Source organism: Delphinapterus leucas, chromosome 4, assembly GCF_059928025.1.
Source record: "Delphinapterus leucas isolate spDelLeu-1000000601 "Yukka" chromosome 4, BTC_Dleu_Yukka2, whole genome shotgun sequence".
Lineage (NCBI taxonomy): Eukaryota > Metazoa > Chordata > Mammalia > Artiodactyla > Monodontidae > Delphinapterus > Delphinapterus leucas.
Window position 1 is genome coordinate 39,734,275 of NC_143132.1, and position 72,089 is coordinate 39,806,363.

At 38.1% G+C, this 72,089-nt stretch overlaps 1 protein-coding gene and 1 pseudogene across 2 annotated transcripts; one reads left to right on the top strand and one right to left on the bottom strand.

Moving 5' to 3' along the window:
- Positions 1 to 15,496: 15,496 nt before the first annotated feature.
- On the bottom strand, positions 15,497 to 43,704 carry VGLL3 (vestigial like family member 3). 2 transcript variants are annotated; one of them, XM_022580268.2, is made up of 3 exons: positions 43,112 to 43,704; positions 30,952 to 31,069; positions 15,497 to 21,972 (listed from the first exon to the last, which is right to left on the bottom strand). In XM_022580268.2, exons 1-3 carry the CDS (start codon positions 43,235 to 43,237, stop codon positions 21,386 to 21,388), a joined length of 831 nt encoding a protein of 276 aa, XP_022435976.2. In that variant the 5' UTR covers positions 43,238 to 43,704; the 3' UTR covers positions 15,497 to 21,385. The 2 variants fall into 2 exon arrangements, with proteins under 2 accessions (XP_022435976.2, XP_022435873.1); XM_022580165.2 differs by having other exon boundaries at positions 30,952 to 31,237.
- LOC149749298 (uncharacterized) lies at positions 43,352 to 46,022 on the top strand (annotated as a pseudogene).
- Positions 46,023 to 72,089: the final 26,067 nt, after the last annotated feature.

The following is a 72,089-nucleotide window of genomic DNA, read 5'->3' on the forward strand; positions in this document are numbered from 1 at the left end:
ACAGCATTTTAAACTTAAACTCAGAATCATACTAAATTACAACTCATCCTCTTTTATGACTTCGGTGGTAATAGTAATATGATTGTAGCAATGGGATGTGAGACAATTACAGAGACAGGCACTCATCTTTTTTGACTCACATTTTGATCCACTCCTTGTATAGGCAAGGATCCAGTCCCTGCGATGTGCCAAGCAACACCTGGGCCTGTTCTCAATGGGGGATCTCACTCACAAATCTCTCCTGTGTACAGCAGAATTCAGATCCCCAACTTTTCTTGGGTCCTCTGAGCCAAGGAATGTTTTATCAGATATTTACCAGGAGTGACACAGGGCAAAGTGTCACCCTAAATTCAGGGTGAAGCTATCTAATTGTCTGCTCTCTTGCCTTACATTCAATTCAGTGGAGAGTAAGGAAACGGGCAGAAAGTCAATACGTTTCTTCTCATAATTGGGAAAATCCAATTGAACGATCTGAATGAGTTGGAGTACAAAACTGCTCTAAGAGAAACTGCAAAGGAAGTTAACAGGTTCCAAGGGAAGAGGAGGAAAATAAATATCCCCAGTGAGTCATACCATGGGAGCTACTGAACACTGGTCTTTGAGAATTCAGGAGGACACAAAGTAAAACAAATGTTATAGATTCATTCAACCTTGTGCTACACAGATTTAGGCAAATTACAAATAATTGTATCAAATCAAATTGTAGATAAAAATGTAGATAATTTAACCAAGCCACTCCCTAGAAATCTAAGTTCATATCATTAGTAAGTGGAAGATTCCTTACGTTTGGACCTCACATTAGGTTAAATGTGTATACTGGGTTAAGAGTAGTCTGGTTAAGAAGCAATATAGTGATGAAAATACAAGAGAGTGTATAGATTTATAACTGATAAGACGCACCAGGAAAGAAGATTATGGCATAAAAATAGAGTTAAGGGAAATATTTGAAAATTATCTGTGAGAACTCTGCCTAGCTAAGCAGAGACTATGTTGTTCTTGTATCTAAAATGTTCACACATATGAGATACACTATTTAAGATGGAAAATGTTATTTCACTAAACATTTAATTTCACATGGGTGAGGACAGAGATGGGAAAAATTGAGAAACATTTTTAACAAACTAAAACTTCTATATAATACTACCTTTTTGATATGAGCCATCTCTGGAAGCAAATGAAAGAATGGACTTTACATTGGAAGTCCTTAAAATACCAATAACGGCTACTTTTATAAACCTAATCTTTTCCTAATAGCATTTTAATGATAATCCCAACTTTTTCTTATTTAGGTCCTGAGGGCCATGTCAAGTTGAATCCTGAGTCCTCAGTAATAAATTTCAGATAAGTTGTCAATTTATTAACCTAATTTCAGTAATTATAGTATAAATCCCAATTTAAATTTATCTTGCCCCCATTTTTTTCTTAAAAAGAACTAAATCAACTAAAACCAGCGTTAAACAGACAAAAAAGACGCAAAAACTGATTTAAAATATTACATATGCAATACATTATTTTTCAATTTAAAATGATGGGTAACACTCTCAGAAACAGCCATTGAATTAAAGGCTTTGTGATGTGTCTAGTACCTTCCCAAATATTATCCCTTCAAACTATCTTCAGGAAAAAAAAATTCACTTAAAATATGGCAAAAAATTGCCATGAATGAATAATTATAAACAAGAAAAATAAGTCACTGGCACTCAAAGGTAGCATGATTAAATTTTTTTTTCCAGTAGTTGGATAGAAATTCTGGTTCCATTTTTCAAAGTCAGATGGACTAGAAAGATAATTATATACTCTAGGCAAACTCTCCATCTGATTGAAAGTTTATGCCAACTTTCTTCTTAGTCAACCTCCAAGCAGTCTTTGGGAGAAATCAAAGTAATGAAATAGCCTTTCTTTAGTATGATCATTAAAAAACTTCCTTTTCAAGCTTTACATATAACTCAGAGCTAAGTGAGCTAGCATGGAATTAAATCTTCACTGAGATTGAATGTAAAATAATACCATGTTGGCTTGGCTATGGTGCTACTTCTGTAAAAAGGAGAAACTATCAAACATCTGAGGTAAGCTAGAAAGCACAGAGCGTATCACAGACATCTTAAAGCCAAGCATTTTAAACATTTTTGCCAGTGCTTCTCTGAGAGCAAGTTCTTTAAACAGAACTTAACAATTGTTACAATATTTAAAAAAACCCACATCCCTCAAAAATAGCCCATCAATGCTAAATCAAACTTTCTGTATTTTTACAAAAATAGATGCACATAGAGCTACAAAATTGTATTCCTGAAAGAATGATCATTTTCTTTGTGGTTCATCTTTTCCTGACAAGGTGGTTGGTTCAAAAAGAAAAAAAAAAAAAAAACTCAAAAAAAGTGTTGAACTGAAACAAAAACTAAACCATGTATTGTTAAAAGCAAGACAAAAAATAAAAGAGAGTTGCACAGTTGGCAAAGGCTCAGATGAGGGAAAAAATAAACAAAAATGCTTTTCTTCAATGTCTATGACCCACTCTGCTTTCTCAAGAAAAGGCTCCAAACCAAAGTCAGCTGGATAACACTTCCTCTTTTCCTTCCATGTCTACTGTGTCCCACTGCAGAATGACAAACCCTGGCAGCATCTTTTCCCAGTGGGCCCATGGATTCACGCTTCAATCTAACTTGCTAATACTGTGTGTTTCAGTACCATGGTGAGTCCTTACTCTTGTCTTGATGCTGTAGACCTAGAAAAGGTGACAATGAGAAATAGAAAAGAATCAATATATGTAGCACTCAAAAATGGGCAAAATCTACATATAGAAACCAAAAAGACAATTGAGCTCACAATTTTCAAAAAGTCAACCAACACAGTAGGTGAAAAAAAAACTCTAGACTAGAGCAGTGCTATCTGCATGGTACACATTCTTTACTATGGTTTTATCTTACTAGAGTAGGTGTGAATAATAAATAAAATAATATAAATCAAGATTTCTTACTTCTAATCCCAAATGGAACTGATATGGGGGAAAATGATATAACCAGTCTTTGGGCATTTAGGCAGCGCTTCAGCTCATACTTTTCAGCAACCATCAAATGACACTTTTGGACTAAGGTAGTGACTAAATTTACTTATTTTTATTGCCTTTTCTTTCAGAAACTACTTAAGGTAGCTTATAAAAATCCATGTCTCAAAGCCAGAAAATGAAATTTACAGGTAAGTTTAAAAATAGTAGTACAGGGCTTCCCTGGTGGCGCAGTGGTTGAGAGACTATGAGCTACTGAACACATTTTATTTTATTTAAAAATAAAATTAAAAAAAATAGTAGTACAAAAGGAAAATATGTGAACATGTATGAATTCCAACTCAAAGCTAGAATGATTAGGACGAAGTATATCAAAGAGGAAACAGAATATATGACTGACTTGGTTCTAATGTAGTCAATTGACTAATTTCTGATGCGGGCAATTAGCACAGCATCTTCAGCTAACACTCACTTGAATCACTTTATTTTTGTCCTGAGGCATAACTGTTTGGAAGAGTGAAGACTCCAAATAATGGTTGTTCTTAAGTTATTTAAAACCAAATACCAAAACATGAAGAGAAGGCTATTAAATAAGTGAGTAGAAATGCAGTGTGACTGCTGTTATGTGGGTGCTAGGATCCCAGGCTGTCTTCTTGATTTTTTTTTTTTTTTTTTTTTTTTGCGGTACGCGGGCCTCTCACTGTTGTGGCCTCTCCCATTCAGGAGCACAGGCTCCGGACGCGCAGGCTCAGCGGCCATGGCTCACGGGCCCAGCCGCTCCGCAGCATGTGGGATCTTCCCAGACCGGGGCATGAACCTGTATCCCCTGCGTCGGCAGGCGGACTCTCAACCACTGCGCCACCAGGGAAGCCCTGTCTTCTTGATTTTTAATCTAAACCTGTTTTAAGTCTGGGCTGGATGTCAGAAATTGAATGGTTAAATGAGCCAGTATGGTTTTCAATGTAATTGTCACTAAAACAGCTATAGTGATTTCATTGCTTGTCCTTCAACTTGTTAAAGAATTTTATAAAACAATGTGTGTCATTATAAAAGATACAATTAGTCAGTCATTGATAGGAGACATTAAGATAATCTACAAAACAGATTACATAAAGGGAGGAAGAACAAATAAAAGGAGTCAGAGAAGCAACTCATAGAGCCACAAGGCACAATCTCTGGTTTATAGCATTTGTATCCTGGGAAAAAGCAGCACTTCTAGAATGCCAAAAGATTAGCTCCATCTTAAGTTTTTTTCATGTATACCAGCATTATGTTTAGATACAGAGTCAATAGTTTTCCTTTCCCTTTTCAAAAGAAGAAGAGAAGGATAAAGAGAAGCAGGAAAAAGAAATAAAAGGATCTGGGATGTACCAATTCACTCTAAGTTTGATTTATTCATATAATAATTTTGTGGTCAGAATAATTTGCAACCTGACAAAGTCTCCGTTGGGTGACTTTTATAATCTAAACCACCTTAACTGACAATCTGCTGACTGCATAAATATTTTTTTCATTATTAAAACATCTCATCTTCTGTATGACTCAGTATTTTCCGCACTTGAAGACTACATCAATCTATAGAATGTCAGCACTGCAAGTCATGAATTGTGTTGGAATTATCAAGTGGTTTGAGTGTCTTTTTTTCTTCTTAAATAAAAGCAACCCTTAGTTTGCCTTGCAAAGACAGATGACTCCGTCAAAAGCACGTTAGCCTTTTTCTGTGGACAAGGATTACATTACTTAACAGAGCCCTAAATATTCTAACCAGAATAACTGGTTGGAATAACTTTCATTATAACTTCGTCTCTTCAGTTGTTCTGTTTCTAAAGCTTTGCATTACTCCAAAGCAAACCTTAAAAAAATCAATTCCTCTATGCCCTGAAACATATTAAATAGATAATGTTGTCCTTTTGGCTTAGCTTCTTCTTAGTGATGGGACATAAATAAAATTTTTACTTTGATTACTAGGTATCTATACCTGTAAGTTTCAAAATAGGTATAAGTAAAGCACAAGAAAATGAACAACCACAGGCAAAAGACCCTACTACTCGTAAGTTGTAACAGGAAAGCAGGACTATGATCTTTCCTGTTAAACACTTGTTGAAGGAAGATCAGAATATTTAAGAATCAGCCAGTACACTTAGTTTTCCAAGTAAGGGTGAGAGGGGACAAAGTCATTAACCCATGATCCTTATGTGGTCTATACATATCTTTAATCCATGATCCTTACATGATCTACAGTTACTTGGGGTTTCCCCAAATTTTCTTACCAGAACACAAAATCAACTCTGCTATTATGTTGTTCCTATTCAGGCTTTTTATTGCCTTCTTAATTCCTCAACTCAAACCCATATGAAATTAGTTTATAACACATTCTGAAATCTGCCCACTGGCTAGCTGAAATCACCCGTGTTTTTCTCTTGATGTTAGTAACTCAGTTTTAGTTTTATTGTTTCGTCCGTGAGATTTTCCGTGAAAGGAAAATAAACATCATAACAATAATGTTAGCAAACACTTCCTTAGGGCTGAATATGCCAGACGTTGTGCTGCTTTATGTGAAATATCTCACTTAATGCTTCCAACTATGCTAAATATATATATATATATATATATATATATATATATATCCATTTTACAAATGAGAAAACTGAGAGTAAGAGAGGTTATGTTAACTATTAAGTGGTAGAGCCAGGATTGAAAATAGGTGGTCTGATATCGGAGTCAATGGTCTTAACCACAATGTATATGGCTCCCCTTATGTGGACTATATTGTCTGTAGGTTGTGACACTAGCCTATACTCCTGCAACTCCCTGAGTCAAAATCCTTTCATTAAATTAATTCGAAGAAAAGTCAACACATTTTTTTAACACCTTTATTGGAGTATACTTGCTTTACAATGGTGTGTTAGTTTCTGCTTTATTCCTTTTTGCACTGTTTAGAAACACCCTGATTTAACAGAACTGATATCAGTGTTAACAAAATAGCTCTCCTACTGTGTTTTTTTAAACTATACATTTGAAAAGCTTTTCCCAAGACACAGCAAATGATTACAGAGTAGTTTGTTATACTTCAGATGAAGACTACTCCAATCGTGTAATGGACATGTTTTATTAACTGATGTGTTTTTTGATATGTATCTTTAATATAACCACTCCTCCCTGCCGCCCAAAGACCTCCCCAGTGTGAACACTGAAGACACAGGGTGGCCATTTGACTCATGAGGTGGTTGTCAGAAATGGGACCAAAGAACAAAGACATCACATTGTTGGCTTCAGAGTCTGAGTCTGGGATGGAGTTAGGAGAAAAGCCTGAAAGGAAATGCAAGCCCACAGACCCAGTTCCTCCCTTCAGTTCCAACACCACCACCACCTGACCACCAAAAGAAAAGGGAAAAAAACCCAGACCCAGGAATAGAACAAAGGAACTATGAACATAAGAAAGAAATATAGAATAATTAGCAGCAGGAGAGAAGTCTTGATCACAGAAGATCATAATAGGATTTCCCTTTAAAATTTGAAGAATCTGACTATATATCAAGGTACCATAACTCATTTTCCAGCTGAGATTTTTGGGAGGCTGTTGCTTCACAGATTCATCTCTTGCAAAAGGCTCTGGGAATAAGGAAGTAGAGATGGTAACAGGGTGTGTCTAGGCATAGAAAGTCTAGAAACTTCCCCCTCCCTAGTTTCCTTCAACTCCAATGTGTCTGATGAAAAGATCTTAAAGTTCCCATGGGCCCCTGCAACAATGATACAGAAGTTAGTTCAGAGAGATTTCTGGCAGGCCTGCTACTACATTCCATAGTAGTGGGTACCCCATGGCAGAAGATGTGGGTACCCCATGGCAGAAGAAATGGCACGAGCCACCCCAGCTGAGCACCTTGGAGGGATGGTCACAAATATTAGGAAGCTGACTCGAAGTAATTAGTCATTGTCTGGGGAGCACTGTATGGAGAATGCACAGAGAAACAGTGGGGGGAGGGGACAAGTTTGCAAACAAAGGCCAAGATAGGAATGAAATGACAAGGTCAAGAGCAGAGAGCAACCTCTTAATCAACAACGTTCACAATGTGACAATGTGATGCAATGTGAAGCAATCCCTAGGGAGAGCGTGAGGGAAGCATCTGAGAAGAGGTTTCAACTCTAAGTGGGACAGTGTTTTAAAAAACTGACCAATGAAGATATCAATGAGCTGGACCATGAATACTCAGAATTGATGAAATTACTGTATAGCACAGGGAACTATATTCAGTATCCTATGATAAACCATAATGGAAAAGAATATGAGAAAGAATGTATATATATGTATAACTGAATCATTTTGCTGTACAGCAGAAATTAACACAACACTGTAAGTCAGCTATACTTGAATAAAGTAAATTTAAAAAAAAAGAATTGATGAAGTTAAATTTTGTTTTATGGGGCAGAAATAAATAATAAGTTGGTTTACTGAAAATGTTACACTCTAGCACACCTGAGTTTTAGGGACTATGTGATTATCAGAGTCATATCCACTAGAAAAGCATATCCTACTTCTAAGGAGGCATAATTACTTGACAACATCATTGACTATCGCTCATAAGTAAGGTGAATATGCTTCCAATTAATTTTATTGCTGGAGATAAAAGAGGTAATGTGGTAACCATGCACTGGTGAACATGCTGTTGATAAAAAGAGAAGAAAAATAGGAACATAAAACCTGGATGTGTGGGTAGAATATTTTATGACTGAAAAGTAAAGAAAATACTTAAATGAACTTTTCATTTCATAGATATTAAGAGTCTAGAAAACCCATGTGGATCAGAATGCTTGCTATTAGACTAAAAGAATCTGGTAGCTTATTTCTACATTAAAAAAAAAAAAAGAATCCCTGCTTCATCCTTGCTTTAATAAAGAAAAGCTATAATTTTTTTTTTTTTTTTTTGCGGTACACAGGCCTCTCACTGTTGTGGCCTCTCCCGTTGTGCAGCACAGGCTCCAGACGCACAGGCTCAGCGGCCATGGCTCACGGGCCTAGCTGCTCCGCGGCATGTGGGATCTTCCTGGACCGGGGCACGAACCCGTGTCCCCTGCATCGGCAGGTGGACTCTCAACCACTGTGCCACCAGGGACGCCCAAGCTATAATTTTTACAAATATAAATATATACAACACTGTATTGGATGCTATATCAAAATATCCAAGCTTCACCAACAACCTGACATCTAACACTGACATACTGTCAAATGATCACAAACTATGTGATGTGAGAGACAGTCATATTATCTTCTCCTGCTTTATAAAATTATCACTGCTAATGATCATACAACTGCATTTGTTTGTCTGAGGCCCGGAGCAATCAGTTTAAATGCTAGTTAAGAATTTCTAAATAAGATCTACATGGGGGTAACACCTTAACACTAATGAAGGGAAAAAAATATAAGAGTGAGGGCTATCCAATTTGGAAACTATGATTTCATTTCAGGTGAATATCAAGATAGATCATGTTTACTCACCATGGAGACCTCCCTTTATTTGTTTTTAAAACATCTTTGTTTTTTTAAACTTTAAAACATCATAGATTTCTTGTTTAAAATCAAGTTACAAAGTATTTCGAAAGTAAAAGTTCTACATAATGTCCCCTGTCATCACACAACTTGCTGAGTATACTTCAGATGTACATGCATACACCTCTGTTTGTCCTGTGCTACAACATGCTTATTTCACCAGCAATATTATCTTGGAAAACCATTCATGTCAGTATATGTAGACCAACCCTTTTGAAGGGCTACACAATATTCATTCTTCCCTGTACCATAAATTACCCAGTACTCTATAGATATGCATCATTTGGATACACAGACACATGTGTGTAAAATTATATTTGTTACTTATGTGAATATTTTGGTAGATAAGAAAAATTCCTGAAAATATGTTTGTATAATTGCTGAACCCAAGCATATACCCACATTTATGCTTACATATTTCACCATGAGGGGTGTGTTTCAGAAAGTTTGTACCAATATTCATATTTTTACTATTATTATCATTATTATAGATTAAAAGTATCTAATCATTTCAATTTACATTTCTTTCAATATTAATGAAGCTGAACATTATTGAGATTATGGCATTTCTTCCTCTGTGTTTTATCTTTGGCCTATTTTCTATGCTTTTAAGAAAGTAATTTCCTCATTGATTTCTAAATGCTTTTTGTATATTAGGTATATTAGCATTTTTTTCTCATGTATTACATGTATTTTTGGCCAATTTGATGAGCACTAATTACCTCCATACTTAGTACTGAAATTTTGGACAATAATTCTTTTAAAAGTCATCACAAACAAGATGCATTCTTGAACCAGACCAAGGATTAAATTTATTATGACACTTGAATTACAATTATTCACTTATCATGACAGCTCTTCCATACTAAAACAATAATAAAAGAGACCTAACTATGACCAAGTAATAATTGATTAGCAGACGGAGGGTTTTCAGTGTATAGAGACATTTTCTCGGGGTACATTTAGAATTGGCTTAAAATCCCCACACTGTCAGAAACAATGAGGTGAAAACTGTCTGAACCTGCCAAAATACCTTTAATTCAGATTCAAAAGAGGAGGAGAAATTTAAAGCTCTCTGAACCTGACGTTACCGGTAGACCATAATTTACTGCATTATTGTAAGAAGCACGGCACCCACACACCTGAGGCCAACATTGCAGGTGACTAGCAGTTCAGTGGCCAGGTGTTTCCCACTGCTGCTGGCCCAGGTGGCAAGCCCCCTTAGTCTGCCTGCCCTCTCAGACCTCTCCTCCCTCCAAAACCACAAACTCATGCACAGACTCTCCAGCCTTTGCCTTTAGCGATATCCACTACCTTAGACTTGTGCACTTTAAATGCCCAGCTGGAAGGGAAATTGGCAAGTACTTTAAGCATCAGGATATGGAATTACAAATCTGGACCAGCAATTCTAAAACCGACCTTTTGGACAAATATATAATATAAATCACAGTTAGGTAGTTTTTGATCACAGCAGCAATTTACCACGTTCAAAATGTCAGTGTCAGTGTGATAACCTCTTGGCTGAGAGAAGCTGGGGACCAGGAGGTGCAATATGGCATGAAGACACCTCTCACCAAGTTAGCGACCTCAATTTCAAAGCAGATAAAAAGTAGGGCTTCCCTGGTGGCACAGTGGTTGAGAGTCCACCTGCCGATGCAGGGGACACGGGTTCATGCCCCGGTCTGGGAAGATCCCATATGCCGCGAAGCGGCTGGGCCCGTGAGCCATGGCCGCTGAGCCTGTGCGTCCGGAGCCTGTGCTCCGCAACGGGAGAGGCCACAGCAGTGAGAGGCCCGCGTACCGCAAAAAGGAAGGAAAAAGAAAAGAAAAGAAAAAAAAAAAGTAACTTTGAAGACAGAGACAAAGAATAAAGCAAAAAAGGAATGGGGAAGAGTGAAATGAAATACCCTCTGTAATTTCTTCTACAGACTTTCTCCCAGAACTGGAGAGGAGTAAGACCAGAAAAACGCCTGGATCACTTATTGTAACTGAAACCACAAGTTATAATACTCTCAAGAGATTCTAACTATCCAGACATCTGCTGGATAACAAATCCAGCCAAACATGCATCTTTAAAGAGGTTTCTAGGTTATGCAGTGACAGCTTTACGATCCAGAAAATAGATAATACAACCAAAGGAAGAGCTAATCTGGATCCACTGCTTACCCATAAAACCTTAATTAGGGACACAACACCAATACAGCAAACATTCTACCTGAAACTATGAGTTAGTTAAGAACTCTAAAATTTTAAAACTTACTTCAGAACTGTAGAAATACAATGTAATTTTTATGCCTATTTAGTTTAAGTAATCAATCTTCCCATTAAATCAAAACATATTGGAAAATATTCAGTAAGAATGAGATATGGTATATATAGATCAATTCTACACTGACATCAGTAATTTTTCATCTCACTTCTATGTGACATGAGCACAAGCTCACTCTCTGACATTTTCCAGAAACGTCTGTCCAATCCAAGCAAACATAAATAGGGCTTCAATGATTGTGAAGATACTAGATGTCACCTGATACTGCTCAAACAAGGCAGCTATGAAAATAAGCATTATAACACATGCTTGTGGTTGACAAAAATTAAATGCCCAGTATATCAGGCTGTAACCAAACAAAAAATGGCATATTTTGCTTCTCATCAGTCTCTCGCAAGACTTTTTTTGGTCATTATTGCCAAGGAATTCAGAACATGTTGGCCACAGACAACTGTTTGTGAAACCTTGTATTGTTGATAAATAGAACAATAAGAGAAGAGTTAGACAGCCAGAAAGAGAATAAAAAGTATCTGTAAATTCCACAGGCTGTATAGAAATTTTGTATAGAATCTTTGTAGCCTATTTGAAAGTCAATGTGAAATTGCCTGGGGACAAGTTCTAAAGTGGATTTCTTCATTCGAGCTGTTTCTTTTAGATGCATGCCTGTATGTGATACAGGAAATAGGAAAGCATTACTGAAAAGACAATTTGCTGGTACAAAATACACTGACCCCTGAAACAAGCCTTTTAATGCTTTGAGTGGTTCTCCATTAGAGTCATGTTAGAATTAGTATGAGTTTTTTGAACCTCTATAGCTCTCCTCTCAGGCAAGCATATAAGCTTCTCTTGGGAAGACACTGTGTACTTTGACAACATCCCCAATCCCCAACCCCAATCAACGACAGGTAGTTGATGACAACTCCTTCAAGAAAATAATCAAGATAATGGTGTTGGGCTTCTCTGGTGGCACAGTGGTTGAAAGTCCGCCTGCCAACACAGGGGACACAGGTTCGTGCCCTGGTCCGGGAAGATCCCACATGCCGCGGAGCGGCTGGGCCCGTGAGCCTTGGCCACTGGGCCTGCGCGTCCGGAGCCTGTGCTCCTCAACGGGAGAGGCCACAACAGTCAGAGGCCCATGTACCACAAAAAAAAAAAAAAAGGAAAAAAAAGATAATGGTGTTGCCCAATTTTGCTTGCAATTTTTAAGAGAACATTTCAGAAAGCAAGAGATGCCACCCAATTTATATAGCTACTGATAGCAACTTGTTCACAAAATTAATACTAGAATGGAAAATGAATCTGTTTTTAGTTCACAACTTTAGAAGATTAGCATGTATTAATGGAGTTTTGGTGAATCTAATTATATGCATAGTCTAACTTCCTTATTCTGCACATAAAATTTCCTTTCGATCTATGTGAGTGTCAAGAACAAATATCTCAACCATCCATAAGCACAATGGGATAGGATATACTTTTTTAGTAACCTCTACCACATGGTAGAGTGTTTAGATGGAGAAAACTATGTTTAAAAATGTCAAAGATGTATATTCTGTTGACCCTTCAAATCTTTATCTTCTGGATTCTTTATCCTCCCTTCCCTCATAATCTGCCCAACCAATACAAAAGCACCCAGTTTTCAAGGTATGGCCAATACCAGCAAACACCACTACTGGGAAATTTGACTCCAATAAATATCACAGCTATTCTTCAAGAACAGAAACAAATTAAATTAGAAATAGTCAAAGTGATAGAGGCATTTAAAGTTTGCATCTCAGTTATGCATGATGCTTCACATCTCCAGTGTGACCTTTTCTGTTTGAAATGCACCATGTTTATTAAGAATAATGAGAGTTTTAGCTCTGCACCATGTGTCACCATCTAGAAAACACAACCACGTTCATTAGTTCGTTGGAATCTCCTAGTTGTGTCAGAGTAGGGAGTATCATCTCCATTTTGCATCTAAGGAAGAGGATCAGAGAGGTAGTGAGGCTTGCTCAGCATAATATAGCTAAGTGAACATACGGGTCCTGGAATCTATTTTTTGGACCTCTGCTTTTTCCATAAACGTCTCTGCAAAGATTAACATTCCTGTGTTTACCATCATTTTATGAGCCCCTTAGTTTGGGGGAAAGAGTAAATTGTTGATAAAATCAATCTTTCTCCTCTCTTTTTCCTTGTCTCTTTCTCTTACATACACATAGGCACATACATACATACATATTTTTCTCTTATTCTCTCCTCCTTAAACTCATATTAGTGACCCCAATACCTTCAGCCCCAAAAGGAAACACAAATTGACAAATTAGTCTTCACTGCTTTCATTGAATTGTAAGTACATGTACACATATGCAGGATTTCTTGCCATCCATTTTTTATAAAAAGGGCATATATAGGCACTTCTTCATCTCTTTTTTTGTTTCAGTCAGCAATACCACACAAAACATACTTCACTCATAGATTACCCTCTTGATGGCAGTCACTTGATTCCACTTTTTTGCTACTATGAATATTGTCACAACAAACATTTTTGTACCTCTATCCTCATATGCTGCTGCTTGTATTTGTGTGGCATAGACTCACAAGAGGAAGAATACTGTGCCAGAGGTTATGAGAATTTTTAACTGTAATACATTTTCTAGTTCACTTTTTAAAACCTTACAATTCTTTAATTTTCTACCAGCAATGTATGAAAAATAGCATTTTCCCTTAACCAACATGTCTTTCACAAGGATTCACACACACATACCACACAGGCAATTATTTGTATTATTATGCAAATGCATCCTAAAACATTGAGAATCCTCTCAGACGGCTTCTGCATTTGTCCTATAAGGTCGGAGGAGGATCTGTGGGAAGAAATCCCCAGGTTTCGGGCATTGTGACATTACGGCACCATTCTAAGGATGAAGGGCTGGGAGAGAGCATGGGCAAGGTCTACATGGCCCTGGGAGAGCAGGGGAGTTTCATTAAGGCCCTGCAGAATCCAGCCCTGGATACTCAAAACTGACAGCAGTGCTCTGGAATGCACTTCTCCCTCTGATTTACCATCCTGCTACTTTTCATGCAGATTTCACTCTCTGGCTGGGATCTCCTGGCCTTTTGCATGCATCTCAAAGATGGTTTCCATCTTCTTCTGGTCACGAAACTGTCATTCTGGACATGTGCCTTGTACAACTAACACCATTCAAGAGTGTGTAAATACTGTAACATACCTTTGGTGTTTTTTCTTTTATTTTTCCTCTCAGCGGAAAATAGACTTATGCCATAGGCCAAAGAAAAAGAAAAAGGATTACAGAAAGTGTGAAGCAATCAGCTGTTAATTACTGAAGTCTTTACTGTCACCAAATCATAATAAACTGTAAAAAAAAAGTCCACAGGAAGTATTACTTTATAAACATTCTTCCTAGTATTTTTTTTTAACCCACAACTATTTCTTTGTGACATTTTAACTATTCTAATTGAGACAAGGCCCTCAAGGTAAGTACCCAGAAATCTATAAATCTCTATCGACCAGAGTGACTGTCATTGAAAAATCACAAAGTCCTAGGGATGGCTTCTATATTAAAATGCCATTTAATGTGTCTCCCTGCTGAAATCAAATGATTAGAAGTAAGCTTCTGTGTCTATTCTATTTTATGACACTATTAAATAAAATTCCTTAACTTCTTCATTTATAAAAATCATTAATAACGTCAGGAAAGACTTCAATGAATCACCAAGCCCATTACCTTCATATATATATTAAATGACTAGTATATATGTTCCAAAGAAGTGGTGAAATGGAAAAGAGAGAAACTGTTTGTAGTTGAGCCCCTATCATATGTTTTGCTTTGATGCCTTCTCTTCTCTATGCTGAAAAATATCTTGGTATTTTAATATTTTTTAGAGCTCATACTATCCTGTTAATTATTACTGTGGCTCTCAATGATCTCTCTCCAAATTTAGCATATTTCTCTTTCATTATAAAGCCTGGAATTGGAGCACTAGGCTATCAGGTAAATATTCAAATGTCTTAGGTTGGTAACTCTTGGTTTCCTTTGTTTTTTTTATTGTAAATGTATATGTTTAGAGAGAGAAATGATTTCCAAGAAGTTACTGTATGCAAAGCTCCATGATTTTGATACCCTTAATATTCCAAATAAAATTCCAAAGCTTGTCAGCACCAGACGACCTACAAGAAAGCATGGGTCTAGAGAGGTGATCTAGAGAGATGGTAACTTACAGGCTGGATGGAAAAGCAAGTGGTGACTTTATATCCATTTCTCTTTTATGGAGAGAAACTGCTTCTCCATTTGCTGCTCTAGTATGGGAGCTATTTTTACCCCACTCTTTTATTTCCTATATTTGATAAAACAAAGATATTTATATTTCTAATGGATTTCAATGTAAAGCATCCATATAGTATTAAGCAAGACTGATCTTAACCAATGAAGGAGTTTAATTAGCCTATTTCAAAGGGAACACTGTATAATAATTTTAAGCAATAATAATTACAACTTAGATTGCATTAAAATGCATTTTGGGTCATTTATGAAAGACGTCTCTTTCACAAAATATTCAGATTAGAAGATTCAGATTAAATCAGATTTATATATATATATAACTATAAATATATATGTACAACTATAAATACATATATTTATACATATATAAGTGCATATATGTATAAAATACATTTATACATATATAAATATATATATAGCTTATAGGCCTTATATCATAAAAAATTCAGAAAACTATCTAAGGTGATTCTACTTTTATGATATTATCAGACACATAGTGTCTATGAAGAAAAAAATTAAAGAAGGACGTTTGTGAACTCCTAACTTCCCTATTGTTGCCCAGTGCTCCCTATTCACTATCAAAATTTAAGAGCTCAAAAATATTTTTTCCAGGTTTCTTAACAGAGTATTGCTGTTTGCACAAGGAGGGCAGATACAGATGCCCTACAATCATATCAACACACTGATGGTTCTGAGTGATGTATATGAAGTATCCATTCAACAGAGGGAGCAATAAGTGACAGCAAATCAGGCAAGGCAGGAAAGTAGGGCCAGGGCAGGGTGAGGCAAAATTTAAGGAGGTATGTACTTGCACGTCTTGGAAAGTGAGTATCTCTTTAAATTTTGAGTTGAAGCACCTCACTCTCCTCACCCTAGCTTGGGCCCTTCAGAAAAGATGGACCATCTCTCCTCATGCTTGTAGAAGAATTTTGTCTACCAAACCCCAGAGCCCTATTCTATTACTGTATTATGATACTCTGTAATTAATTTTTTTTAAATTAATTATGGCTATAGTAAATGCTCTTTGAAATATTTTCAAGAAATAGAGAGGTATATAAAATAAAAAGTGAGGTTCTCTCAACCCCATAGTTCTACTAGGTACATAGCCAAGAGAACTGAAAACATATGTTCACCCACAAACTTGTATGAGTGTTCATTACATTATGCTTATTAGCCAAAAAGTAGAAACAAACCAAATACTGAAAGAATGAATAAACAAAATGTGGTTTATTCATACAATGGAATAGTATCCACCCTAAAAAGGAATGAAGTTCTGATACATCCTATATGGATGAATCTTGAAAACATAGGCCAAGAGGAAGAAGGCAGACACAAAAGTTCACATATTGTATGACTCTATTTATATGAAATGTCCACAGTAGGAAAATCCACAGAGGCAGAAAGTAGATTAGTGGTTGCCAGGTAATAGTGGAAGGAGGAAGTATGGAATTTCTTGTGGAGGTGATGGAAATGTTCTATACTTAGACAGTGGAGATGGTTGTAGAACATTGTCAACATACTAAAACCCACTGAATTGTATGCTTTAAAATGCTGAAGTGTATGATATATGAAATATTGTTCAATAATAAGTTTTTTAAAGCTAAAATGAGTGAAGGTCTGATCACTTTCCCTTATGTAGCCAGAATTTATAGTGTGCCTACTATGTGCAGGGCACATCTGTAAATGTTTTACTTCATTAACTCATTTAGTCCTTGAAACCACCCAATGAAACATCTTTGAAAGATAAGGAAGTTGAGGCACCAAGCAGGTTAAAAAAAATTGCCCAAAGCCCTGTAGCTAGCAAGGGACACAGCTGGGCTTATAAAACCAGGCAATCTAGCTTCAAAGCTCACATTGCACACTAATTACTAGGAGTAATGGCCATTAAAAGTTGGGGTATATACTTCTAGGCACACACATGCATATGTATGTGTGTCGATAGATAACAAGTATTCGCATGGGACTATACATACTAGAGGTCAGCAAACTATAGCCCATAGACCAAATCAGGCCCACCATCTGTTTATACATAATCCATGAGCTAAAAATGGAAGAATGGATTTTATATTTTTAAATGGTTGAGAAAGAAGGAATGAAAAACGAAGAGTATCATTTCATGACACACAAAAAGCATATAAAATTCAAGTTTTAATATCAATAGAAATTTTATTGGGATACCGCCAGCTCATTTATTTTTTTGTCTGTGATGGGCTTCTACAGTACAAAAGCAGAGTTGAGTGGTGGCAACAGACAGTGTGACCCCCACAAAGCATTAAATATTCCTATCAGGCCATTTACAGAAAAATTTTGCTGACCCTTGGATTATACCTTACAAGATACTCTAAAACTTTCTTAGGTCACTAAACATTATATCATGTTCAACCTCCCAGACTTCTTAATTTCATTAAATGGCCGCAAAATTAAAATGCACCTAAAATTATTCAACCTTCCCCCTATTGACGAAAAGGGCATATTCTTTACCAAATTTCTCTCCAAATGGTTGGATTAATTTATTTACCTCCTAATGTAAAAATGACTTACATTTTGGTGGCCTAAGTACCTGGTCTTTGGGAAGTTTCGGGCCTGTCTCACCTGAATGCAGGCTCTTTTCACAGTTGCTCAATAGTCACCTAACAAAGATGTTGAGTTCTGAGCTGTTTTGGGCTGCACGGTCAGGTCAGCTTTGCACAGATTACATAGAGGGACTCATCTCTCATTCTTCTCAACAATCTTACCTTCTGTGCTTGGGCCTATTATACAGAAACTTCTTTTACAAGTAGTTAGAAAAGTGGAAGAGTAGCTACCGCTCTTTTGTTGTCCCTCTGTAGTGGATACTGTGGTGGGCTGTCAGGTCCCTCACTATTCTGTGTTGAGATATTCATTCTCCTGCTGTTGGCAGCTCATGACCTTCAGTTGTTTCGCTTTGGGAATTGCTTTCAGCTGAACAAGGCTACCTTGCCTAATGTCATGACCTTCCTTCCAGGGGCAAATCCATCCAGTAACTGATCAGTGTGGGAATATAAAAGCCCATCCACCTTGACTTAAGGCAAGACAATTATAAAAGGCCATCCCAGATCTAGAGCTCCCTGTAGAATCCACTGAGGTTCAGTTGAACTTATTCATTGTGAGACTTCTCCTGTTCAATTCTTCTCCCATTGCACAAAGATGTTGCCCTGAGAACACTACTGCATATATTTCCTACAACCAAAACTGCATCAGAGAGTCTGTTTCTTGGGGAAACTGACCTAAAACACTCCTAACTCTTCCTAAAGGAAGAGAGATGTGATATTTGATATGATGCCCTAGAATAGGAGAGGAAAATGAGCCCCTGTGGCTTAGCCCCTTCAACTCTCTCTTTTTGGGGCCACCCCCATGCAGGGAGGTGCATGGTCCTCCTGCTGCCTTTGTAAGGTAAGTCATGCCTCAGACTATGCTTTTCTGAGGCAAATCTGACCAACCATCATCTCTTTTCACAGTAACGAGGCTCTAAACTGTGTGACAAGGAAGTTGTCTATGGGAATCTTCTCTGAAGACTAGATTTTCCCTAGGATTGGATCTCCCAAAATCTAAACTTAGCTAAGGATTCCAGGAAGTTCAATTATGGTAGTAAGCCTAATCTAAGATCTCCAATTTGGCCTGATCAGTAATTATGCTAATGATTTGATCTTTATCTGCTTGATTCTTTTGTCTTTGTTTGTTCAGTTGGGTTAAAACTATGGGACAGGAAAGAATCATGATCATCATCCTAAACCCACACTGACAAAGAGGAGCACTACATACATCCAAAAGGTAAACCTTCATTCCTCAATATTAACCATTTACAGTCTAATTTAACAGTTTTAGTTAATAGTCTCTTTTACCTATATAGACAGGGAGATGCTACCCCAGCAACTCTTTAGATTGGGGCAGGTCTTAGTTCAAATCCACCTTGAGCATTTGTGATTTAGGAAGCAGTTTTCAAATAGGAAAACTGAGCTGTGTCCTTATCAATAACTGAATCAGAGAAGATCCATCTCAGATTTGGTTTAAGGATTAAAAGCAAAAATATATATATAAAGTATCTCTGGCAATACCTTATATAGTGGGTATTCAATACATATTTATTCATAGCTCAGTAAGTATTAAGAACTGTTATATAATATACCCATATGGGTGCTCTCTAGATTCTTCAAAGAGAACAAAAATCCCCTCTCTTCTACTTCCAAAAGGTAGTAGGATGACTTTTCATTCCGAAGAGACTGTTTCAAGCCAAAATTCTGGACAGTGAGTCAAGGAATCAGGGTCACACCAAAATTAACAAGTACAAAAGTAGGTAATAAGTGGCAGAGAGAAACAGGGAGCAAAGGCAATCACATCCACCTTCCCCTTTATGTTATAAAATGCAAAGGTTGGATGCTACAGACTGAATGTTTGTGTCCCCACAAAGTTCACGTTAGATCCTAACCCCAAATGTGATGGTATTAAGAGGTGAGGCCTTTGGGAGGCAATTAAGTCATGAGGTGGAGCCCTCATGAATGGGATTAGTGCCCTCATAATGAGATCCCAGAGAACTCTCTTGTCCCTTCCCCAAGTGAGGACACACTGAAAAGACAGTATCTATGAAACAGGAAGTGGGCCCGCACCAGACACTGAATGTGTTGCCACCTTGGTCTTGGATTTCCCAGGCTCCAGGACTGTGAGAACTAAATGTTTGCTGTTTAGCCCACCCAGTGTATGGTATCCTGTTGAAGAAGCCCAAACTAAGAAAGAAGAAAATGTTCCATTTACCTGCTAAGAGCATTGTTAACTCTGGCCACGCAGGTACCTGGAAAGTGAGAGCCTGCAGAGACTGGCTGCCAATGATGGCAGCTACCAAACTGGGGCTCTCATTAGATTTGGCCCTAGGCATCAGACAACTCAAGAGTTGCCTTCATACTGTTAGTGTGTGGCAAAGGAAGGAGGGAAGCCTGTGGTGGTTAGCCCCATCATATTCTCTTCTCATAGAGAGGGAGAACCAAGTCCCCTGAGAGTTTAGAAAACCAGCTTGAACCCAGAGGCTAAGTAGGAAGCTGAAATGGGTAAGGTTAGGCAATGACCAACATTGGAAAGCTCAGTAAAGAACAAGTTAACCAAGATAAGAATGTTTCACTTATGTCAGTGTGAACGCAACTTGATGCTCAGCATTTATTACTCTGGGGATTTCTCTGCTGTGACCAGCATTCAGATTAAAGATCTTGCACACTAAGAATAAAACTAAGAAAAACTATGAAAAGAGTGAGTTTCCTCATCACAAGGAAAAAATAAAGAACTAAAATTTATTAAAAAAAGAAAAGAGTGAGTTTCCTTAAACTTCTGGAAAGAAAATTCTAATTTGTCACAAAGTGTTCCAGGAAAAGAACCTGGGATTGGAGGTGGAGGTGGCTGCCTTTGGAACGTAGATTCTGGGGATATAATCACTGACCTGATTTGTCTTTTTAGCCTGTGATGCTTGTGATTTTGTGAACTCAGAACTACTAACACTATTAATATGTGTAATCTGGTCCAAAAATCAAGCTCAAACATTTAACACCATGACCTTCAGAACTAGTGAATTCCAGAGAGGAGCTGAATGCTCTGTGAAGAAATATTTCCCTTACCAATTTTTTTCTAAATCTGTTGAACATAGACTTTAGAGTAATCTCAAGTCTGATGCTTTAAAACGAGAGAGAGAGGGAAAGAAACAGAAAGGAAGGAGAATAAGGATGAGGACAAGAGGAAGGAAAGAAGGAAGAAAGGGATGGAGGGAGGGAGGGAGGAGGAAAATAACAAAAGGCAAATGAAGGAAAAGGAAGGGAAGGAGAAGAAAGGGAAGAGAAATCCATTCCTTTAAAATACGTTCCATAATTCTTTTTAAAGACCATGATTATATTACATGGATTATACTCCAGAAAGCAGTTTGGTTTATAAATAATAAATAAGACCTGACAAAAAAGGGAGAAGGAAAAATTACTGAAACATACTATTTCTGAATTCTGTTAGGCATTACACATCACTGGTATAGAGCACAGAGACATGGGAGATTTAAAGAATGTGTTTAAATCTTTGTAAATATAAGGTGCCAGAGATTCCAGTTCAAAGAAACAGATTACTAGCTTAAGAAATGGGAGAAAAGTTCTGAGACCTCTCTCACGCAGTCATACCAGTTTCTGCAGGAATGCAGGAATTCTTGAAAAATGGTTGGTTCTATAAACATATGGGCAAAGCTGAACTTTCCATGGAAGAGAAAAAAAGTTTTCCAGGTATTTAAAACATCCTCCATTTTTCTGTATTTATTTCATTAATTTTTCTTCTTTTATGGAAAGGAGGAAATCACCGGGCTCACCTGTATCAAACCCCACACTTGGCACTAAGTCCACGGTTCCGTGAAAGGCTCCGGCCCACGCTGAGGTAGCAGTGGTGACTGTAGTCGGATCTGTTTTTGTGATGTCACACGGGGGAGCGGGAATCCTGGCCGCACGCACAGACGGCATCAGCAGGGGCCCATAGGATGGATCCAGGGCAGAGCCAGCAGAAGGGTGGTGGTGATGGTGGTGGTGGTGGTGGTGGTGGCGGTGGTGCATGTGGGGGTGGTGATGCCGCATGTACATATCATGCATGTGGCTGTAGGACGGGCTCACCTGAGATGCCAAAGGGTAGTGCCAGGACTCGGACACGGGAGGGGGAGGGGCGGGGCCAGTCTGATGCAGTCCATGTCCTGACCAGGGGCTGGGGTCAGCGGCAGTAAAGGTGCCAGGGGGTGCAGTGACCTGGAAGTCAGGATGAACTCCCCCCAAACAGGGTGCAGATGGGGGCTGGTAAGAGCTGGTCCAAAAGGAAGTCGGGAAACTACTCCGCTGGCTTGAGAGAGCTGAGCTGTCTGAGAAGACAGAAAAATACATTATTTACATAAGATTCAGTTCTGGGATAGACTTGCCTCTACTTGTCCAATATTTTACAAGCAGGCTAATTAGAATACACTCTTTTTCTCCCCACACAGAGGTGAATAGATACCAGGTAAGCCTCTGAGTTGCCATGCCAGGTCAGTACTCAGGGGTCCAGGTGCTGAACGAGTCCCCTGCTTTGTTTGCTTAGCTTAGGCTGTCACAGTCTAGGCTGAGGTCGGCAAGTCTGGGACTGGAAAGCTTCGTTTCCTCCTGCGTGTCTTGCTGCCATCAAGTCTGAGCAGAGGTCACAGGTATATAAGTCTCAGGTAAGAAAAGCTTATGCCATAGACGCGATTCAGGTAGGTTGGAAACGATGATGTTTACCAATTTCTTTTAAAGGAAAATACAATTTTCACCCAAACTAAGCATTTTAATGCTGAAAGTAACAGATGGAAGTAAGATCACAGTGATGTTTGCCAATACCCATTTTCCATCAAGAAGAGTATGTTCCAAGCTTATTTTTTCTGTACAGGTCTGGGAGTTTCTAAACTGAAAATAATAATAGTTCACATTTAATGTCAGTGACCAAATGCCCAATACTAGGCCAGGAGCTTTGCATGGATTTGATCTCACTGGATACTCACTCCAACCTTATGAGGTAGTTACTATTATTATCCCCATTTTAGAGATGTGGAAACTGAGGCAGGGAAGAAGCTCAAGAGTCACAGCTGGTAAGTGGGAGACTGGGCTTTGAAGACAGGTAGCCTGCCTGGATGGCTGGCTCTCATCATACCTGTGCCACAGGACAGCACATTTGTAACTATAACCTGAACATCTAGAATTTGGTGAAGATTCTGTGGAAATCATGAGTGGAGGAGACTCAACTGGGGTAACGGATTTGAGGAGATGTTTAGGGAAGGGGAAATGATATCAGAGAATAGCACTTGGAGATAAATAAGCAAGAGGGAGACCCGTCCTCAACTTTGCTTCAATTCAATTTCTCCACTCAATGGTCTTGACATGTTTATATAGATGACCTACTATGTGTGAAACATGGGGCGACTAGGGATGACCAGACAGATATCACCTTTAATCACAATCTGGCAGGGGACAGATAAGTAAATAGACATGAGCAATGTAATTCGGTTTGTGCTCTCATAAGGGGAAATACAGGGAGAGGGCACTAAAGCTGCCTAAAAAAGTAATAGCTAAATAGAAAGGGTCGGGAGGGCTAGCCTTGTGAAGAGGTAGGGAAGAGTGTTTTAGTCCAGGGGTCTCCAACCCCCGGGCCACGGACCACTACCGGTCCGTGGCCTGTTCGGAACCAGGCCACACAGCAGGAGGTAAGCAGCGGGAGAGCGAACGAAGCTTCCTCTGTATTTACAGCTGCTGCCTACCATTCGCATTACCCCCTGAGCTCTGCCCCCTGTCAGCATTATGGTGAATTGTATAATTATTTCATTATATTACAATGTAATAATAATAGAAATAAAGGGCACAATAAATGTAATGCACTTGAATCATCTCGAAACCCTCCCCCCTACCCGCCTCCTCTGTAGAAAAATTGTCTTCCACGAAACAGGTCCCAGGTGCCATAAAGGTTGGGGACTGCTATTTTAGGCTAATGAAAAAGTATGTGAAAAAAAGGCCAAAAATTACACATACACACAAAAATAGCATTTGAGGGACAAAAAAAGAGTTCAGTGGGCAGATGGTGGCAAACAGACTATGGTCTAAGAAGGACCCACATGGGTATGTTTTTATGAGCCATGCACTAAGTGTGGGCGCTGTCCTGAGGAGATCCAGTGAGCTTAAAAGGGTTTTAATCTAGGGAGCGTTATAGTCAGAACTGTGTTTAGGAAGCTCGATACCTCCAGTGAGAGCCAGGTGCCTCCAGTGCAGGGTAACTAAGCAAGCATGGGCCTGGGAGTCTGGGGTGCTCAGCCAGAAAGCTGACACCCAGCAATTACCCTGTCTCACTGTAGGACCCCAAATGATCTGTTGGCCTCTCTGTGGCTCAGTGTCCTCCAATCAAATGTGAGGATTTGAGCTCATTTAATTCCAAATATCTTCTGTCCCCATACCTCTAACCATTCTGTGACATGTCCTATGGAGTATTTGTATCTATAGATAACGATAAGGTTGTTTAGTATATTAGTCATGCAAGTACAGTAAAATAGTATTTTTATACTGGGTTCCACATAAATGAACCTTGCTAGATCTTTCCATGGAATGAAAGATATCCTAAGAAGTACTATGAAATAAAAGTATTCAGAAGTCTGATATGTTCACGTTCTCACGTCATAAACTTCCAGGACATAGTTTTCTTGCCTCAGGGAAAGCTTATATAACTTGACTCAACCCCTACATGTGTAATCTGATGAACGTAATTACGATTATCACCGGGTTGTTCAAACATTTCCTTTCTCTAGCTTCCCTAAAGGCTGTGGCACTAACACTGCGAGCTCTTCCTCTCTCTCCCCATCAGCCCTACAGCAGAGCTATCATCCACCCCATCCATAGACAGATGGCTATTCAGTGTCTCAATTCAAGTTTCCTCCCACCCCCTGCTCAGGATCTCCATGGATCTCAAAACCCTTGAGGAAATCTAAGCGATGATGTTCTTCAAGAGGCAAAGGATGAAAGGACAAACTCTTCTTCAAACCTTCCAACAGTCCTGGCAAACTTTTACTTGAATGGCTTAGTTTTGTCACAATCATAATCTATCCAAAAATAGCACTTAAAGTCACTTACTGGCATTGAGGCAAATATGTCCTATTTAAGAATGGTCTTCCTTTGACATATGAAACATGGCTGCTAATGACAAGAAGGAAAATTGTGTAAGCTGTAGGAAGAAAATTCAATTTGCCTTAAATGATGGCCATTTGTAGAATATTTCTATCATACCCACAGTAGAAAGCTGTTAACGTTTAAAGTTTAAAACTCATACAAAGAGTTTATAGAGGCTCCTTATATTATACAGTGCAGCTTTGCCACCACCAATCTTCTCCTTTGTTCTCACAGATCCAATCTTTGGTGGCAAACCCTTCATTCTGCTCATAATTTGTATCTCTTGTGGGGCCAGAATCTCATTTTAAAAACAGCTGAACTCAACACACAGGTGTGTGCCAGAGACAGACAGTTCTCTTTATTAATATCCCCCATTAAAATGTCAAAAGTACAGAGAGTATATGTCATTTCCCTGGATGCTTTCCTTTTGTTTCTTTCCATTTGTATGTCCACGGACCTAATTTTATTTTACAGATGCTTACGCATTTTGGATATGCGTGCAGAAATATGAATAATGAAAAAATTCCTTACCAAAAATATTATCCTACTTATGACGTATTGTATTGTGATTAGTGAACACATTAGCATTGAAAGTAGAAATCTATTTTAAAAAATGCACCCCATAGAGGCTGAACAAAGCTTTAAAATGCCCCAGGGAAAAATCAAATTAGAAGCAACTTAATATTTTCCCAGTCAGTATGTCTCCTGAGATTAACATAAAGTTTGCAGAGATCTATGCAGCTCTTTTCAAAAATAATGTTGCAGTCTACAAGTAAATGAAACTATATTGAACAGAAAATGTTTATGGACAAGTCTACATTTCAAAACCACTATCTGGTATCTTGATTGTTAAAAAAGAAATTCTTGATACAAAGAAACAGCTGATATTCTTTGTTTCATGCCTGGGAATCAGTGTGCTTATTTCATATGTGTGTAAATTTTTTCATTACATGACTCTTTGCTTACAAGTATTTAATCACAGCCACATTTTTTGGATGAAAAAGCTTATGAAAAACTGCACACGCTATTTCCATGCAATATTACTTTTTAGCAATTCAGAACTATGCGATATTCACACTCTGTGGTGACTTTGGGCTCAATGATACTGGATATTTGGATGACGTTAACACTGAGTCTAACATGTACAAAAAGTCTAAATATACTTTGGTTCAGTTTGCATTTGGGATTAAAGAGTATTACACATGCATACACACCCTTATTTCTAAACAACAACAAAAAAAGAAAAAAAGAAATTGTCCCATACAATCCACCCAAAGCATACACAGTAATCCCACTGGCATGGTTTTTAGCAGAAATGCGTCTTAGAGACATAAAAGACTTTAACATGGATCATCAGGTGGTTCTTTCAATTTCACAGTAGCTGGGATACCTTTTACATTAAACTTCAATGCCTCTGAAAAACAACCTAAGGGCAAACATTTTATGCGAGAGAAAATTCAACATATAATTTTAAAAAATAAATATTTTGTTACCTAATTTTGAAAAAAAAATGAAAACTATATTAAAAGGAAAAATAGGACCATAAAATGTTGTAGAACCTCTATCTTAAGTCATCTTAAAAATCTCCAGAAAACATATTCTTAGAATAAATACTGATTGAAAACATCCATGTTAAAAGATAACATTTACCTTTTTATTAACCTCAGTGAAAAAAACTGCTACTCCATTCTCAACCTAGAGGGCCCTCGCTCTAATTTTAATTCCCTTCCTCTTGTTCTGCTTCCCATAAAAATAACCCATTGGGTCAGAGGTGAAACGATACGTGTTCCAGTGTTTTCTGTCACTCAGGCATTAAGCATTACCATTATATCAAAAGACTGCCCTCCAGGTATTTTGTTCTAGAGTTGCTTAAAAATGGGCCTTGTGACTCTAAAGTGAGAGTTTCAAGGGGTGCTGTCAGCTGCCCTACTCCTTGGAGGCAGGACAATGAGATAAACCAGGCCTCAATTTCCTCCCACGTGTTTGTTCTAAGCTTCCCAGCAGCGATTACTTCCAGTGCCTCTTAGAGATGCCGCCCAACTCTCTCCGTCCCTGTCTCAGTCGGCCCAGGAGATAGGCCCTCTCTCCCCTTCCTCCTCTTTGCTAAGTTTAATGCTCATTTTGAGAGGGCTTTCTTATGAGAATGTTGCTCCAAGAAGACAGATGTAGATCAGTCATGCAGAAAACATTTACTTTGCAACTACAAGAAGAAAAAGTATATCAAGTTTACCACTCAGCATAGTTTTTAAGCCAGTGACATATTTGTCTATGTCTTGACTTAACTACTCGCTTTCCCTACATACACACACACACACACACACACACACACACACTTTCTGTAATAACACTTAAGCACTGAGGTCAGTGAATAGACATATTTGAAGCCGATGCTTCTATTGGATGGGATAAGGAGACAGTCAGATTCATTAGGTTTTCTTAATTGAGAAGCCCTACTCAATCCATGAGGAGATATAATGGGAGAAGAGGTAGTCGTTGTGATGTCATGTCAAATAAAGTACAAATATTTACTGTCAACTGCTTGCCTCAAAGCTGCAAAACGTTTAAAGAGGACTTTCCTAATTCCATCAAGATACAGACGCAACGTATGACCGCTGTTCCATCATTAGCTGACACTCTATCATTTGCCTAAAGATTTACTGTGGAAATACATTCTGCAACCAAACATAATTCAGTTTTAAATTCTTTGAAGTACTGTAGCACTTGTGTAGCACTGTAAAAACCTCATGCCATAAATTAGACCCTTTAATTTAATACAGCTGGTCAGCAGCTCCTCCTAAAGTATTATTGCCACGGCCATCAACATTGTCAATAGCCTTGAGTACTTAGTATGTCCAAAACACTGTATTTTTGCCAGGAATACAAACTCCCAGAAAACAGTTTTCTGAATAAAGATCCAAGGTTGGTTTTCTATGTGCCAAATGAATGGAAACTTACTTAAGGAAGAGAGAAAAGGCATCTGACCTTCAGTCAGTGCCTTGCATCAAGCCCTATGCCAAATAATTCATATATATTATCAAAATATCTTTACAACAACCCTAGGAGATGGGTATTAATCAACACATATTATAGTTGAAGTTAATCTCAGGGAGACTTTGAGAATTACTCAAAGGTAACATTGCAACCAGGCAGTAATAAGGTCAAAACTTGAACCCAAAACAAACATAATCCAACCAAAGACCGCATTATGCAAACCTGTGTTGCTTTGGCAATTAATACAATATTTCCAGCAACTCTCTTAACTAGACATGGGAATCTCAATTTATTATACTTCTCTTTAACACATTCAGTAGTTGCTAAATCCTTAATTACATTTTGTGGATTTCATATGAATCTTATCCAACTTATGTATACTTAACTAAAAACACTAATTCACAACTAGAAACAACTATGGCAAAGTTTTATTCACAAGTGGAAAGTAATTAATACATTTGAAATCATAGAACTTCACAGAAAAAAAAGATTTCAACAACCACTTAATTCAACCCCCTTATTTTATAAATAAGAAAACTGTACCCAAAGATTGCATACAACTTATTACTAATAAATTCTCTATTAAGTCTATTAAGGACTTTTTTTGTTTTCTAATCCTGGGTACATAGTATGAACTTGGTTCATCTAATTTAATCAATTGATCATTCAATTCATATTCCATATTTTTCACATAGAAATGCATTATCCTGAGTATTGGGGAAAACGATGTGAGTTAACTAGATAGGATATATATAGTCTCAGTGGAAAAGGAAGAGATGGAAATTGAAAAGCATGCTGTGTTTGCCTGGGCTACTCTGATAAACTAACATACAAAGCTCTAAAAATTCTGGTCTCTACTTACACCTCTTCTTTCATTCCATTCACACTAGTATTTCTGCTTCTTGTTGAACACTCAAGTTCAATTCTTCCTCAGGGCCTTTGCACTGGCTGTTCCCTCTGCCTTAAATAATGTCCCCCCTAGATATTTGTGTGATAAGAAGCACTCTTATTTCCTTCGGGTCTGTGCTCAAATGTAAGTCTTAGAGAGACCATCTGTTAGATCACTCTAAGTAAAATAATACCTTGCATCTCATTATATATATATTGCCTGTCTCTTTCACTAGCAAGCTCCATTGAGTATAGAAGCTTAGACTCTCCTGTCCACTGCTATATTCCCACTACCTAGAACATAGTAGGACCTTAATAAATATTTGCTGCATAAGTCAATGAATGAAATGGGAGATAGATTTGAAGGCCAGATTTAAGATAATGCCAAGAAAATTCTAATAATACTTACTAAAACATTACCATTATCCACACTTTCTATACTGAAATTTGACAGCCTTCCAAAGATCCTCTCCACTCAGTCATGCAGATTATGGGAAAAACACTGACATTTAGAGTTTTTGCATTTACACAACACCTCACTTAAAACTATTATGGTTATGATACTTTAGACAATCACTCTTACATCTTTCTATAATTTGGGGCTTTTGCTCCTATATTCCAAGTTAAATGATCACTGGGTTGCATATGCTAGTATGCTAAAAGAATTAGGCATTGCATTTATTACTCTCCTGGGACTGATTGTCATGATAGGATTTATTATTGATATATCAAACTATTTATTAAAGCCAGCTAATTCACTGAAGTTTTCCTATTTTCACCCTCCACAAGCTATTAAAAGTATTCACAATGTGCTATCAAATAGGACATTGTTGGTTCTGTTAGCATCTTAGGGTTTCGAGGACTAAGTTCTCAGTTCTTGTGGGAAGTCCATAATTACTAATCAAATAAGCAGTATGCTTCCCAATTCACCTCTACCAAGGTCTAGGTCACTTGAATATGGATTCCACCTTCCTCTTTAAAGTCACTGTGTATGTCAATGTTGTTCATATTTCTTATCAGAAAGGAGAAAAGAAGGGAGGGATGGTGAAAAGAGAGAAAGGGAGGGGAGGAGAGAAAAGGGAAGGAAAGGCAGGCAGACAAGAAAGAACCATTCTTCTGATGCTGAGAGGGGACCGACCACTCATCACCTCTCACCTGCCCCCTACCACAGGTGACCTACCACAGGTGACCTATCACTGGTGGCCAGCCTCTCCTCACCATAGGATCACATGGGGCACTTATTACAGTGATTCCCAGAGCCTCCCTCTGGAGCCTCTGTCTGATTCGAAGGTCCAAATAAGGGGGCTGCAATCTGTGATTTTTAGCAGCACTAGATCAACAATTATCAAACTTGAGCCTGCACCTGAATCCCTGGGAGGGCTGGTTAAAACACAAGGTACTCTACCTGTGAGTTTCTGATTCAGTAGGTGTGGGGCTCGGACCACGAATTTGCATTTCTAACAACTCCCATGTGATGCACATGTTCCTGGTCCTGGAAACCACACTTTGAGAACCATTTTACTAGATTCTTCTTAGAACCAGGTGAGCTCAGAAGAAACATTCATATTTCTTTAAAACTACCATTGGAATGATGGATTGTTTTTTCTCTAATGTTGTAATTATCTCAATTAAGTTGTCATCAGACCATTTTCTGTGAGTCAGAAATCAGATTCAAACACACCTCTCTGTGACCTCTATATAGAGCGAAATAAAGAAGAGGAAGTCCAATCTACTGCTTTGCTTTACTGAGTTAAAAAAAAAAAATAGCTTAAACCAGGGAGATACAGTCAATAATGTCTGGGTTGTACACTACAAAGAGTTAACATCACAACAAAGCAGGACAGAGAAAGCCATCAAGAGAACACAAAAGGCTTTCAAAGTATGTATTCCTGGGTCAGACTCAGACCTCTGCTATGTCATCACGTAGCACCTCGTGGAATGAGCAAGAGCTAATTTTTAAACACTGATCCAGGCACGCCTATTATTTAGAGATCCAAATTGGGCCATCGGGGCTTAAGGAATGGTGCTTCGCAGCTCAATCCTGCCACTATGAACTCAGGCCAGTTGCATCACTACTTTCCACGAGGAATTTAAGGGGTGTGACTGCATCCTTTCCAACCCTGCATTCCACATGTGACAAAACTGATCCAGCTGTTTGTCTGAAAGAAATTCCTTGCTGTCCTTAAAAATTAAAAAGCGAGTGGATATCCGTCCTCCAGGGGCAAGTCTCCAGCTGGAACCTGGTACAGACGGTTGCGAAACAGAGCCAGTGCCCTGGAGAGCATCTGCTTTGGAATTCTTACCTCGCCATAAGGGGGTTAGCCCCATCTTGCTTTTTGAAATGGCAGATTCTGGATGAAGGGTGCTGGCTTGGCCCAAAGCTCTTGAGAAGTGTTCATCCACTACTGACCCAATGTCTCCCTGGAAATAAGTGAAAAGGACACAGCGAGAGTTAAGGTACTCCATCTCGGCAGGCTGGTCTTTCTCCTCCTCCTCCTCCTCCTCCTCCTCCTCCTCCTCCTCCTCTTGTTTGCTGGGAAGGGTGACTTCCAGAGAGTCCTGCATCTTGCTGTATACCGCTAACTTCTTCTGGGATGGAATAAACAAAACACAGTATCAAAGACAGTTTGTACAAAAAGCATTAACGAGTTAACTTTTCACTAAAAAAAAAAAAACAAAAAAGTCTAAACATTAACATATGTTCACAAACTGATTCTTCTTCATTTGCTTTACTCCACCTTCCCCTTCCCCAAACCAGCCTTCTGCTTCCCACCCTGAAAAAAAAGACTTTGCTATTTCAAATTTGGCAAAAAAAAAAGTCCATTATCCAATGGTATATTCTCAGACTGTGAAAGGCAGGCTTTTTTTTTTTTGCTTAATTTAGATATACCAAAAGGAGAATGACTTAAAAAAAAAAAAAAAAAAAAAAAGAAAGTGACAGAGCCCTTCCATTTTTGTTCCCTTTTCTATTTTAAAGATTTAATGTACAGCAACATTATAGTTCGGGACAGGGAGGAATGGAGATGGTAGGCCTAACTGTCTGGGGGAGGGGTGGAGAAGAAAAGAGTTTTTCATAAATGAAATACACTAAAATAAAAACAGGAATGTAGCATCTTATAAAAGGATTTGGCAGATGTGCTGAACTCATTTCTCAAAAATCAAACTAAAATGACAAAATAAGTCTGTGTGAAGATCCATTTTGCATGGAACATATTTTTCAAATGTTCCACTTACCACCATTATCATAAAAGGGGAAAAAAAGGTATTATGATGACTTGCTGAAAATAATACAAGATACTAGCAATGGCTAGGATGGCTTTTAAATCAAAATGAAAAAGGTTTGGTAATTTTAAAATGTTTTCAAAACATAAAATCGTAGCTCTAGTAATAGTTTATATTATGACTGATACTCTTTATTACCCCATGTAATCTTTACAATTCTATAATGTGGTTATCATTACTCTCCATATTTTAAATATGAAGAAGTGAGGCACAGAGAAGTGAAGTAACTTGCCAAAGGTCACAGAGCTTATAAGTGATGGACCCAGAATGCATAATAAAAATACACAAATGTACATATGTGTGTACATGTATGTGTCAGAGGAGGGCAGGGGAGGGACATCTAGTGCAGAAAAATAAATCACCAAAATGTTATGTTTTGTGTTCTTTTTCTGGGTAGTAAGCTTGTAGTTGGTTGTTATTTTCTTATTCCTATTTTTCAATATTTCCAAATATTTTTCATAGAGCCCATATCATTTTTATAATCAACTTTAGTGCAAATTATATATAAGAAAATAATGCTAAAAAACTATAAAACTCATTATCTTAATGACAAAATGAGCATCCTATCATCTGTATACCTACAAAACCTGACCCTTTGTCAGACCATTTTTCTTATTTCAGAAAAAACTGCATGTTGGAAAGTGAATGTCAGTAGAAAAAAATAAATCATTCTAGAATAGTCAGTAAGCACATAGTTTGGCAAATGTTATCAAAACACATAACCAAGACTCAATGTTTCTAGTGGTAATTACTAGCCCCAAAATCTGTAGCCCCAAATTATAAATGCCTCATTCGGAAAACTGAACCCCAGCAATGAATATGTTGTTCTTGTGTGAGGTAGGGTCTGAAATGTTCAGGCACATTACAAGCTGCTGCTTATTATTTAGGGCTGCTATATATACACACACACTATATGTATCTCCCTTTTTATTTGAAATCTGTGTCAGTATGGTTATCGCTTCTTGATGAATAGATGATTCATTCCCTGAGAGTGAATATGTCTTGCTGATGAATGGGTGATTGTAATGACTGAGTGGTTATAAAATTCTTACAATCTGTTCTGCTCAGATTTGAACATGGTTATGTTTAACTTCAATAGTAAAAAACACCGTAGTAATATAGGTTATGGATAAAATGAAAAGATTGAACTAACTGACCTCTACAGTTACTCCTGGCTTTAAATTCCATTATAAAGTTACATGAATATTACTATTTATTAGTCAAATCACAGTACTGCTTCTCCAGGCACATGTGCATTTACCGAAGTTATACCATTTTAAGCAAATACACACACTCTGCCGAATATTCAGGCATATTAGAAAGAAGCACTGTTTTTATTTGGGAAAAAGATTAAAACTGATCTACAGAGTGGCTTCACTGCCTTAAGTGTTAAGTATTATCTATTAAACCGATTTCTTTTTTCTCATTAACGTCCAGTGCAGCATCAGTTTGTGAGAGTCAGGCTTTGCATCTACTTGTTTAATTTGTTTAATTTTAATGCTTATTCCTTAAATGAAAGAGCCTTGGCTATGTTAATTATCCAAAGAAAGACAATTTTTTAATTTTATCCCAATTAGCAATTGATTCTTAGATAAAATAAAATTAAAGTTATATATATGTGAAAGATTTGAGAACTGCAAATCAAATGCAAATACAGCCTCCATTTGTATGCAAATGTAGCAGAGTATTATGATCAATAATGGTATCAATAAAATTTCTTAATTTTTACATTGATGGCAGTTGAATTTAAACCATAGATTTTCGGTCAAATTAAGATTACACAATTTTCTAAATGCTATATAATTTTATGTTATTCTTTTTTAACCAATCGCTGAGTAGTTGGATACAAATAAGTTATACATTTTTCACTATGAAATGGGGAAAAATTAAGCAAAATCTTCCATTGTGTCAAAATACCTTTTATGAGTCTATTTTCTAAATGTCAATTCTGTCAACGGATGCATTGATTCCCTATAATCTTTATATTTCCTATATATGTAATATATATCTATATATACACATATGCATTTATATAAGTATATATTGAAATATTCCTTTCAAATACCCGTGGTACTATAAAAATATCTATATTGACTCCTCTATTTAAATACATTTTGGGAGGATGCTTATAAAATATACTTTTTTTTCTCTCTCCCAGCTCTTTGAGGCAGGTCTTCTACTAGTTAAATAAATTTGCTGGAGACCATCAAAAAAATAAAATAAAAAAGGAGCCTATGATATAGCTACCAATGGGCAGGATATAAAGCATAATTCTCACCCCCCTCTTGCATTTTGCATCAATTTTCACAAATTTTAGTGTACCCATTTAAATATTTACGTTTACAACACACAGGAGCATTTATGACCACACCATCAACATCACTGGTTAAAATAAGAATTCTAAAGCATCCAAACAGCCTGATAGCCTTCTAAAATGACAACACTGAATTTACATACATTTTTTAAACATCAAGTGTGAGCATGAAGAAAATGGGAACACACAATTTAAACAGCAATTGATCCATATGCTAACATTCACACTATCCTAATCTCCTTCCCCAATGACTCTTAAGCCTCAACTGCCTTCTGTTATCTGTGCTTTTGTGACTGTAAATCAATCCTTTGCCTTTTATCAAAAAAAACTAAGTATGTTGTTTATGTACACTGTTGCCATATTCTGTATTTACTTGGTGTTTGCTCCTTGGAATGAAACTTCCCTAGTGTTATCTTCATTCTTGAAAGTAATATATAAAATTTAAAACTTGAAAATAAATCTCAAATCATCAGAACCCAGATTTCCTGAATCAATGCTGAAAGGCAATGTGGTTCATATTTTTCTCAAAATGCACTATCACACCCTAAAAATAGCCCAATCTGTCAGAAGTATTCATATTTTTCTTACTAGACACTTACGAATTATTAACAAAAATAAGTCATCAGAAGGAATTTCAAAGACTACAGTTCGGTTTATTGAATGCACCTTAACTGGCTCATCCTCCATGGCAGAGTAATGACAAATTTCCTTCAGGTAAAAGAACCCTTGAGTTAGATGAAACAGTGACCGAGTTAACAGGCACAGAGTTAAAATTAACTCAGAAAGACTTGAAAGTAGCAGTGTGAAGGAGTCCGCCTAGCCTAGGCAGTGTGAACCATGCCCAAACACCTCACAGCCTGCCATCAGGCACAACAGAAACAAACTCGCACAGGAATGTGCCGGGGAAAGGATTTGTCTGACAAGAGAAAGACTTCCATGTCAGGAGCCAAATACCACTAACTTCCCAAGGCTTAAGCCTACAAAATGCCAAATGATTACTGTGCATATGTGGAAACTTTTTTTCTAAGGAAACAAAAGTATTTTAATGAATCATTGGATATTTGGAAACAGCTTTTTTTTTTTTTTTTCTACTGGCTATCTTTTCTAAATGCAATGATTCTTTCATCCCGAGAGACATGGTTAGAGCCTGTAAGAAAGGACCACTAGCCCATAGTCAATGTTTCAAAACTATAAAGCCCATAAAGCAGTGTGTTACTCTTTGATCCTATTTTTCCGAATTTACTTGATAACAGATTTTTTTTTTTTTTTTTTTCGGTACGCGGGCCTCTCACTGTTGTGGCCTCTCCCGTTGCGGAGCACAGGCTCCAGACGCGCAGGCTCAGCGGCCATGGCTCACGGGCCCAGCCGCTCCGCAGCATGTGGGATCCTCCCAGACCAGGGCACGAACCCGTGTCCCCTGCATCGGCAGGCGGACTCTCAACCACTGCGCCACCAGGGAAGCCCGAATAACAGATTTTTAAATCTATCCCAGAGAGACTTGAAGTTTTGGTCCTTGGCCCATTTGGAGGAGGAGGAATCAGGTTGCGGGAAGGTGGGTCAGGATAAGGAAGATAGTTCACAGACCTTTGATATATTTTATTTCACTAACTGTCACACATACACAAATATTTTGTCCAAATAATTATTCTCAATGTATATATGCAAAAACTGATTTACTTGGCCACATCATCTAACTAGTAAATGGCAAGGATGGGATTAGAACCTATTTCTGTCTGACAACAAAGCATCTGCCAAGAAAACAGACTAAAGAAAATGAGTCTCTATATAATATTTAGTTTAACTGTATAAACAAATAGAAGCCCACAGCCAGCATGGCATCATATGCTAACTAAAGAAAATCTAAAGTTATTTATAACACTTAAAAACTAGGGATGTAAAATATCAAAGATATGGCTATTAAATAATGCAGTGCTCTTCAAAATACATGTATATCTAGATGAACCTGCCCTTCTATATCTAGAAATGTGTTGTCCCCTTGGCAAGTCAGATACAAAATACAATTTTTCTGGAAATCCTATTTTGAAAATGTGAGTGGAGCCAATTTACTAGACACACTCAGACCTCAAGATTCTGTGTTTGTTTGCTTTTTTGTTTGTTTTTTATTTTTCTTAACAGTAGGAGGAGCAAACCAAAAATAATATTAGCTATTTTTGAGCACACCTGCCACTCAATGATTCTGGTCATTATCAAAAAAAAAAATCAAACCCATCCCCTCAAAGGATGAAATTTTTCCAGTTTTGAGGATGTTAAAAAAAATGTGCCACAGGCTGAGAATTTCAAAATTTGCATTCCCAAAATGTTTTAAGCAATGATCGCATCATGAGGGTATGTGTTCTCTCTCAAACTGACTGCTTTGAATGAAACAACAGTTTCTGATGTATAAATTTCTGGTATGTTTACATAATCCTATTACTAGGTTTAGGGTATGATTTCACTTTTTAAAATTTATCTGTTAGTCATCGAATTGCCAGTTAATTCTTATTTTCTGTCAGTCATTGTGCAAAGCCTCGGAGGCACAAAAATGAAAGTCATAGCAGTTGAGAGAGGCTTGTAAGGAAAATGGTAAAGAAAGAGAACCTCCAGGTTTATCCACATGGCTAATTGTCTAATTTCTCCAAGTAGCTAATATTCAAAATTTTTTAAATGAGAAAAGTAAGAGGGTAACACTAGGTGAATTACTAATGCTTTTGTTGCTTCTAAAGAAGCCCAGATGGAAAGGGAACACAGTAGAAAGAGAACTGGAATGATTAAGGGGATTTGACCAAAACTAGTCCATGAATCTGGGTAAGGCACCGAAACCTTTGGCCCTCAGCTTTCTCTTCTGAAGATGAGGAATTCTGACTTCATTATCTCAGAGGTCTCGTCCAACTCTGTAGGCTAATAAGCAACATGCTGGAGCTCTAGACAAACTCACACTTAATTTTGTTTCTTACGTTGGCTGCCTTTTCTGATTTTGCAGGACACTGGTCAAAAAAACCCTACAGATCATTGAAGACTAATTCATTTTCAGACATAGGTCATCTAGCCCAATTCCTAGGAACGAGTTTGGGTACTTCCTTTAGCTATCTTCACAGTAACCAGAAAGGAGGTATCCTTCGAATATCCCCACCCCATCCCCCAAGGACAAGTGTTTTTGCACACTAAAACAACATAGTTTTAAGAGGAAAGGACACCTGTTCGGTTTAGGCCCTTCTTCCTTTCTTTTCTTTCCTTTTTCTTTTTTTTTTTTTTCTCTACTGAAGTATGAGACAAGTGAAAAATAGTTCAGTTATCCCGGTTCAGACCATACTTGTAAATTACTGAAATAAATCTGGTATCCACTGAAATATCTATAAATATGGCATTCATGACTTGCTTCTAGCAACAGACGTTTGGGTCTAATGGTTCAAGTCACTATTAGGGTCTTCCTAAATGAATAGTTAAAGCAGAAAACCAGCTGCTGAAAGACGTGCTTTTTAAAAGAGTCAGTGCAAAGTTTTGACCAAAATTATTTCCTCCACTATCTCTGCCAGAGTCTGAAATTCAAGTATTGGAGAGTTTTTGTTTCTTGAATGAAAATGTTTTTCTAGAGACAATACCTTAAATTGTTATGTGTTACTAGATGTATCAGTTTTGAGATTTCTTTTTAAAGCCAGTTGGAAATAGGGCTGATGGGAATGGGATTCAAGTTAAGTGGCCAGGTTTTAGAATGGCAGTCACTTAACTCTCGAGTTTGCTTTAGAATCTGTGTTAGGCATCTTGCACATAATATTTTTAGTCTTATTGACAATCCCCTTTGCACAGAAAAACACAAGACAGAAATGTACATACTGCCCAACCGGGTCAACACAGAATCTCTTCTGTAGTTGTCCAAGGAAGCACCGTGCAGGATCGTTCTACCCACTGATCCCCCTCATTTCCACTGTTATGAGTCATGTCCCCATCATCTCCAACTCTGTGAGATGTGAGACTTTACCAAGCGCTAAGTGAAGTAGGACTTCCTTGCGCTGAGTGAAAATATCCTTCACTTAAATTTCCACAGAATACTTCCTTGTCCCGGCATTTGGTTTTTCTGGTGAATGTAGCCTCACTGCACATGATTTTATGGATTTCAAGCCTGCCCTTACTATCCGTATTGTAATCTCCATTCTGGTTGACTGCCAGAGACAACAGTTCAGTTTAGTTATTTCAAAGTTTAATTTTCCTTCTAGCTTTGAATTTTCTGGCTGGAAAGTTATTGGGAGCATAAAGCTCTGGGGCACTTGAAGCTTCTAAGTCTCTACAGTCAAGTTACTTTGTGTAGTTTGGAATCAGAGGGGCTGTTCTCTCTCAAAGAAGTCCTGTATGAATTCTTATAAATCTACTTAAGTCCTTGCTTACAGTTGCAAGAAAATTATATCCTCCAACTTAAATAAGTGGACTGTGTATTAAAACTATTTAGAATGTAATTGTATGTTTTCCTCTTAATAAATCTAAACTTATGTTGGAACAGCAATGATATATGAGGCACTTAAAGCTGACTGTTAATACCACTTCCTGCATATTATTTTCAAATAAATGCATGTTCATTTGCTAAGTGGATATTCTGCTTCATCAGCAAAGGATGCAACACGGATAGCAAAAGTCATTAGCATAATACAAATGCTTGCAAAACAACTTTGGAATGCCTAAACTAAAAACGTACACTACCAAGGACTTGGAAAGAATTTCAAGCTCCAAGGCCAAAGAATCTACTGCATATTAATCTTCTTTATCAAAAAGTTGATTTGGAGCACTAAAGACAGAAATAAGCCTATTGTGCAATAGGAAAAAAAAAAAAATCTTGGGAGACGGCATGGTATGGTGGAAAGATGCTCTGCTGGGGAGCAGGGGATCCAGTGGTCCTAATTTTGTCGCCAATTAGCTTTGAAATCTTTAGCCAGGCATTTCAGCCCTATAAACATGCATTTCCCCATCTGTAAAAGGAGGGGTTGAAGTATGTTTTCCCAGGGTTTTTTCCTAACAAACAGAATCTCAGATTTTATGACCTAACCAAGGTGGCAGAGTCCAGAGAAAGAGTTCGAAAAACTCCTTACAAAGTTAGAACTGAAGTTCTGCCTCCCAAGACTTTTAATTCTCTTAAGTGAAAGCATGCATGCATATTCACCCAGCTGTCACCGTTGAAGAGAGCAGCGTCAATATGCTCTAACTTATATGAAGCCCGAAGTGTGATTGTTAAAAACTCCTATGCACAATTAGAGAATGGGTGATTGTTCTCTTCTGCTTTCACCACCTCACCTAAGAACTCACCCAGTTCTGAAAGCTTTGCTTTAAGTATCTCCCTAATGTTAACATTATGAAAATATGGGGGGAGGGAGATTTTAGACGACAGATTGTCTGCATTTAAGATGAGGAATCTATGGGGTATGAAGGGAATTTATGATTGTTTCCCTCAATTTTTCCTGACACTTATTTTGAATTTATTTTCTCTTTTTTCCTACTGTCACTGTTGGGATACAAACGCATTCCTTTCTGTACACGTTCTGCAGTGTCATCATGCCTCTGGAGCACGTGCTGAGAGACTAAGTGAAGAGTTCTCCTGAGGAGTTGGTAGGGACTGATGCATTCAAGCAATGAAGAGATGGTGGGCACAGGGACCAGAGACCTTAGATCCCTTAGCAAATCCTGGCTCTATAAAGCACACTGTTAGATTTATGCACAGCCACGCAATTTCTAGGAATTAACATCAGGGACTCTAAAACTGACTCTTTAGGTATATTTACATTTTACTTTTATTCACTTAGCCTACTGCATGCTTAAGTAACACACTGCAATGCAGCCTGATGTATACACAGTTCACTGTTTTTAAGGTACTAACCTATTACCCACCTATGATTTATAATATGTTCAATTAAAAAAATGAAACAAAATTCCAAGTGCCTTTTACACTTGTAATTACACAAAATCACGTCGTACTTTTAGGTGGAAAGCTGCGAATACATGTGCCTGGAGCATTAAGTTCTACTATTTAAAAAAGAACTTCTGCTATATAATCATGCATTAAGAGGAAAATATACCTATGTTTAAAATCTATCATAATAAACCACTATGAGATAATAATTTACAAGGACTATAGAGCTATATGGACTTGAGGAAAAAATCAGTTCAAAGATACACTACAATAATTGAAAATACAGAAGTGATACAAAACTTTAATGCTCTCTTTTCTAACATTTTCTAAATGACCATTAAACTTTGTAACTCTATCACTTTTTCTGCTTCCTGTCCTCAACAAGTCAATTTTTCAAATACAGTAGGACTCGTAGCCCTTGTTTTTGTCTCCCAGGCAAGATGCTATTAGGGGTCACTTCCCACGTACGGAGAAAACAATCTTCATGGATAATAATGATAAAACCTTATGGAATGCAAAAACAACCAAAATATGTATTCTCAGATGACTACGTTGGGGCCAAGTCAATATTAGTCCCACTTCACCCACGCACCACATAGTCTAAAAATGCTGTCAGCCTGATAAGAATTTCCTGATTTACTCTGTTTTCCAACAGAAAATATAGGGCATCAAAATAAACCCCTGACAGTAAAAGTACAGTAGTTACACTCCTGTCTTTTTATTTTGCTATAGCCAGTTATATAGTCAAATAGTTGCCTTACCTGACAAAAAAGCAATCTCCAACAAGCCAGTGTAGTAAAAGCAACATGACATTTTCAAGCACACTTCTCAACTAAGTTCTTCAGTTCAACTCAGCCTAACACCTACTTAAACAATATCTACAGAAGCTCAAAGGATAGCAGAAATTGATCACTATTTACAAATAGGTACCACTCATCGAGGTGGACAATTCAGGTGAAAAAGAAAGCTCATTTTTTGGTTTGCTGACGGTCTTAGCAAAAGAATGCGATTTGGCAACTGAGTTTCGGGGCAACTGCAAAAGTTAGGTAAGGTATTGGAGTTATTTTTTATTGAAAGCTAAATCTCATGACTAGTTATTTATAATTTTTCTGATACCGAATTTTATTTTCTAGCTCAAAAAAGTATTCCAATTCTAACCCCCACTAGCGATTCGTATTTGAATGGAACTATTTTCACAACTCTGGAAAATAAAACCTTATTCACAACTATTCTGCTAAAGTTATTTTTGAAGGGGAAAAATACCTTTCTGAATGTTTAGTAAAGTTTGAGGCTGTTGCTCGTCCACATTCCAATTGATAAGTTAAGGCCTCTACAGTCTCTGAGATGGAAGAAAGTAAAGAAGAAAAGGGTGGTTCATCTGGGACACAGTGTTCATAAAACACAGAAAATTGATATCCAGCGTCTCTTTGCATCACTTGCCTGACTTGGACTTAAATGGTTTCCTCCATTACTTATATCTTTTATATTAAGACCAAAGAAAAAGAGCATAACCAAAATAAAATGTTTTAACCTGTCACCCTTGTTCACAAATTACAAAATGTTTTCCCATCCCCCTCCCTAAAAGTAATCTTGCTTTGAAATGCTGAAGATGATGAAGAAAAAAAAAAAAAAAGATAGCTAGAAAGTGGGACTCCTTCCTCTTTTGCCCTAGTTGTCCTGGTTAAGCTCATACTGTTCAGCAGATAAATCTAGAGTAGGTACTCTTTCAGAATCAGCTGAATTTCAGTCCCTAAATTCTAAACAGAAGTTATAATTTCTTTCCAAAGAGTAGCACAATAAATCTAGTAAAGAGACAGGGGTAGAGGAAATAAATTAAATGGCCAGATTAATTAAAGAGCCAAACCCTGAAGACCACAATAAAATATATGTTTTTTAAGAAACTAAAAAAAAAAAATGTCAATCAATAAATTCTGTGGATGTTAGTTTCGGAACCATATCTAGATCCCTGATAGGTGTCTCTACCTCAGAGTATGTATATTTTTTTAAGTCTCACTAAATCAACCCACCCTAATTCCCAGAGTCTCAGGACCCTATTTTAGTACAGCCCCTGGCCACATGCTCACATATGTGTTTTATGTAGCGCTAACTAAGCCTTGACACACTGCGGGCGAACAGGGAGGAACGCCCAGTGGTACCTAGTGCTTAATTCCCCAGAACCCCACTCTCCCTTCTAAAGGAACTTTATCATCTCCCTAGTTCCTGAATCCTTTTTATCCAACAGCATTCAGTCACTCTTGGCATGGTGGAGACCCAGCATCCAGTGACCCAAGGTTACCTCTTAACTGGGAAAGGAAAGGGTTCTTCTGTCCAACAGACTGAACCATAACATCTCTGTGCTTTGATGGAATTAAAAATGAATGAGGAATTTGGGGAATAATCCCTGTCACCTAAGTATGGAAGATGACAGACTTTGCAGAGAACTTCTAGTAACATTGGACAGATATTACACGAGACCCATGTTCCACCATAAAAGTTCCAGAAAAGTCATTCCATGGGCTCACTGTCCAGGTAGCCTCCCCTATGTCAGTGACACATTTCATCCTCCTAATCAAGAAAACCCTGAAACACTCCACCGTTTCAAAGGAAACAAAATATTTGGTTTAAAGGAAGTTTACTCACATACTCCTAAGACAGATGCCCTTGGTGAGCTTCAGAGAACTGAGCCCTAAGAGCTAGGGTGGCTATGAGGAATAGCTTCTGAGCCGGTGACAAGAGCTCACTGAAGCCCCCAGCCAGGTAATGCCTCGCTTGGAATCCCCACCCGTCCACCTGGCAGCTCGTCCTTCCCGAAGCCTCGTCTCTTCTCTTCTGATGGCTTTCTGTTCAAGGGCGCTCCCGCAAGTCTCAGAGCATCCTCCGCGCCACCCGTCCCAGAGGGACGTCTTGGGAGCCCCAGACCGATACTCTCGCTGCCCCTCGCCCCCGCCCCCGGCAGGCTGCCCGGTCGGTGACTCACCTGCTGGCCAGGTTGGGGCGCCGGGTGGTAATAGGCTGTGGGGCAGGTTGCAGCTGCCACGGGGTTGGGCAGATACTGGGGCGCTCCATACGGCTGGGGGTGATACATCACCTCCGCACAACTCATGGCAGCCGGGGCAGCGGCGGCCCCGGAGCTGCGGCCGCTGCTCTACGCGCTCGTGCGACAGGCGCCGCCGCAGCTGCCGCCTCTGTCGCAGCCCCAGCTGCTACTGTGGCGAAGGCGGGTCCTCGGCGGCCGTGGGCTCCGCGCGGGGCGCGGGCTCGGGAGGGGTTGGCAATCGGCGGTGGCCCATGCGCGGGCACCCTCATCTTCAGCCCCTCCGGGTGTCCCCTGGCCTGCGCTTATATAGCGACTCGGGGACGCATTGGCCCGCCGCGCGGCGGGAGCATGGCAGTGCGGCGCGAGGGCGAGGACAGCGGCGCCCACGGCAGCGCCAGCCGCAGCCGCAGCCCCGGCCGGGGTCGGACAGACCTGGGGAACCGGGCTCTGGTTTGCATATACACAATGCACGCCCGGGGCTCGTCCTATCACCGGCGCTCCCGGCTGGGCGAGGACCGGGAGGCGGGGGCAGAGTGAGGGGGCCGGCAGGGGAGGAGGGGGAGCATCTCGCCTCTCCCGGCTCTGACGCGGAGCTCCGCGAAGTTCCTCCAACTCGGTCGGTGGCGGGCCGGTCGCCCAGCAGGGGGACCCCGGGGAGGGCCGGCCGCGGATTGGAGAGAAGTTGCAAGCTCTCTCCGCCTCCCGGCAGTGGGGTGGTGGTGGGAGGGAAGGAATGGTATGCGAGAGGTTCCACGCCCTGAAAACTCCGCGGGTTCCCACCCCATCTCCTGTCACCTGGGCGCTGGGGCGAGGGCTTCCCAGCCCCAAGGAGCTTTTACAAGGAACACCAAACTAGAGGCCAAGGCTACAGGAAGGCCAAGTGCACTAGGAGGTAAAACAGAGCAGGCGCAAAATGAGCTGGAATTGGTTCCTACATTTAATATAACCGTAAGTGAAAGTTAACTTCATTGCAAGCGCGCACGTGCCAAGAATGCGACGCGGTTTTCCGTCAGCAATCTCCGCTTTAAGTTAACACCTTCATGGTATGACACCCTTGCGGGACGTCAACCTCTTCTGGCTTTTTCAGCCCGGTTTCCATAGAGCAACAGACAGTGACAGTCGATTAAACCCATCCAGCTATTATTTAAAGGTTTATTTGCACGTGGTTTACAATCCTCTCGGAAATGAAAAGTTCGTTCCTAGGAATATAATTGTATTTCAATATAATGAGGTAAAGCAGAAAAGATTTATACTTATTTTATAAATAAGCAAACTCTCTGACCAAGTGTCTTCCTCTCCCTATATATGACACAGAACAATCTCTTTTGTTTTCACAGAGACTATCCTTTGAGGAGAAGTTAATCTAGATGTTAAACGTTCTGATGTTGTTAGTGGACAGGCTTGCGTTCCCCCTAAAATTCACGTGTTGAAGCCAAACCCCCATTGAGACTGTATAGGGAGACAAAACCTATCAGAAGGTAATTAAGGTTAAATGAGGTCATAAAGATGGTGCCCTAATCTAGGACTGGTGTCTTTGAGGAAGAGATGCCACAGATCTGTCTGCTTTGGCACAGAGGAAAAGCCTTGTGACACCCAGTGAGAAGCCTCAGTCTACAAGCCAGGAAGAGAGGCCTCACCAGAAATTAACTCTGAGGGTACTTTGATCTTGGATTTTTAGCCTCCAAAACTGTGACAAAATAATTTCTGTGTTTAAGCCACCCAGCCTGTGGTATTTGTTACGGCGGCCCTAGCAGACTAATGCAGATGTACAGTACTAATATATTGTTTGTATTGTTAATCTTTATATGAATGTGTATGTGGCTATGTATAACCACACAGACACACAAATATATAAATGCATATACGCTCACACATGCCCTCACTCATACACTCAAATATACAAACTATAGTAATTGGATAGGAACTCTTGGCTACTCACAGCAGCTCCTATTCACTCACTCATTCTTTCATCCACTGAAAATTTAAAAAAAATATTTATTAAGAGCTTTCACAGTTTAGACTTTGTACTCTTTGTAATGGAGGAGTATTCCAATCAGTAAGAGACATACAAGTTTATTTAAAATGATTTTTACTGCCTTTTCACAAGTTGACAACCACTGGTCATACTCATCTTCTGTGTTCCAGATTCATCTATTCTGTTTCTGTCTGGATGGCTCCACATAGATATTCATTAGGAACCTCAGTCGTAGTAGCACTAATATTTTCCCCATAGCCCCAACCCGATCCTCCTCTTTTAATCCCCATTTCAGGTATTGAAACTCCCACCCTAGTTGCTGAGCTGGAAATCTGGGAATCATCCAACATCACAGTCCCCACATTTGGTCTTGGAGTCCATTTCATCCACACTTTTACCTTTCTAGTGACTCCACTCATCTCCTTATCTCTGCTGCTATGATCCTTAGTTCACTCAGCATCTCTCACCCAGAATCCCGCAAGAGCCACCTACCTGATTTCCAGACCCCAAGTTCAACCCTCTTCTGATCCATTTTTCACGATTTGTCCTTCTATTCTTTTCCAGCCTAGCCCCTGCAAATCCAACAAAGTAATGATGCTTGACCCTCTTTTAAAAAAAATTTCCCAGCAGCTCTCCACAGTCCATAGTCCCAACTCTTTAACATTCAAATTTTGGCCCCTACCTATGTCACCATCTCCTCCAACTGTCCATTCAGCCATTTGAATTGAGACCTCCCTTTCTAGGAAGAAGCGTGGTCGCTTAACACCACTAACTTCATCTTCAGATAATTTAATATATCTGTAACTGATTATTTTTTTGTACAATTATATGCTCAATATGTCTCCTCCACTAGATAATTGCTGAGACCATTTATATCTTGTACATCTAACATTTAAAAGGTGTTCAGGCTATATTTGTTGACTTAGAAAATAAAGGCAGAACTAGATCCAACATGTTCATACCCCAATTTCTGTATCTTCCCTGTGCCCCGTAGAGCCTCTATCTAGTATGCTGCAAATATTTACTGTATGACAAAGATGTAGTTCTCAGATCCTAATAAGTCATGGACTCAAAAGTCTGGAGGTATTTGGCAAAATCTTTCTATAATGCAATATCTTTGTTTTGATACCTCCCTTCATTTCCATATTGCAGCGATGGAAGAAAATGAGAAAATGAAGATAAATTCTGCCCAGACAGAATTAGAATCTAGAAGAAGCATAGACAGAGCAGAAGGAGAAAATAACCCGTCAAAGGGTGGAGTCTTTGTTTGCTCATTAATAAAAAGTAGGATCATTCCTGTCAAGGAGAGCTAATTTGGAGTTCTGATAGGAGAACAGATGTGCCTTACTTCCCCCCGGTAGATATTTAGGGTTTTAGAATAGAAAAGAATCACAAAGATCACCTAGTCTAAAACATCTTCTTTCAAAGGTAAGCAAACAAGTGGTCAGATTAAAATCTCCTAGGGAAACGGAGGCAGAACTAAAACCAAAGTGTCCAGGTTTCTGGACTCTTAGTTCAGTTCTTTATCACCCACAGTAATATTTATAAACAAACACATATGTAAATCTACATGCATGCATACATTATATGTGGGTGTGCATACGTGTACCTATTCGTGCATATCCATCTATGCATATAAGAAGAGGTTTTAGATGAGATTATCCTTTGGCGAACCTTGAGTTGTGGAAAAGGAGTGAGGGGAAATGTGGGCCGATTATATTTGACAATAGTGAGTCACCCACACCAGAGGATTTGATCTAACCACTGGTGTACCCATTTTCATATCTGTCACGCAGAGGTGGGTGTCACAATTACTTGGAATAACTCAGTGGTGGGATGGAACTTGATAATTTGCACTTCTGAGCTCAAGTTCCTCAAAAATTACTCATTTACCTTCTTTTTCTTCTCTCAGTCTCCACCACTGATCTTCTGGTTGAGTGATGTGGAACTCAAGCCTACCCATCCAGTGCTTATTCTCCTACTCTTTTCTATCCCAGCCACCGTAGTTTTAATAGAATACTTAGATGACCTTAAATGTTCCCAACTCTTCTGAGTCAGAAGTTTACAGTCACTATATTTTTGGGCTCACCCACCAACTTTCCCAGAATATTTCCAAATTTTCCAGCTGGAATTTAGTGGGGTGAACTCCCCAGGCCAGTTTTTTTTTGTTTTTTCTGTTTCTGTTTTTGTTTGTTTGTTTGTTTGTTTTTGCGGTTCGCGGGCCTCTCACTGTTGTGGCCTCTCCCATTGCGGAGCACAGGCTCCGGACGCGCAGGCTCAGCGACCATGGCTCACGGGCCCAGCCGCTCTGCGGCATGTGGGATCTTCCCGGACCAGGGCACGAATCCGCGTCCCCTGCATCGGCAGGCGGACTCTCAACCACTGCTCCACCAGGGAAGCCCCCCAGGCCAGTTTTACTTGGAGGGGTAACTTGAAGTAGATTTTCCCAATATTTCTTGGGGTAAGATAGGGCAAAGAGGGGGGCAGCTTTTTGTTTTTCAGAGATGACAACCATGCTTGTCTTTAACTTAGGGTCTTAGTGTAAGAGAACACATGGAACCTGCAGTGCCTGTGTTGGACATCTCAGCATGTGTATCCAAACTCTCTTCCCAGGCCACCAAACAGCTGATTCTTGGCCAGCACTCTGGCCAGCTGATAACGCAGCCTGCTCTAGGAATTACTGCTCTGAGCAAGTGGACTTGGTTCATCTGCTCAGAAAATTCCCAAGTCTTGAGTACATACACATGGTTGTTGTAGGCAGAATAATGCCTATGAATATGTTTATCGTATAACAAAAGAGAGTTAACATTGCAGATAGAATTAAGGCTACTAATGAGTAGAGTTTAAGATAGAAAAATTATCCCCGATTATCTGGGTGAGCCCAGTGTGTGTAATCGCAAGGGTCCTTTTAAGAGGGGAGACAGGAAGCAGAAGAGTCAGTGTCATATTGATGTGAAGTGAAAACGACTCTCCAGCCATCACTGACTTGGAAGATGGAAAGGAACCACAAGCCAAGAAGTACAGGCAGCCTCTAGAAGCTAGAAAACGCACGGAGTGGGCTCACCTAGAACCTCCAGAAGGAATGCAGCCCGGCCAACAACACCATTTTGGACTTCAGACCTCCAAAACTGTAAGATAATAAATTTGCATCGCTTTAAGTCATTGAGTTTGTGGTGATTTGTTATAGCAGCAATAGGAAACGAATCAACAATTTAGTGGGGGAAGGGGTGCTAGAAGGGAGAACTTGGGTGAGCATGTCCCCCTTTGCCCTACAGATTCCTTGGAGGAGAGGCACAATAGGAGGAGAACCAGTGAGAGGTTCTCTGAAGCTCAGGGGCCAGGGAGGGACTCTGGCTGCCTGGATCTAAGAGTGGTTGTAATAATACTAATGGAATAGACGGAAAAACAGAAGGTCAAAACTCACATGCAAAGCAGTAAAACCACTTTTGGCAGTTGTCATTTAGGATCACCTGCCTTCAGTGGGCCCTCCTCAATGCCCAGCAACTTTACTGTGTTCCTCTGGCATGCTTACCCCCATCCTCTTGTGACTAATGTCTCCTGTCTTCTCCACCATTCTCAAATTCCGCAAAAGCACTTTCTCCACTTTCTACTTTTCTACTCACTCTTCCACCCATATGCAATCAGATTTCTGCCTCATCACCCCACCAAAATGTATTAAGGTCACCAGTAATGGTCATGTTAACAAGTTCAAAGTCTGTCTTTAACTTTATCCTAACTGATGCTTTGTAAATTCTGACACTGTGGATTAATCCCTCCTTCAAATTACCTCTTCTCTTGACATCCTATCATGACGTCCCTCTTTGCTAATCTGTCTCCTTACACTTTGGCTACGCTTTCTCAGTTTCCTTTATCAAATCCCCCTCTACTTAAACTCTAAATATAGAGCTCCTTAGTCTTTTCCTGGGCCTTTTTCTCATCTTACTCTATCCTCTCATCCTAAGAGATCTCATCCATCTTCACATCACTTCTATATGCAAGTAACTTACAAAAATTAGCATCCAGCCCAGAGTCCAAGACTTACAGATTGGAGATATATCTTATACGAGGTCCTAAAGTTAATAAATAAAGCAAATGAAACCATGCATAGTCCAAATTATTATTGACAATTTCTTCAAAGCCCCACAATGAACTGGATCACATATACTGTGTCTCAGTAAGTGCGACACAGACAATTTAACCTCCAGCATTGAAAAGACTGCCTTTTCTTGGGTTGACAACCAGGTGAAAAATTGGTCCATGTTTCGGAGCCATATCTTTTTCTAAAATACACTAATCTTCAAATGCTAAAATCATACTCAAATTGGCAAGATATATGCATAATGTAAGAGAGTCATGTGGGGATTTAGACTCAAGGAATAATAGATTCATATCTCCCATCTTACTCTTAACTCTGGGCTAGTTCTACTAAGTTTTAACACACTGGTGAAGACAATGCTTCTTTATCATAAATTCTCTCTTCCCCTCTCTTTCTCTTTCTTTCTTTCTCTCTCTCTTCTCTCTCTGCCTCTGCCAGCTTACCTCCACAGCCTCCTATCCATTTTCTCCTGTCCACTCTGCAAATTTGTTCCAGCACATGTCATGCATCCACTTGCTTCAGTCCAATGAACCCTCTTCCTCAGTCTTTGCATGCACTATTTACTTGGAAAATTCTTCCCCCTACTTGGTCTGTTTACTGTCTTAGGGCTCAGCTTAAACATGTTTCCTCAAAGACACTTTCAAATTTAAAGTACACCCCAATTCTGCCCCCACTACTCTCTCAAAAACATCCTGCCCACACCCCCTTCCTAGTATTTATCCTATCTTGAAATATAGGCTTTTTCTTAACCTTTTATTTCTGTCTCCTCATTATGATCCATGAAGGGATAAAGTATATATGTTTTATTCATACTCATTACTATATCATACTTATTCAATGAAGTAATGATTTTATGCTTTATTAAAGGATAATTTCCTTTTGGGTTCAACATGGTCACAGTTGTAGGGATAGGCTTTGTTTAAAGGTAGATGTTTTGCCACCCAAAATGTAGGTTATAGACTTGTTAGGTGATTTAAAACATGTGTCTTATGAGAGGATGAAGAATAATGAAGGAGGGTTATATGGATCCGGTGTTTATGATTTTTCTGTTTTCATGGGCAAGATGATGATAAAGGGAACTCACATTTTATGAGCATCTGCAATGGACCAGGCATTTACACTGATTCCTTTTCTCTCACTCATTTAATTTTCACAATAATCCCATGAAGTAGTTGGTATTACCATTTTAGATATGAAAAAGCTAAGGGTCAGAGAAATTAAATATTTTAAAGATCACCTAGCTGGTGAGTGGCTGAGCCAGGATTTGACCCCAGGTCTGATTCCAAAACACTTGTATTTTTAAAAATAGTATTATTATACCATATATTATATAATAATTACTGAGCACTAAGTCTAATGAAATGGCCTACGTATATATTTAACTTCATGTGTTTGTGTGAAAGAGTTAAAAAGATAGTTTCACCAAGGAATTGATAAGCCTCATAAAAATTTCTTAGATCAATTATTTGTCTAGTGGGTCAATGTAATTAAAATTTCCTGCTGAGCCTAAGTTTCTGGCTTTAAGAACTAGTTTGGAAAGAAGTGGATAGGGAGCTCCTGAAAATTCTCAAGTTCAGTGGAAAAACTGATTGCTAGGGATCACAGAAGTAGCTTCAAAATTTTCTCTTTGGGTAGAAATGAGAAGTTCTTTTCTCAAAAGTACTTCTATGTTTAATTTTTTCTCTTCTATTCGTTTCCTTTCATAATCTATTAAAAATTGAATAGCATCAGATTTGTGGTTAACAGAGGCAGGGGTTGTGGTAGGTGGGATTAGATGAAGGTGGTCAAAAGGTACAAACTCCCAGTTATAAGATAATTAAGTACTAGCAATGTAATGTACAACGTTCTAAAGATGATTGACACTCTTGTACATTATCTATGAAAATTGTTAAGATAGTAAATCCTAAGAGGTCTCATCACAAGGAAAGCATTTTTTTCCAATTTCTTTAATGCCGTACCTATATGAGATCATGGATGTTCACTAAACCTACCGTGGTAATCATTTCATGCTGTACGTAAGTCATATCATTACATTGTACACTTTAAACTTATACAGTTTAATCATTTTTTAAATTGAAGTATAGTTCATTTACAATGTTGTGCTAGTTTCAGGTGTACAGTAAAGCGATTCAGTTATATATATATATATATATATATATATTCTTTTTTTACATTCATTACAAAACATTGAGTATGGTTCCCTGTGCTATACAGTAGGTCCTTTTTGTTGGTTATCTAATTTTATATATAGTAGTGTGTATATTTTAATCCCAAACTCCTAATTTATTCCTGCCCCCTCCCCTTTGGTAAACATAAGGTTGTTTCCTATGTCTTTGAGTCTATTTTTCACATATGAGTGATATCATATGATATTTGTCTTTCTCAGATATTTGTCTGACTTCACTTAATATGATTATCTTTAGGTCTATGCATGTGGCTGCAAATGGCATTATTTCATTCATTTTTACGGCTGCATAATATTCCATTGTGTATATATACCACATCATTTTTTATCTATTCGTCTGTCGATAGACACTTAGGTTGCTACCACATCTTGGCTATTGCAAATAGTGCTGCTATGAATATTGGTGTGCATGTATCCTTTCAGATTAGTGTTTTCTCTGGATATATGCCCAGGAATGGGATTGCAGAATCTGTTTTTATTTTTTTAGGGAACATCCATAATGTTCTCCACAGTGGCTGCACTAATTTACATTCCCACCAACAGTGTAGGAGGGTTCCTTTTTCTCAAAACGTATACAGCTTTATGTCAATTATATTTCAATAAAACTGGAGAAAAAATTTGAATAGCTTTAGATATTACCAGAAATGTGGCCTTAGTTTCAGGAAACAGAGACTTTGAATGGAATAGTGTAGAGTGGCCAGAGTAGGCAGGTGGACAGGACAGCAAGCCATGTAGAGGACAGTGATTAGGGAAGTTACCAGGTGGTTGAGCTCTTTACCAAGAGGGCAGGGGCTGGCTGTGCTGTGAGGTGACTAGTAAAATCAGAGTCAAAAGTGTCCTTCAGGGCTTCCCTGGTGGCGCAGTGGTTGAGAGTCCGCCTGCCGATGCAGGGGACACGGGTTCGTGCCCCGGTCCGGGAAGATCCCACATGCCGCGGAGCGGCTGGGCCCGTGAGCCATGGCCGCTGAGCCTGCGCGTCCGGAGCCTGTGCTCCACAATGGGAGAGGCCACAACAGTGAGAGGCCCACGTACCGAAAAAAAAAAAAAAAAAAAAAAGGTCCTTCAGATACTCACATGAAGAATGAAAAGAGCACAAACCTTAGCTCCAGACAAAACTCTGAACTTCAGTGTTCTCATGTCTAAGTGGATATAGTTATATTTGTAAGGTTTCTGTGAGGATTAATAAATAATACACGTAAAGCTCATAGGGGAGAACCTGACCCATGCTGAACTTCAAAATGTTCGTTTATTTCCCTATCACAAACCTCCCTCAGCAAGTTGTGAAACAGACAAACTTCATACTGTATATGGAACAAGACCTATCATAGAATAACTAAATACTTAAAAAAAAAACATAATTTGGGGGTCTTTTTAAGAGTTCTGTTCTAAAAACACACAAGCCAAACATCCAGTCCTGTGAATTCAAGGACAGTCTAGGGCATACGACATGTGAGAGCTGTGCATGGCACATGCCTGTTGTGTTTTGCATTATTCTATTCTCTTCAGCCTGGTGAGATTTAATGGGTAAGCTTATAAGAGTCAGCATGTTCTCCCTGCAGAATGTTTTAAAAACATTCATGCAAGAATTTCTTAGGCAGGGTTTTTTTACAGAGATATTATTTGTACTCTGATTCAAGACGCTATTTTTTTTCCTGATGATTTTCAACATCTAGTAACGTGCCACTTCTCTGTCTTATTTACTTCTCTTATGATGTGTTTAGGTCAGAGCACATGGTGCTCATTACAAGCTGAAGATCTCATGTAAAGACTCCGAGGATGAAATTTCATCTATTTACAATTTAATAAGGAGGCTATTCTTAATCCTCCTAGTTTGATTTGTTTAATAAAAAGTGAGACTTTAAGTATCTCCAGTGGACCCAGCAGAGACATACAGCAAATAACATCACCTGCTTCACCAATTTCTCACTCATTGGAGGTTCATCGCAACTCTCTCTCTTAGTACCTCTGTTTACTATTAGAATATATTCCCGAAACAGTCAGCATGCTCTTTCTGTAGAGTCTGTTGAATTTTTTCTCCTCTAGTAATTTTGGCTGGAATTGTAAGATTTTATAGTACTCTTTATTTATATATTTTATAAAGATTTAATAATAAAGGAATCCAAGTTGGGAAACAGTGAGATGAGATGAAGAGATACCAAGACACTTTTAGCCTGCATCAACAAATCAGCACAGAGTATGTACTTCACAGAGAAATAGGATCATTTGTTCTCATGGAAGATAATGACAAACCATTAGTTCAATGTGTACTTTGAGTTGGTTGTTTGTTGCTTTGCTAGCTTTCCTGGTAGTAATGGCTGATCTGGGCTAATCTAACTACATTCTCTCTGTCAGCCTCTGACAAGTGGAATATATTCACATGAAGTCTGGCCTGGTATGGGTGCAGCTCTGTCCTTGGAATGGAACAAAGCTAAATAGGCCAGGAGGGACTAAAGCCTTGATCTTGGCATCATTAGCACTGTGTTCTAACCCACCGGGCTAATAACCCACAGACAAAGACCAAATGGACTAATAAATCACAGCAGCCAGCATAATCTGGTTTGAATTTGTTTCTCATTTTTAATACATTAGTTTTCTAATTTTATTTAAGTATTTTAGGGTAAATGAAGCCAAAGTCCCATGTTGCTATCATTCAGAAGAGAGAAGGCAGAGAGGAAACGCTGTGTCCCACCACTTCCCACAAACACTGGGCACAAAGGGACACTGTAGGCTGCACTCTCCCTTGGACAAGAGGTGTAAACCTGGAACACTGAGGGCAAATCATGATTTTTATAGGTAATTTTTTCTTAATAAGCACAAGAGTCTTTGTATTTAAGGAAAACTTTTTGGACCACATTGAAGGCCAATAGCTTTTATGAAACAAAAAAATTACTCCCCTGTTTTGTTGCTTGTTTTTTGCCAGATTGTCATGCATTGTGTTTGTTCCATGTGTCCAAAGATATGCACACATCTTCAAGTCCTAAAAGTAATTTAGTTGCATCCCAGCTGCCCACTTCTTTCTTATTGTATAGATAGGTCACTGGAGAGGTTGTCTTCACATTATTGTCCCTGTGGCTATGGATGCTTGGAATATATTCAAAATCCCTCCTACTTCCAAGGCACACTATAAGCAGCACTTATTTTAGGAAGCATATCTTAACATTTGAAAAATTCCTTTATACTATTATAATTTGTGTTACTTGCACCTTATATTTGGTGACTTGATTATATGCAATTATTATTGTTGTTCTTTATTTTGCTCTGATCATTTCAATGATCATAACTGCCTCCCTCATGAAAAGATTCAAAAGACAAATTCCTTGAGGGAAGAGGAAGAGTTAGATATTTCTTTGGTGGTTCGCACAGCATGAAAAGTGGGTACAGTGTAACCCTGCTTAGGTTAATTTGAATTGAATGACTGTTGCTGTGATCAGAGAATGTTGTGGATTGTCGATATATAAATGGTCTTGCTTTGGCCTCTTTAAACACCATATAGGAAGAACACAAATGCTAAGGACTTTTTATGTGACTATTAGACAGAAAATATATCTTTCATTATTTTTAGCTTAATTTTCATATTTTCTTTAGAATAGTGTCAAAATGTTGGGTATGATGAGCAATACTTTTGAAAATACTTTTTTTTTCATTTTCTAAGGATTTTAACATAAGCAGTCTCTTTAGTATAGTAAAACTGTAGTACAACTGAGATTTCAAGAGATATATATCATCTCCAGTAACTATAAATTATAGTAGCTTATCCTTCGTATGTTAGTGTCCAGAGAGACTGCAAAATCAACTCCACCCTGGCAGTATAGTTAGGGATAGACTTCCTGAAATTATCCAATTATAGCAGAAACCAAGATAAGGAAATTAAGTAACAGTAATATTAGCAATAATACTAATAATAACACCAGTAATAATCATAGTTAACCTTTATGTAGTGCCTGCTATGTGTCTGGCATGTCTTAAGCACTTTACATATAATAATTCATTAATCCTCACAATAGATTAGGAAATCAAGTGGTTAAGTAATCACCCAGGCAATCTGTCTCAAAGGGGTATTGAAGAAAGTTGACATGTAATTTTGGCAGTTCTGAATAATTTTATCCATTCTACCATAGGAAGCCACAGTCTCTTGTCTACAACTTTTTCTTATAGCTGAGCAGATGACATTCATCTCTAATGCCTACAATGATATTCTGTGCTCTAGATAGCAGTGGTCTTCACCAGAGGGACAAAAGCATGAGTGATAACCTGTCCCTGTATATATCAACCTGGAATCTTGAGGAGATAGGGACACACACAAACCAACGAAAATAAAACAGTACCTCTGCTGCCTTAATACTTGTCCAGTTTTCTTACTTATAGTATCCAAACATAAATTTTATTCTTTCGTAAAAGTGAATAACTGAAATATTGGCATATCTGCTGCCAACTTTGTAGGATTAAATCTCATAAATTCTCAAGGACTGAACTGTTTGTTTATACTTTCTCTGGAAGCACACCATGTTCTTTATGGATAATAACAAATATTTTTAAAAATCTAAAAGTAATTTCAGAGCATTTGATAATCAGGTCATGACGTAATCAACTTCAGATATGCTACAAATATGAGGAACTTGATATGAACAGATGGGAGAGATAAAGCTATTCTTGGGCAATGTGAGATGCAATATTGAATATTAATTGTTATTTCCAGCTCAGGAAGTGTGCAAAACCTAGCCATTAACTACAGCATTGCTCCTCAAAGTGTAGTCTATGGTCCAGCAGGATCATTATCATCTGGGAGCTTGTTAGAAGGAGAAAACCTCAGGCCTCGGCCCAAACCTGCTGAATCTGAAACTGCACTGTGATAAGATCTTCAAGGTGATTTCTATGCGTGTTAAATATGAGAAACACCAAACTGGAGTGTTTCTCTATGGCAGTTTATATATTACAAAATCATGTTCCAGGCATTCACGTCATTTCATATCCTCATTCTGCCTATGAGAAAGTTAGAATATGTACATGTTTTTTCATGATAAAACTGTTGCTAAGAGAGATATTCTCCTGGGCCAAATACATAGAGAAGGTGCCTAAACCTAGATCTTCTAAATCCAAATCCAGTACCTTGTCCATTCACAACAAACCATCTATAGTTGTCAAAACATTTTTAAGTTGGGTCCTTAGAAATGCAAAAGTGTTGCCTGTATTTTGTTAAGACATAACGTATTTCCTATTGTAACTCTGCCTTTGGTCCTCCTAAAGGCAGAAAAGGTAATCGTAGTCAGACACCAGTAAATTCATTCACTTCAGGATTTTTTCAGCTTTTTCTGGATACATTCAATGATTTCAGATTAAACTGGCCACTTTCGATTTTCCGCTTCCAGTCCTGCCTGAAGTGATATTAGGCTATTGGGAGTGGGTTGGGATAAGGGACAGGGGAGCAGTGCATCTGCGGCACTATGCCATGCAGGGGAGCCCATGGCTGCCTGGGCTTCTCAGTCCTGACACACACTTAGCCATCTCTACTCATTCTCCCTGCTATGGCGACATTCCTGGAAGGCTGCCGCCTCTCAGCATGCCAGAGAGGGGGCAAGGGCCTGGGTATTCTATCTTTTCCAGTTCCACTTATGCCTGACTTCTGTTGCTCTTTCTCCCTTTTCTAGAACTGACTTTGAAGGTGAGGGTGGGAGGAGAGTGGACAGGGCACCCGAAACTTGCTCTCCTATGCCTTCACCAGTGTCTAATGTTCTAGCTTCTTCTACAACATTTCCCTGTTTCTTCTAGCCCAGAGAGTTCTTATCGAAGTCAGGAAAAACTTGATCTTCTAGTATTCCTGTGTGGCTTTTTTCAAAGCTTAGAAGTCAAGAATTTGATATCTTTGTTGTCCAGTTTCTATAGCTGCTACTCCTCCTTGAGGCAATGCCTGCCTGAAGTCTCGTGCCCTAAAGGGAGGAGAGGTGACCAGGTAAAGTGGAATGAGGTAGGCCAGCATCCACTAATACTGAAAAATAGTATCCTTCCTGGTGTCCCATAATTTCATGAAATAATGTGAAAGACTAGAGGCACTGGCCTATCTAGAGTTTAACTCATGGGAAATTAGGCTCTTTCTAATCTGTTTGTCTGACAACATCTGAATATATTCAGATGGATTCAGTACTCAATGATATGCTTTAAATGTTATCGACAACCTAAGGGATGTCCACAGGAAAATAATCAAAATGGTAAGGTAGCTGAGGATGATTTCATTTGAGACATGATTACAGAAACTATGATAATTTAGGCTAGAAAAAGTAGAGACCAAGGGGAAATAAGTATTTGAATGTCTATCATATCATGTGGAAAAGAACAAACTTTTGTTGTTGCTGTTGTTGTTTTGTTTTGCTCCAAGGGAGGAATTGGAATCAATGAACTTAGTTTAAGAAATCAAATTTTAGTTCAAATTAAGTATGCCAGAGACAACACTGCCATTTTCATTATACCCCTAGATGGAACAATGTTACAGAAGAGCCCCAATTCCTGACACGTTACTTGAAAGAGAAAGCCACTAGGAAGGTGAGCTTCCTAATCCATATTGAATGATGGTATGAGAAGAGAAATAAACTTTTTATTACATAATACCATTCACTACTATTTTGTGATTTTTATATCATCACAACATAATATAGTAAGGAAGCTTAACTAATACAGTAAGGAAGAACTTCCAAAGAAAGATGTTCAGCAATGGACTGGATTTCCCATGCAGAAGAAATTTCCCATTGCCTATTATGGAAATTGGCAAGCAGTAAAAAGAACACATTTATTAATAAATGTATTCATAAGTTACCTATTCATTTATTAAACAATATATCCAATGAGCACATACTATGTGCCGGTTATTCTATTATGCACTAGAGAAAAAGTAGTAGGCAAGATCAGCATAACCTTTCAGCATTAGCTAGTAGTTTGTTTTTTGTTTTGTGGTACGCGGGCCTCTCACTGTTGTGGCCTCTCCCATTGCGGAGCGCAGGCTCCGGACGCGCAGGCTCAGCGGCCATGGCCCACGGGCCCAGCCGCTCCGCGGCATGTGGGATCTTCCCGGACCGGGGCACAAACCCGTGTCCCATGCTTCGGCAGGCGGACTCTCAACCACTGCACCACCAGGGAAGCCCTAGCTAGTAGTCTTGATCACATGATTCTCGTGTTTGCTTCTAATTCTAAGGTTTTTAGTGTCAATTCAATAAATTAACCACCAACCGCATCCTACTGTACAATGTTCCTATAACATTTAGCCATCCTCAATTTTTCTACATACATGAGAATATATGTATATGTGCATTTTTCTGTTTATACAGATATGTTTTACACTTCTCATAATTCACCTAATGATTGTTAGGAATTGTGAAGAATCTGAGATTTTATCCAACTTGCAAGTTAACAAGTTAACTTGGATGCTAATAGAAGGCAAAGAAGTCCTGCATCAGAAACAAAAGATATTTATTATTCACAGCATGGCTGTATCTAAGATAGCAGAATTTTCACTGAGTCCCCAATTCCTACAAGGAGGAATGATAAGACCTAGGTGACACATGCACATGAAATGGGTTGCAGAAAAGGAATCTCAAATTTAGGAAATGTCAGTCATTCAGAACTGGCTGCAAGCAAGCCTGCCCACACTTTGTCCCAAAGAGAGGCATTATTTTATTTTTTTTCTTTTTATGATGGATAACAAATGAACAGTTCTCTGCTCTAGGGGGATACACTATATCTTCCAAGGTTGTTCTCCATATAAACATCCCCGAAAAGATAATCAGGACAAAAGGATGCAGTGCTTCTGCTGACAAGCCATGCAGAAACTCTAGAGGTCCATAGAAAATTGTCTTCCAATAAACATACCCACTAGATTACAAGCTGCCATGAACCAGAACTAAGCCCATCCTTTTTCATCACCATACCTTCAAAAACTGGCAGAGTGCCTGGGGCACAGTAAAAGGAGCTAACACTTGTTGAGGTCTTATCATATAACAGGACTTTTTAAACATTGCACGTGTTAACTCAATCCCAGCAACTATAAGACAGTGACAAATATTACCTGCACTTTACATATGAGGAAACTGAAGCCAAAAGAGTTTAGCAACTCATCTAAGATCATATGGCTAGCAAATGCATTTCTTAAGGAAGTAAACTGAGTGAATGGATGGAAAAATAACTTTGAAACAGAAAAGAAGCATCTGCAATGATATGTATCAAGCTATGTACCGGGTTGCAATTTTGAGTTTGAATACAGTGCAGTTTGTCCCAGGCTTCACATGCTACTAAAACTCAACTAAAATCAGGCTAATGCATATTGTTATATATCTGTTGATTTCTGTAACTGCAATCTGCTCAGAGATTCTACACATAAACCTGTGCTATAACATGTCTAATTGAAGGTTTATTGTCTAGATTTAATTTGCCTGACTTGGACAAACTTCATGGTAAAAGACAATTTCTCTCTGAAAAACTAGGAGAATTTATTTTATACTTATTGTTCTTAGCAGTATGTTCATTGGCAGAACATTAAAAACAAGTAGAATTGCTGTTTTATTAACTGTGGAATAAATGTACAATGGAAAAACTAGCTCATGACTGAAACAGAGAGAAGTCATTTCTGTGCTATGTACTGTCCCTGGGTGTAGACAGGAATATAGCTACACAAAGTACATACCATATTATGTCTTGATTTTTTTTTCAAAAAAAATGCAATCTGTCTTTTGTTAAATTTCTAATTTCCCTCTTCATAAAATTATCTCTTTTGCCCAGATTGTAAACATAAATTGATATGTACTGAGGTAGAAGGAGACTGAAAAACATGTATTACTGCATATCAATAGAATATATATGGAGAGCAAGGTGGGAGAAGAGAGGAAGAAGTTCAGAAAATCAGGAAAAATATGTACTCATAATTCCACACCCCAATATAAATCCATTGTTGCATTAATTTGTGTATTATCTTCCAATATTTACTTTAAATGATTCATCAATAAAGTCACACAACACATATTTATTGAGCACCTACTATGTGCCAGATACTGTTTAAGAGGCCTGGGATATAGGGGTGCCCAAAATGAAACAGACAAATATTCCTGCTGTACCATTCTAGAGATGGATTTTTAGGTAGTATATATCAAATTTTGAAAACTACTTTTTAAATATAAAAACATTTTCTCATGTTACTCTTTGGTTTTTATAACCATCACTTTTAAGGACTGAATTCTCTTACCTGAATAGCTAATGATTTAAACTACTTTTCTGTCGTTGTTATATTTGTTGTTTTCATGTTTTGGCTGTTTAGCAAATAACCCCATAATGAACATCTCGACAGATTGATTTTTCCTCCATGTTTTATACAAGTATATTCTTTCAGCTTATATTTCCCGTGGACTTGTGCCACCTTTGGACACCATTCTGTTCTTGTTTTGTCCAAGAGTGTCATTCAACACACTGAATTTTCTGCCAGCAGAATCATCACTGAATGATTTCAGAGGTCCCAAAGAGTGATGACCCCGCAATCTCCTTCATCCGTAACTGATAGTTGAAATATCGAGGTTAGAGTTCCATCTTTGTTCTCTTTTAAAATGTACATACCACTGCAATACTAATATCTTGTATATCTACAATCATCCACATCTTTATAAGAACAAATAAGAAAAGAGCAGACTTGATAGGGAAAAAAGAAGAAACCAGGAGGCCGGGGTGACCACTGTACCCTATGCATAAATGAAGGCAAGTACATTTCCCTCTCTATATATGTGTTATTCCTTGTTTTATCATTACTGTGAAATACCAGGTATGGGATTATCTGACATTAGAGAATTCTGTCTAAGTGCAAGCATGTGTGTAGTTGGCTGGGTAGAGGTAGCAGGTTTGAATCTCGTTAGTACAACATTTTAGTTGTCTGGAGTCAATAAATAGGAGTGATTTTTATATGTCATCAAACTGTTATAATGCCTAAGGGTAAGAAAAAGCTGGGGATGGGGTAGGTTCATAGAGTGCTATAACTGTAAGATCTAGTAGACATTTCATTTTCAGATAAAGAAGCTGAGAACGAAAAAAAATTGAAAAACTTGACCAAGTCATTAAAATAGTATAATACTTCCATTCAGGTATTCTTTCAGCTATAGTTTACTGCCTACTCACCTTGGTGAGTATTTGGACATTTTATAGCAACCTTTGAAAAACTCTAAAAGTCTTTCATCTTTTTGGAGGAAAGAGGAAACCAGTAGATGCTTTTCTTTAATTTTATTTTTTCCTTTGACCTGGGATCTTAATAATTTTTCTGAACTGCTTTACAGCACATACTCTATGTAAATGTGCAACAGGAAGGGAAAAGAAGAAAAAAAAAAGGAAAATAGAATGAAATAACAATTTAAAAGGAAATTGAGTGAATTAAGATTTTCTTCTTTAATTTGTAACAATATATAAAGCTTAAACTTGTGTTTTTGATATGAAAATTAAAGCTTCCTTTTCATTACATTAGACGAAGCCATTCAATCTCTTCTTTGGGGGTCCTGCTTCCCAGGACAAAGTGAAGCATCGCCTTTTCCCTGTTGGGAGTTGAGCCAGGCATGAACATTGGGTTTCTTAAGACAAAGTTCCCTCTATTCTTAAGGAAGGCTAAATAATTTCTTTTTACTTGCTAATGGATTTAAGGGTCTGTTCTAACAGATGACTATGTTCCTCTCCAAGAGTCTGAAAGACCTATTATGAGAGAAGAAGAGGTAGAAAAACAATTTGTGTATTTATTTATGAGAGAGCAAAAGGGTGTGGGTGAAAATTCTTGGGGAAATTGGGTAGTTGGGAAAAGTTAGAGCCCTGTAGAAACCAAAGGCCAAATGCCTCTAAGCATGGTCTTATTGTGGATCTGCTTTTAGAAACTCCAAGGCCAAGGAGGTGGGAACAAAGATCTTATAAGAAGCACAATTCTAATGTCCAGGAGCTGCACTGGACAAGAAACCCAACTTCAGCCAACTGTCCAGTCACTACATGATGGAAATATCTCCCTTGCCTGCTACTGACTTAGGCTTGGGGTAACTGAGAGTAACGACCTGCACACATCATTCCCGTCTTCCCAGGGAACATTATTTGGTTACTCCATGAGGTTGATTGCTCAAAAATTGCCAGGATATTTGTATGCTGATGGATTACACATCATTTATTATTGGGAAGAAATGTGAGTCTATAATTGGGGGCAGGATGAAACCTATATATACAGAATATGCCAAACAGGACTGGAGACACTTAAATATATATAATTGCTCACTATTTTTTAAAAATGATTTTTTTTACATGCACCCTAATGTTCTCTGCAGCATTATTTACAATAGGCAAGACGCAGAAACAACTAAATGTCTATCGACAGATGAATGGGTAAAGAAGACGTGGTATATAGCTATACAATGGAATATTACTCAGCCATAAAAATGAATGAAATAATGCCATTTGCAGAACATGGATGGACTAGAGATTATCATACTAGGTGAAGTAAGTCAGTCAGAGAGAAAGATAAATATCATATGATATCACTTATATGTGGAATTTAAAAATGATACAAATTAACTTCTTTACAAAACAGAAATAGACTCACAGATATAGAAAACAACTTATGGTTACCAAAGGGGATAGCAGAGTGGGGGGATACATTAGGAGTTTGGGATTAACATAAACACACTACTATATATAAAATAGATAAACAAGGACCTACTGTATAGCACAGGAAACTATATTGAATATCTCATAATAACCTGTGGTGGAAAAGAATCTGAAAAGAATATAAAAATTGATCTTGTTTTTTGCTATCAGTTTTTTCTGAGAGAATAGCTGAGTACTTGGATAAAAGTAGATTTTTGATTACTCTAAATACCTTTCTTATCAACTTCTTTGGTTCTCAACGGGTTTGTGATTAAAGAAGTGAAAGTGAGGGGACAAAAGGCTACAGTGCCTTTGTAATGCACACACAATTAGGCATGAAATAGTTGGCAATGCTCCTTATTAAAGATGCATAGGGAATGTTGAATGGTTAGACAGGAAGGGTCATGATGCTGCACCAATAGGGAATCTCATTTCGATTCAGATTTCCAACAGAACAAGACTCTCCCCACCAAAATTCTACACAGGATTACAGAATCAAGATAGAGAAGAAAGCATAAAGTGCATCCCCTCTGACTGTCTCCAGTCCTTAGCAATCAAAAGATGCAGAACTATAGCATTACTCTGCTATCTTGGCATTCACAAAAGGAGATCAAGAATTTTGATTATCAATAAGCTCTTTATGCAAAAAGATCCTTTGTAGATCAGACCGCATGGGAGTGTCCAATACATTGCCGTACAAGTGTCTTAACCTCCTCCCCCTCCCAGAAAACACCTATATGCAATCAACGTGATTTGGTTTTGTTTTGTTTTAAAATACTTAGTTAAAAATTAATCTGGATATTTATCTTAATTTAGCAGTTCTTCAACTGAATTACTTAAATCATGTAAGACTATTTTGAACAGAAACAAAGATTTGAACTATTTTCCCCCAATACTATCATAGCTAATTTTTTACTGTTTACTGGATCGTTAGTGAAAATAACAACGTAATCTTTGACCTGTTTTTCTTTATTTACTATGCTATCTTGAAATGAGAAAGAGAGAGAGAGAGATTGTATTTCATTCTGTTTTCTCTGCTCATCTTTCTGGACAATTATTCATTCTTGAATAATGCATGTCAGTTGAATTTGCACATGTTCATATAATTTATAAGCTGCCAGAATACAGTTTTGTGTAACTACCAAATTAAAATATTATGTCCATTAAAATTCAGCATTTCTTATTTAGATTATGCAGTATTTCTTAGGGAATGGAAATGACTCAAAAGCATTTTATAATTATTTACTGAAGCCCACTTCTCTTGTAAAGCTCACAGGCCATAAACTCCATGATATGCATTACATGCTGAGGGTCATTTCCTTAAAAGGAAAATAAAAATTAAATTTCTTAATTGTAAAATTTAATATTTAAGTTACAGTTATAAGACACTATATCTAAATTCATGAATTACTATACCCCTCCAAAAAAAACCTGTATATAAATGAATGCTTTGCTTGCTTTGTCTCTGTTAATTTGATTACATATTTTTAGGTATCTGTTAGTTTTTAAATTATGTATTAAGTAATTTAAGTATGAAGTAACTCGTGGAAGTAAATATGATTTCCTATTAACTAACACATATTGAGGCATAATTTTCATACAATAAAATTTCTCCCTTTAGGACTATAGTTTCTTGAGTTTTGACAAACATACAGTTGTGTAACCACCATCACAGTTAAAATATAGAATACTCCCTTCATCCCTCCAAAAATGTCCTTGTTCCTAATTATCGTCAGTGTCCTCCCCCACCACCAGGCTCTGCCAACCACTGGTCTGTTTTCTTTTTCCACAGTTTTGTCCTTTCCAGAATGTCATATAAATGAAGTAATATGGTATGTAACCATTTAAATCTGGCTTCTTTCACTTAGCATAATGCCTTTGATATTCACCCATGTTGTTACATGTATCATTAATAGTTTGCTGATTTGTTATTGCTATCCAGCAATAAAAAATTTTCATTACTCTGTTGTATGGATGTACCAGAGTATTTCTCCATTCACTAGTTGATACCTATTTGGATTGTTTCCATTCTTGATAATCAGGAATAAAGTTGCTATAAACATTAGCATACAGATTTGTGTGGCTTTATGTCTGCATTTCTCTTGGGTAAGTAACTAGAAGTGGGATTGCTGAGTCACAATGCTAATGAATGTTTAATTTCATTTAAACATTTCTTTACTGCCCCTCACTATAAGTAGATTATACCCACCCTTCGATATCAGGGTTCTCCGTGTGACTTCTTTAGTCAATAAAATGTGAGCAAAAGCACCTGTACAGCTTCTGAGTAGAAGCTTGAAGGAACAATGCATGATTCTTCCTCATGCTTTTCCCTCTATCAGGAGAATCACATGTCCTCAGGAGGGCTGCTCCTAAAGCCAGGATCTAGGGAAGAGGATGTCTAGCACAGAGCTACAGTCACCCCGCAGCCTGCATATAACCTGAGTGAGAAATCAACATTTGCTGTTGTACAAAATGGAGGCTTTGAGTTTGTGACCTCAGCGTAAACTAGCAAAACTGACTGATAAACCTCAGAAACTACTTAACTTCAGGTTACATTTGAAATTCACTTCTTTGAACGTCTTTCTTTACTCCCTTGGGCTTGATATATGACTGCCTTTCATTCCCAACCTCTTCTTTGATCCTTCATCATTGGATCATCTTCCTACTGCCATTCTCTCCAAAACTAAGTCTTTAAATCACACGTCTTCCTCTTCACAGTAATTGTACTACAGTAGACGTTTAACTAGTCTCACAGTGTCCAATTTATACCCCCAGCCTAAATTATGTATTCTTGATCCTGTATGACTTTTTAAAAAAATAACAATACACTCATATTATGTTTCTACTAAAAACCTTCAGTAACTACTCATTACTCAAGGGCTAATCTAACCAACTCAACTTTGTTCACAAGGTTCTTCCGCTGGCTCTTGAATTCCCTCCTCTGCCACCTCCGCCATTACAAACATCTGCCCTACTCCACTGAATGGACACTCTCTGCCAATCACATGGGTATACTCCTTGATCCAGAATTGACAACAGATATTTCTTTCTCCTTTGCACCCCATTTTTCTCTTCATTTTAAATCCTCCAAGACGTATCTTAAACTCTATTATTTTAGAAAACTTTTTACTAAATCCACTCAGGGTTCCCATTGGCTCCTCCAAGCTCTTCTCCACAAAGTGACCCAAACGACCTTTAAAAACACATATCCATCATCCCTTCTCTCTACTTAAATTATTTCACTGGCACTTAGGATAAATACTAACATCTTGAAGCCCGATGGGTTAGCCACTATTTACCCTTTCAGCCTCTTCCCTTCCCTCTCTAGCACTCCGGCCACAGTCGTCCTCTTTTTGGTTCACTGGAACATCATGCTCCCTCCTGCCATGGGATCTCTGTGCTTGCTATTCTCTCTGCCTAAAATGTTATTCTTTTATCTCTCTTTCCCTACTTAACTCCTTTTTATTCTTTAGATCTCAATCCTATTATTGCTTCCTCAGAGAAGACTTCCCTCATTTTTCTGAGCACATTCAAACTTCTTAATATATGCTTTTATAGCACCATATACTTACCCCATCTTCAGTGTACTTATTACAGTTGTAATTTACATTTATCTGTATGATTATCACATCATCTACCTGTTTGGGCTTCAGCAGTGTGGACCCATCCCACCCATGGAACAATTATATCTGGAACATTATTTGCTGGATGTTTCTCAAAGACCTGTAGCCCATGGTACATGGACCTTCTCTCTGTATCTCTTCCATATTGATTTGTAGTCTTTTATTGATTTGTAATTTAGATCTCTATGACTCTGTTTCCTTCTTGTTTGCATGTCTCATCAATATACCAACAAAACCAGGTACCTAGTAGCTTCTATACTATTAGTTGAATAAATGATTTCTAGTTATTCTTGAATAAGAATACACTCAGATTGAAGGTTAGTCTATGTAGCAAAATTAATAAATTTAAATGTATCAATATTTGGCCACTTCAAAAAATTTCAGTCAATAGTTTCATTCCCATATTCAAACAAAAATGTTTAAATAAAACCACTGAAAGCTACTATCATCAGCATTATGATTAGAATTGCCAGATAAAATTTCAACCATAAATAATATTTTAGTGTATGTTTCCAATATTGCATAGGGCAGAATTACACTAAAATTTATCTGTGGTTTATTTGAAATTCAAGTTTAGCCGCGAATCCTTTATTTTTATTTGCTTGGTCTGGCAACACTCACTATGATACTCCTTGAAATAATAATGGCTGCTCTCCATTGGGTGCTGTTAGTTACACACAGCACCAAGTGCTGCTGTTGATTATTTTATTTCATCCTTACAACCAAATGAGTAGGTCCTATAACCATTCACTTTGAACATATGGAGAAACTACAGCATAGAATAAAGAACTTGCTCAGAGTCACATAATTAACAAGTATTAAGTCTTACATATGATTTAAGGTATGTGAGAACTCGGAGTCTGCACTTCCAACCATCATAATATACCACCTCATCTAACACTATCTCAGCTATTGAACATACACCAGGCAACTATAGAGACAACACAGAGACTTTTGTCATTGAGTGCTCTGAATATTCTCTAACTATGGTAATCCAGAGATCCCAATGTAAAACCCAGCATTGGATTTGTGAAACAGCAAATGAATTTCTGATACCCCCTAGGAATTTCAGATCTTTTAGCCACTATATGGATTCTGAATTTACATAAATGTGCTACAGTATCACAATCTGTTTAAGTTATAATCCTGGATCTACTATAATATATGTGTTAACCGTTTAAGAACTTTCTATGACATAGAGAAAAATCTAGATATAATTTTCATGTCCTTAGATCAATGTAATGGATACCTCCGCTGGTAACAAAAACATCTCCAATACCAAGTTTTCTTTGGTCTTAAAAATTTCTTAAAAGTTTAAAAAGATTTGCACTAAATTTATCATTTTATTTCAGTGGTAACTTTAAATATTAAGAAACTACCCAGGGCTTTCTACTGTACTCTTGTGAATACAATGTAAATAGGTCCATTTTGAGGGGGATATGTTATTACTTTTGAATCTTTTTTGTAAGTATTAACTTTAATTTCCCTCTCTTTAAATTGAATTGTCAGGTGACTTAAAATAATTTTTGAGTTCTATACAAAATGTAGCATGGATACAGTGATGGATTAAGTGATTCTTGTGCAGAGTTTAAATATCAGCTTCAAAGATGTTAAGGAAGAAATTTTAAAGTATATCATATGACACACATGTTGCACCTTCGAGGTGTGGTGCATTCAATGATCCCTTTACAACCTTCTTTTTAGGAAAACGGTACTCCCCGGGTTCCAGGCAAATGAAACCCTTTAACATTAGATAACTTTCACCAAGTAGTGGGTTTGAGACATAGATTTTAAATGGTTGGATCCCACACTCAGCCCACACATGTTATCTCCCTGGTTCTAGCTCCCTCACTCTTTCTTACCCTCCTCACACCACTGCCCTTGAGATCTTGTCACTCAGCACACACGGGGATAATCAGCCCTCCTTCTCTGATGTGGTGGCAATAACAGAGTCAACACTGCAGGCTGTTGAGTCAGACTGGAGTTCAAATCCCAGGACTGTTTATTAGCTGTGTGATCAGAGGCTGAGTATTTAACCATTCTCTCCCTGAGTATTTTCACTCAGAAAATCACAAGTATAATTTCACCAACTTCTAGGGTTGCTATGCATATTAAATGCATAATGCATGAGGATCATAGGTAGGGGGTAAGCAGTCATAATGTTAACCAATCACCACCATCATCATTATTATTATTTCATATCAGAAAAATGTGAACAACATGCTTTTGTAAATAGGAAAAGAAAAAAAAAGTCCCAGTTTTCACTTTCCTGTTGAACTACACTCTAACCTCCCCTCTCAATTTTCCTATTAAAAAGCTGCCTCTAATGTAAGTACTTTTTTTAGATTTCAAAATGCACCAGAGAAAAGCTATTAAGTTTGATAGTATCAGTGGAAAAAAACACAGCAGCGTATATTGCTGATTTTGCTTGCTTTTACCCATCCCCACATCACGATATTTTAACCACTGGACTGGATTTGCACTTGAGCACAGCCTCCAAAAAGAAAAAAAAAAAAATTCATTTGCAGACGTTATCAAAAGTATGCTCTTCCAGAATAAAATTCTTCCCCGCTTTAGAAGAGAGAATTGGAGCAGATATTTTTTATTTTGTTAAAAGCATTATCACTGGGTTTTGAAAAGTGTGGTAGAACCTCAGTGTACTTCAATGAGAAATATATTAATGCTCTTTCTTCATGTTGAATGTCATGTCACTATCTTCCATCTTTTTTTTAACCTGATGGAAATATCTCCTATTCATAGATATGTCAATAAAAATTCCATGGGTCTGGGAGACAATTAATTACTCAGATCAAAACAGTCTCTCTCTCTCTCTCTCTTTCTCCCTGTCTTTCTTTTCTTGCTCTCCTTTTCTGTCTTCAGACCTCATTGTCTATAACAAACCATTCTCTGAGGACACAAGAACCTAATCTTCCCTTCCTAGCAGTGTTGTGGGTATAAGTGTTTTTGTTTTATTTTATGCTAGATATCCATGTATCCTCGCACAAAGGAACTTTGTAAAGGTCTATATTTGCATACTCCTTAGGTAGAGTTTCATGTGTCTGCATTTAAAAAACTGTGTCACTACTTGCAGCAGCAGATATTTTGCCACAAAATAAACTTTGGAGATCTTCATGGTCGGCAAGACTGATTATAAATCCACACTGCTTATGGTGATTGAAAAAATATCTCCATGTTGGTCCAGTGTTTACTACAAATATTGTTCTTAACAAATAATAAGTACTTAATACATCCTTTTGTAGGAAAATTTAAAAGAATGTTTGAGAGGGTAGCACTGGTTACTGTTATGTCTTTTATTTATATAAATATCCACAAACCCCTTATGGAAAAACTTTGTGTCAAATATTTTTTAAAATGGTAAAATTAATATGTGTATTAAGCATTTAATATTTGTGTTTGTTCCTTTAAAAAATATTTGTTAAGAGACTACAAAATTTCAAATTTTGAGCAAAGTACAATAGAGTTTTGAACAAGATACCATATCCAGGTCCCTATTTTCGTGTAGTTTGCATTCTAAACAAGACACACCTCAAGTTAATAACTAATATTTTCATTTGCACAACTGTGGAAAGACGCCTTAGTTGGTTCAGTAAGAGTGTTTATTAGACTGGATGGGGAATGGGGGTGAATCAGAAAAATATGAAGACCTAGAATTCAAATAAAATAAAAATTGCCAGATAATCATTTGGTCTGTTATTCTTTTTAACTAAAAGTAGATTCCTCATGTGTGTTTATTAAATTAAAAACTATCATATATATAATTATGGAAAATTGGGTTCTATTATACCTGGAATAAACCAGAATGCTCCTTGAAAGAAAAATTTGTATTCTGAAATCTGTTTTCATCAATTTGGGGATAGGGCATAAATTCTTTAGAAGGAACATGGCTCCAAAACTTAAATGTGAGTTAACAAACAGATATGATTTTATATAAGGATGCATTGGTAAATTTCTTTGACTACCACTACTTTAGGATTGTAACTCACATGTAATGAAATTAAAAGTACAACCAGAAGATTGCTTATATCAGAAAGTCAAATATGTACTGGAAAAGGACTGTAATTCATAAGCTAATAAAATTTTTTAAGCTCCTCCTTTGGCCAGATCTAGAACTTTGGATTTGTAATAGAGTATTTATCCTTCTCTGGGGGAAATCAGGAAGGCTTTCCCCAAAGAATATTTTTACTGAATTTTTAAGTATGAGTCGATGCTTATCAGATTGAGAGGTGAGGAATGAACATTCCAGGGCTATGGATGGGCTGGGACAAACTTAGAGAGGTTTAAAAGCTCTTTGCTTGTTCAGAAAACAGAGGAAGTAGAACGAATTATTGGAAAGCAATAGTGGCATTTTATATGCCATAATAAAGAGTTTAGATTTTTTTTTTTTCGGTACGTGGACCTCTCACTGTTGTGGCCTCTCCCGTTGTGGAGCACAGGCTCCGGACACGCAGGCTCAGTGGCCATGGCTCACGGGCCTAGCCGCTCCGCGGCATGTGGGATCTTCCCGGACCCGGGCGCGAACCTGTGTCCCCTGTATCCGCAGGCAGACTCTCAACCACTGCGCCACCAGGGAAGCCCAAGAGTTTAGATTTTATTATTATTTTAGTGGTGAACTATCAATATTATTAAAGTAGCAGAGTGACAAGATCAGATCTACTTTTTAGGAAGTATTTTCTCTTCGTGTGAACTATGCTCTGAGGGTTGGTTAGACCACAGTGAAACAGGCGAACAACACAGCAATAATCTGGCTAAGAGATGATCTCACTCTATCCAACCCATAATCTGGAATTGTTACACCTGTATAGTTATTCCTAATGAGAAATCACAGGGAAGTTTAATACATATAGGATTGTGAGACCAATAAAACATATTTAAGCCTAATACCAACTTGACTACTAAAAGTTAACATCATGGGTGAACAGTTTTTGACCAGAGAGGCCAGAAACCATAACACATTGGGTATAACCCTCATAAACGTATGAACTTCAATCTTAGACCCAAACAATGAAAGTCAGGGCTTCAGCTTTTATACAGTTTCTTAAACATCAAACAAAAGCTAAAATGTTTAGACCCACTTATGTTCCTTTTCTTATCCTTTACGGATGACTTGCATTTCTGTATTTCTTTAATGCTGTGGTCACCATGTCAGTTTCTTCCCAGGGGCAGCTGGTGGGATTTGAAGTTGCTGGGCAAACCCTCTGCTCAGGGTTTCTAAGCAACACGCTTTGCATGTGGTCAGAATTAAAGTTTGTTGTAGTCCAGGGTATTTTGTTGCTGAAGAAAGGTTTCTTTATGGTTTTGTTTTTAAAATTTTCAGCCATGCTTAGTCATAGTTTATCATCAAATACATAAAAACCCCTACCATAAGGAAAGTTACAGGCCTGAAAAAACCA

Excerpts from the sequence above, each read along its gene's own strand:
- VGLL3 (XM_022580165.2), bottom strand. The coding sequence starts at position 43,237 with ATGAGTTGTGCGGAGGTGATGTATCACCCCCAGCCGTATGGAGCGCCC. Across the intron at positions 31,238-43,111 it reads CGCCCCAACCTGGCCAGCAG|AAGAAGTTAGCGGTATACAG; the intron begins GTGAGTCACCGA and ends ATTCCATCCCAG. Across the intron at positions 21,973-30,951 it reads GCTAACCCCCTTATGGCGAG|ACAGCTCAGCTCTCTCAAGC; the intron begins GTAAGAATTCCA and ends CTGTCTTCTCAG.